The sequence below is a fragment of the Pinus tabuliformis genome, chromosome 3_1, assembly GCF_031772625.1.
Source record: "Pinus tabuliformis cultivar Carrire ecotype Pingquan chromosome 3_1, CPIR1, whole genome shotgun sequence".
Taxonomy (NCBI): domain Eukaryota; kingdom Viridiplantae; phylum Streptophyta; class Pinopsida; order Pinales; family Pinaceae; genus Pinus; species Pinus tabuliformis.
This window is the reverse complement of record NC_142301.1, coordinates 349,901,366-349,973,454: the sequence shown is the minus strand read 5'-3', so window position 1 is coordinate 349,973,454 and position 72,089 is coordinate 349,901,366. Positions and strand designations below refer to the sequence as shown.

At 36.2% G+C, this 72,089-nt stretch overlaps 1 pseudogene; it reads left to right on the top strand.

Annotated features, from left to right (window-relative positions):
* Positions 1-17,250: 17,250 nt before the first annotated feature.
* LOC149187158 (uncharacterized) lies at positions 17,251-64,942 on the top strand (annotated as a pseudogene).
* Positions 64,943-72,089: the final 7,147 nt, after the last annotated feature.

The following is a 72,089-nucleotide window of genomic DNA, read 5'->3' as shown; positions in this document are numbered from 1 at the left end:
TAAGTAGTTGCAAGTCTACACCATAATTTCTACAAGGATGGTGGAGGAAAATTACAAAATATTTGTTAGTAGACAATATGCCTACTTCAAAGTATCTATGAGAACTTTTGTGGGAATAAGACATTGAGGATAAAAGATTGGATTGTGCAAGAATTAGTCACAAAATTCACAAGGGCAATAATTTTGGTTGCAGGTAGATGGATTAATTGTAATTTTTGCTGCAGGTGTGTAGGTAGACAAGTCATAGTCACTCCTTTGATATCTGTCGATGATGTGTTACTATTTGCTAGATTGACCTATTTTTATCAGTCTCTAGACTCCTTATGAATAATAATAAATCTCATATGATTTTTTCTTACCGAGATGATGCATTGGTACTAGAGATTTATCATATTTTTGGTGTTATCTCCACTGCATTGGATGCAGATTTTAAATATCTTAGATTTATTCTCCAATCTAATTGTTATGGAATTAAGTATTGGAGTTGACTTATAGAGAAAATCCATAATAAACTTTTATCATGGGCACACAGGTGGCTCTCACTAGGAGGCAAGTTGACTCTAGTTCGAGCAGTCCTTCAAAGCATCTCTATATATTGGTTTCATCTTGGAATGGGACAATGTGTCGTAGAGGACAGAGTGGGCCTACTTGCTATTTACTCTATATGGAGGCGATGGATGACCAGACTCATCTATTTCTTTGATTCTCCTTAGCAAAATTAATTTGGAATGGTGTATTTAATATGTTGCATTTACAGGCAGATTAGAAATACTCTTTTGTGGTTGATTGTATTTGAGACTAGATTATTAAATGTAAAACATTTTGACCACTTCCAATAAACATTGGGGTTTCAACCCAAAGAATGCATTATTGTCCCAAGCTCCTTTGTTGTGTTACATCCACCTCCATCCTTGTAAAAAAAGCTAAAAGCCTCCCTGAACTTAGATATAACCTCCATCCCATATTCCTTTAGTAGATAAAACCCTTCTCTCATTTCCTGACCACGCAAATCTACCCTCCATCCCATATTCTCTCATGAGCCTTGTGTAAATCACAATCTCATTCAAGGATGGGGATTTTGATGCATACTCTAACCATATTTGTTAGATACTTCCCCCTTTTCTTACTTATGGTTTCTTGAGTTTACCTCCTCTAAATATGCCCTACTCTCCTTAAATTATTTGGAAGGTAGCCTTCCGCTGCTAATCCCATTTTACCAGAGATCCTTGACATGTCCCTTGAAATTTTGATTCGGCCCCATGATCAATTTTATGCCAATGAGTCAAAATATTTAGATTTATTTTCCACATATTCATTCATGACCAAACACTATACCACTAACTCTAAGAATCTTGTGGATACTATCACTACAATAAATGCATATTTTATTTTAGAGGAGACAAGAATTGTATATTTCCCTTTGGGTCACTCCAAAAATATTTTGATGCATCGTATTTTTCTAACACTCTAGTCTACTTTATGACCTTAATTCCCATTCCATGTTCATCCATGTTTGCACAATTTATGATGTTATAGGACAACCTAATGTCCTTGTTAACTTCCTCTCATCTTCCTTGTCCTATTTTCTAGGACTTGTGTATCCAACAAGAAATTTGGGAGATGAATGAGATTAAGGTAGAAAATCAAGGGGGTTTCAAGTCATTTATTTAGGACTCCCACTAGCATAGTCCCACCATATGATCCACCCAATCCCTAAATTGGGATCTAGTACTATTTCAATTAATTATTAGATGATCACGGTGGGCCATAATTCCAAGTTAAATGTTATGACTCTTCATAGGATATTATTGGAGATACTTGAGGAGAAATCATTTTGGCTAAAGGGTTAACGGAAGATTTTGACTTCAATATCAAACCATCAACCATATCCTCAACATATCAAACCAACAGTCAAGAAGACAATTAAGGTTAAGCATGGGTATCCTCTCTCGGCCATAGTGTTCAAGATATATATCAATATATGAATTCCTCTACACTCGACAACTATGCATCAATAAATTTTTTTGTTGCCCCACTGTCCACCAAGATGGATACACATTGTCCCTACACTGTGCCTTTGATTGCCAAAATTGAAAAATTAGGATTTTCCATGTTAAAATTTTAATTCAAGACTGACCATGCATTGGAAGGCCATTAACACAATATTAAGACATAAAAAATGAATAATTGACCCAATACCAAATACAATACATACATTGAGTTTTATCTCACAAGGTATCTAGATGCCAATTGAGCAAGTTCACACGAAGAGAGAAAGGCAATGTCATGATATATTGTTCAATTTGTAATCAAGAGCATTATCTTGGATAATGGAGAAGTAACATTTATTCTCTTTCTCATATATGAAGACAAAAATATGAAGCAATGTTAAATGCCTTTTGTGAAGAAATGTTGTTGTAAAGGGTGTTAGAAAGATGGAATTGTAGGCAAGACCCTCACACCATACTAAATTGTGTTAACCATGTCCAATGATCTCAAATTTCATGAGAATGTTCAATGAGTGACCATAAATGAGGGGTGTCAGAGTGGCTAATAATCATAGTTTATAGTGGATGATTTTCATCGTACATAACATCCATGGTACAAGTCATTTGTTTGTTGCCCAATGTTGGTGAATCATTGTATTGCATCATGGTAGCATATATTTCCTTTTTTAAAGAAAAAATATATTGAAAATAAACTAAGTTATGTCTCATTCAAATGTTCAATATTATTGTGTTGCGAGTGGTTTGCATATTATATGTATCATATATCTATAATCACTTATTTCAAGACTACTTTAAGAAATAAAGGAACAAGTGTAGGGCCTTGCCAGAAGGACTCCCACCAACTCCTCTCCTAGTAGAAATCTTTCAAACATTAGCCCATAAATCAAACACATGCCCTTGTTTCTCTAGTTTGGAAACCCTTGGATGTATCTAACAATGAACTCCTCCCAGCCACTACTTTAACCATGTATTGAATACCTTTGGTTGGTATGAGTAAATGATTTTGATTGATTCCTGCAGAAGTGTGAAATCTAATTTTTCATTAACATAATACAAACACCAAATTTAACCCGTGGTAGCCAAAATTTCAGCCTTACAACTCTCTCATCCAATATTAAATACTTCACTAATTAGTCGAGGGGTAATCTCCTTAACAATATATTAAATATTAGAAGCATTCATATTAATAGAAAAAATAAGAATAGTATTTAATATTAAGTTATAATGCAGGTAGCTGCCAAGTTGACATATGAGACCCCCTTGTTTGTGAGACAAGGGATGACCTCCATTAAATTCTTTAACTATTTAATATATGGAGGTGTACATACCTTAATTTCCTTTAGATCCAATCCTGTGACCTTTAAAGAGGAAACACTTTAACACAAATCGAACAAGTAAATACAAACTTAATTTGTATATGTATCAAAGTTACTTTGAGAGTTGCATGGCACACTTAATTTTGTATAGAAGCAAAGGAAAACTTGAAGGGTTGATCACAACAAACATGTATGGTCAATGCCCCTGAAATCTATAGTTCTTGGCTGAAGACCACTATGTTTTCCTGAAGGCTCTGAACATTAGTGTCGATGCTGACAGGTTTGAAAGTTTGTAATGGGCTGCTAGGGTTTAAGTAGGCCTCGACGAAATTTATTGCCTCAATCAAGAAACCTGGTGAAAGAGATAGTTGTTCGGTCAAATCCATTGATATTACTGTCTGGATCCAGATGGCACCTCCTACCTAACCTAATAACGCCTAACCTAGTCACAGTAAAACAAATTAAACTTTGAAGTTCCACTTTAATTCTTCCCACTAAGCTTTTACCACAATCTTAAGGGACCTTTGTAAAATAGGTCTGTTGGTGATTAGTCGTGAAATTCTAGTGTAATAATACTTGTACATACCATAGAGTACATAACCCCATGAGTTTGGTTTTTGTATTAGTTGGTATCGAATATTATTAATATTTCTTTAATCTTTAGATTGCGATTTTTCATATGTGGAAACTGGATATATATAATTAAATATGTTACTGGGTATTAGTTCTTTGTTTCTTGAAACCCTTTGCTTCCATGCCATGGTCATCTCTTCAGCTACTACTGCAACAATATCTTCCTCTGAACATTAGAGCCGATGCTGATAGGTCTGAAAGTTTGTAATGGACTACTAGGGTTTAACTAGGCCTCGACAAAATTTAGGGCCTCAATTGGGAAACCTGGTGAAAGAGATAGTTGTTTGGTCAAATCCATTGATATTGTTGTCAGGATCTCAGATGGCGCCTCCTACCTAACCTAGTCACAATAAAACAAATTAAACTTTGAAGTTCCACTTTAATTCTTCCCACTAAGTTTTTACCACAATCTTAAGGGGCCTTGGTAAAATAAGTTCGTTGGTGATTAGTCATGACATTCTGGTGTAATAATACTTGTACATACCATAGAGTACATAACTCCATGAGTTTGGTTTTTGTATTAGTTGGTATCGAATATTATTAATATTTCTTTAATCTTTACTGAAACTATACTGAAACAACAAAATAACCATACTCATATAATGCCCAAGCTAATCATCAAAAGATTTAACTAGTGTGAGGTCTTTGGCATTGGAGCCCGACAACTCAGTTTGAGGCAAGCAGGGGATATGTTTCTCTATGCATGCAAGGAAAGCATTTTTTTGTTGGATTTGGTGTTGAATTAACTAAAATTCCTTATGAATTTCTTGAATTTCATCTGTAGGACCTGAAATTCTTGTAATACTCATTATCAAAGCCTTCGCTAGAAGGGTCTTCATCAACCAAAATATAAATAAAGATTTTTGGTACTAAGAGCAGTGACCACGGGTATGGCCCGGGTCTGGAATCATGTCCCCCAACTCCTCCAAGACTGGTCGTTGACCTAGTTAACAACCTTTACCTCCCATTCATCAATCGTGTGGTGGGCACGGGGGTGGGTATTAGTTTTGTATGCTCTGGAAGTTGTTAATATGAATCAAGTTCTGGTCCCATGTCCTTGACCTCTGTTAGCACAAGATTTCCCACTCCCATAGCCTCAGCCTTGACGTCGCCCTCGACTTACATTATGAGTGTGACCTCGGTGTGTGGTTGGGTGAGCCATGAACTTCTATTGATTATTGTTGTATGGAGAATTAAAATATACCAATAAGGTGGGGCTCCAACTTACAAGTCTCACAATGTGAACAACAAAAAATTGATCGGGAGGATGCCCAGGATGGATGAGCCCACAAGTTTGTCTAATTAAGGAGCCTGCAGGATCTACAGGAACATAAACACAACAAAGAAAACCATTAATCCTCACTTTAAGGAACATCTCCTCATTATCTTCATGGATTTGAATTATGAACCCATCTCAATTCTCTTGAAGGTTCTTTCATGTATGGTGCATGAATTCCTCATGATAATAAGAAATATTGCCCATAAACCAGTCACAAATTGCCATTCTCATAAATTGCATGGAAGTAGAGTTAGAAACATAAGGCTCTATCTTGCCTTCTATAAAAAACTGGAATGTATCCATATCCCAAGGTTTCCAAGCTCCTGAGTAGTCAGGATTACTAAAATCAGTCAGGGGCTTCCCGTTGAGAGGCCTCCTGACCCCCAATATGTAGGAAAGAGGGTGAACCCCATCCCATCCATTCATAGGAGGGCTAAACTCTACATTATTCCATAATGTCTTATTTGGACCAACCATGCCCAACCATATACACAACATATATATCATAGAAAGCATTGAATTCATAGGGAAGACAATCTGAACATACGAGGAAGGACTGAGAAGGAGAGGAGGCATCACACCTTCAACTTCCTGAGCCTGGGTGCAACATCGATTTCTGATAACTTCCCTAGAGAGATGCCTATGCCACCGAAAGCCTCCGAAGGAAACAAGTTTTCCAATTGCTACAAGTATGAACAGATTCAAATCCAATACACAGAATAACCTCTGCCTCTGTGACTTAATTGCCTTGACATCTTATGTGTGATAAGGTTTGTGTGAGGGTGGCCATGCCACCACCCTCACTGTACCTTCAATAATTGTGTGGAGGCAGTTTGAATCCCATCGTGCTTCTCCTCTCAAATCTCACCTCGATCAAGGGTAATTGATAATGATGATGCTTGTTTTTTTTTTACCACAATGGATCGGTAACTCGTTGGAGCCCTAGGATTAAATGTTCCAACTGCCACTATACCACTAAGAGTATAACCGATCTGCCTATAAGACGTATATACCAGGAATATATGACTTAGCAAGAGTTGAGACATCTCGTATTGACCACAAACATAATAACTCTGTGGGGCCGCCTATTCCTCTAACCTCATCATGCCATGCTTAACATGTCATTTCAAGGAATTGAACTTAGGTGGAGAGGGAGTTAATGTCATGTCTTAACCACTCGGTTAACCTTGAGGGTTAACTCAATTGTTGAGTACTTATTCTATTGTCTTACAATTGCCACTAGCTCACTTAGTTAAACATTACTTTATTTAGGAAGGGGTCTTGATTTCAAATCTCTTTGTCTCCTAGTAGAATGACCTAGTAATTGGCACACTGGGATGTTATCCTCTCCACCCATTTTGCTAATGAATTTATAATGACATTTTATATGAAATTCGAATGTGTTGGTTAGGGTTGTGACTTAAAAATAAAGAACTATTATAATTGTTTTAATAATGGAGTTTTATCATTTTTTATATTAATTAAGATTTTTGATATAAATTTACAAAGATGTTTTATATTCAATTCCAATGTGTTGGCTAGGGTTGTAACATAAAACGAGATTATGATAAGTGTTTTTAGCATGGGTTTTTGACTTATTAATAGGGTTTTGTAAATTTGACATATTAATGATCTTTATGGTCTAAAATGAAGAAGATAATGTGTATATCCTTAAAAAATTTAATACACAAGTAGAGTGTGCTAACTAAAATTACAACCTAAAATTAATGGGATAAGGTGTTCACAACTTTACAAGAAGGTTGTACATGCAAATATAAAACATTAGTTAGGGCTATGAGCTAAACTCAAAAATGTGTTTGCCAATAAATCTCAAATACAAATATGAGATGTTTGGTAAAAACATAATTGAAAATATGAAAGTTTTGGTAAAAACATGATTGAAAATAAAAATTAAACTATGGTTTATTTTTTAAAAAGATTAAATGTATAATTATCACATACTAATCATAATTCAATTACAAATATGACATGTTTGGTAAAAACATGATTGAAAACATGACATATTTAATAAAAGCATGATTGAAAAAAAAATGGCCATGACTTATATTGGATTGTTATTTTTTTTTAATGTATAGTTATCCCATATTAATCAAAATTATGATTAAGTTCATAAAATTCAAATCAGTTAACTATTCATAAATAACTATAATCATAATTTAGAACAAAAAATAAAACATATATTTTATATTTTTAATAGGCTAATTTAACAAATTTATTAATATATAATTTTTCTTAAAACACGTAAATTAAAGCTATAATTAATCTCAATAATCATATATAAAATCATTAATGAGCTGGATTTGTGGACCCGTGAGCGAAGAGCCTAAATTTTATGGGTTTTTTAAAAAAAATTTCTAATTCACGAGAAGAGTTGGACATATTTTTCGTTCATTTTATGAAGTGGTATTGGGAATAGAAGGGGTCTAAGGGTTATGCACAATTTGGTGTAGAGATGGGGTTGTTGAGTGCAATGTGGATATGGGTTCTGCCCACCACTACAAATATTTTTATTTTTTTGAAACATTGCCTGAGATTGCATAAAACAAAAGCATTGAGATTTCATAAAACAAAAGCATTCAGATCGGGAGATTAACCCGAGAGTCACACTATGGAGGCCAGTGTTGGTATGATTGCAGGTTCTCACAAGAAGAATTCACTGGTTTTGATTTGCCACGATGCAGAGATTGGTGTCAGTTTCTAGAATTTATCTTTTTCTCTTTTGGATCTGGAATTTTGGCTTGTATCTGTTAGCTCTGTTATAAGATTAAGCTTTTGAGGGTAAAAAATAGGTTGGGAAATGCTGATATTAGTTGCAAAGGAGCTCGTAGTAGTTCATTATATTCCTTCTCCTTCATTTGCATTATGCATTTATAGCCTCGCTACCTCCATTTCCTTTTCTCCTTTCATTCTCCTTATTCTCCTAACTCGATTATTATTGTTGTCTTCTATAAACCTTGTTTAAGCCACCTTCTGCCTCATTCATCCTCAATCCCCTTTTTTCTCGGGGTCCTTTGTTTCAAATTACATTTAGGAGTTTTAGTGCTTAGCCTGAGAGCAAAGTTGAAATGGCCATTTGACCATTTCCTCATAACCACATGCATATAAATTATAACCCTTTAAACCCCATATTAACCTTTTTTTCATTTTAACCCGGCGCTAAGCTCTTAAACCTTTTTAACTATGCGCCTTCGCAAATCATGTAAGTTGTTGGGGCCCTTGCCTGTCACATCACTTGAAACACGCTCTTTAAATCCTAGTCATCCGATATTTTCCCACAAGATCTAACAGTGTCTGCAGCCCTTTTCCAACATGTTAAACTTTGTGTACCTTCCTCACCATCTGACTGTTCATCGCCAGATCGACAGCTGATGCTTCCCCCGATCGCGTGACCTATGCACGCGATAACCTGCGGGGGTGGTGGTTTTGGCTGCCGCGTGTCGTGTTTTAACTGGATTGCATGGCGAGTTACGGATACCACCTACCCCCAATAGGCAGTGCGGGGAAATCGCCCGTCACGCAAAATCGCCCGTCCCCGTTGTTAAATCCCTTGCAGCTTCAGCGCCCGATCGCCGTCGGATTTGCCCGACTGCGATCCAACGACCCATATTCATTCACCCGCGATTACTCCCGATAGCTTCCTCCAATTGATCTCCGTCGTTGATCTCTGTGATCTAATTGCTGCTATAGATCCTTTAATGCCTCTGTGTGCTCCATCACATCCCGCCAGTTTTCAATGCAATTTTCATGTTTGTAGTTGTCTTACGTGCACGAAGGAGAAGGCAACGAAGCCAACAGCTACTTGTACCCTGCGGATTAAATATTCAACTGCCTACAATTAAAGATAGGATGGTTGAAGGATAAACCGTATAGGGCTCGAGAAGATAACTGCATTAATTAGTCATGGAGCTTTGTACATATTACACTATACATGTTCAGGAAGGACTGCAAAGCACCAGAAAGATCAAATTCATCCATTAAAGTAGTCAAACTACAACAGAGGCCCATTTCAAATAATTAATGTGGTTGGTGGTCCATTAAGACACCTCCACGCATAGCATAGCAGAGGTATTTTGTAATCAACCTCCATATATATCCAGAAGATAGAATGTAATAGGTTAATGAATGTTATTTTGGTGTAAACTTCAACTTCTAGAGACTGCAACTATTGTAACACCTGCAACTTCTAGTCTTCATTTCCAGCTAACACAAGCTTCTTTTGCTGTTGATTGCTCACTTTCCACTTTTTCTTCTTTGTTCCAGGCTGTGCCTGTTATGTATTTATTAATGTGCTATTGATGCTTAGCATTAGAGGGGCTATCATCCCACCTCTGTGTTAGAATCTAGCTGTATCATTGAATTTGTATGAACGCTTTTGTTGTTTTAATGCCGGAGAGCTGTCATCTTGTCTGTGCATTAATAAATAGATTGACAGACCATTTAACTAGTTGCTGCTGGCCATCTCAGGGTCTTGTGCATTTGCTGGTGTGATCAGTCTTCTCCATCTTCACATTTTCCCTAAAACTGTCAGTAATTTGTGGTCTAAAGCCTTGTAGTTTGGGGGTGTTCACCCATGTCTGGGGTTAAGTATAGTAGGATTGGTTATCTGGCTTGAAAATGCAGCATTTCTTACATTCATCGACCATTTAACAACATTTTTGTTGAGTTTGTAATGTTCCCGAGCATCTCTGATATACAACGTAGGAGAGTTTCTTGGGGTGTTAGCATTAATTGGCACTGTTGTCGGGGAGAAGAGAATCAAAGCTCAACTTCCCTGGGAGAATGACACAGTTTCAAGCTTTGATGATAGACAAGGTTTGAATATAGTGTTTGGTTGTAATCATCTATCTGGTGACTCCATTGGAGGAAGACCATCAATTGGCGACTCCACATTGCAGTTCTGGTGCAGTTGGTGAGGCATGCTCGTAGAAATCCTTAGAAACCATCAACTAAACCATTACCTGATCCTGAGAAGATCGCTCAGCAGAAGAAAATATCACAGAAAGGAGCATCAGGATCATGTAAGCCTTGGAATTTTTATGTATCTCTACTAGTGTAGAAATACCTTCAGAGATTCATACAGCTCCTTTGTTATTCATTTCCCTTTCGGATTCCAGTTCAAACAATGAAGTTTTCCTTGTTGTCCATCATATTCCTCTGTTTTTTTCATACTTTTCATTGATTCATACCACTTAGTCCACCAGTATCCCTTTCATATACCTCAGTCATGGCAGGTTAGCAAGCTCTTACAAAGATAGAACGAATAGTTGTTGCTACTTATGGACCCCTCATCTTGCCTGTCCCTTGGAATGCCATGTCTGCAGGAGATTATCAAGATTTTATGCCAATGTGTACTGGTGTAGAAGGAGTAACAGCTGAAGAGCATTTAGAATCCTTTTACAGCTATGCTGATAACCTGGATATCAATGAAGAGGATGTCTAGATGAGGGTTTTTGTTCAAAGCCTAGAGGGGAAGCTAGAAAATGGTTCATAGAATTACCCTCTAGGTCTATTATAGACATTGAGGCCCTAGATGATGTGTTCTTAAATCACTAGGGGAATAATAAAGATCTACTCTTTTATCATACTGAATTCAGGAACTTGCGGAGAGAAGATGGTGAATTGCTGTCTGATTTCAACATCAGATTCAATCTTATGTACAACACAATGTCAGCTGAAGTAAGACCCACCCCTACTTCTGCCATGCTTATTTATGCTAATGCCTTCGATTCTCAGTTCTACCTGTTGTTAAGAGAAAGAAGATGTGCTTCTTTGGCTGATATGCAAAATACAGCCTTTGAAGTAGAATCAAACATTCTGGCTGTAGAAAGACTTGAAGGTGATGCTGAAAGAAGAAAACAGGGAGGTGAATCCTCATCATCGTCAGAGCCTGAGATCGATGAATTAGCTAGGATGATTGAGTTCTTGGCCTCTGAAGCTTCCAAACTAGAAGCTGAGCAGTACTCTGAAGAAGCTGGAGCTCATTGTTCTTTTTCTTTTCCAACTCCAAATCCATATAGAGAAGAAAATGAGCAGTTGCAGATTTTGCAAAGAAATAAAGTTACAAATGAAGATAAAGGGGTCAAGATCCTTTTGCAGAATTTAGTCAGGGAAGAAGAGTTGTTTGAAGAAGAGGAGCAAGTCCATGGTTTGGAAGGTGCTCCTTTCCTAACCAGAGCTGCATAAGAAAAAGCATTATCAAAAGGCACTGCTGGTCAGTTTGTTGCAGCTGTAGAACAACAAGCTTATCAGCAACAGCAATCGGCATAAAGCCCCTTCATCCTCCAAGAATCTGTGCCCGAAGCTAGCTCATCTTCACATGGCTGTGCAGATCTACAAATGAGACAGCCTGCTATTATTCCCAGCACAATGATTAATAAGGGAGAGGAAAACTCCCCATCATCTCTTGTCCCTCTCTCTGCTCAAATAACAACCCCACAAAGTTTCCACTTAAACGCTGAGGCAGGACAAAATTCACAGCCCAAGCCTCAGACTGATCACCTTAGTTTTGATTTTCTGATGCTTGCTCAGATGGCCTCCACGCAGATTGAAAAGACAACTTTTTAGACAACAGGAGAAGAGGATGCACAATCTTGGAATTCCTACTCGGATGTGGACTATTTTGAGAAAGATACAGGAGCAGAAAATGTCTCTGTGTCCCCTGCATAAGAATACAATGGTGCATCTTTCATATTAGTTGTGCAGACTATAAAAGACACAGATAAGTACAAAGCAACAATGGTTATTCAGCTGGTGTACAAAGGCTCCTGTGAAGAACATCCAAGGAGGAAAATACACAGAAGGGAGATGAATTTTGATCCATTTCTACCTATTAAGCTCAAATGTGCTAAAATCTTTGAGGTAGAGGATCAAATAAATCCCGTTTTTCTGATCTATGATAAACCGGATGACAGGAAACAATTTTGAGGGCCCAGCAAATGGGCAGTTTTGAAGTTTTAAGTTTTCAGGCCTTAATAGTTGTAAGCAATTTCTTTTTTAGTTTTGGGAGTAGGCTTAATTTGACTCCATGCCCAATGGATACTAGGCAAATGTTTTTAAGTTGGTTTTGCATGAAGGCATTGGTCTGCAGGTTCTTGAGACCTCGTAGGGAGGATCTCATCCCCAGAAGGAGCCAGTGTTAGCTCTGCTATAAGATTAAGCTTTTGATGGGTAAAAAATAGGTTGGGCAATGCTGATTTCAGTTGCAAAGCAGCTCACAGCAGTTCATTATATTCCTTCTCCTTCATTTGCATTGTGCCTTTATAGCTCCGCTACCTCCATTTCCTTTTCTCCTTTCACTCTCCTTATTCTCCTAACTCCATTATTACTGTTGTCTTCTATAAACCCTGTTTAAGCCACCTTCTACCTCATTCATCCTCAATCCCCTTTTTTTCCTGGGGTCCTTTGTTTCAAATTACATTTAAAGGCTTTTGTGCTTAGCCCGAGTGTAAAGCTGAAATGGCCATTTGACCATTTCCTCATAACCGCTTGCATATAAATTATAACGCTTTAAACCCCATATTACCCTCTTTTCCGTTTTACCCCAACACTAAGGTCTTAAACCTTTTTAACTACGCACCTTCGCAAATCATGTAAGTTGTCGGGGCCCTCGCCTGTCACATCACTCGAAACATGCTCTTTAAATCCTAGTTGTTTGATCTTTTCCCGCAAGATCTAACAGTGTCCTCAACCCTTTTCCCACACGTTAAACTTTGTGTACCTTCCTTGCCATCTAACCATCCATCACAGATTAACGGTTGACACTTCCCCCGATCGCACGACTTTCACACACGATAACCCGCGGGGGCGGTGGTTTTGGCTGCCACATGTCGTGTTTTAACTGGATCGTGTGGCGAGTTATAGATACCGCCTACCCCTGATAGGCGGTGCGGGGAAACCGCCCGTCCCCGGCCGTTAAATCCCTTGCAGCTTCAGCACCCAATCGTCGTTGGATCTGCCCGACAACGCTCTGACGGCCCATATTCATTCACTCGCGATTACTCCCGATATCTTCTTCCGATTGATGTCCACCGTTGATCTCTGCAATCCAATGGTTGCTATTGATCCCTGTAATGCCTCTGTGTCCTCCATCGCCTCCCGCCAATTTTCAATGCAATTTTCATGTTTGTTGCTATCCTGCACACATGAAGGAGAAGGCAACGAAGCCAACAGCTACCTGTACCCTGCAGATTAAAAATTCAACTACCTGCAACTAAAGACAGGATGGCCGAAGGACAAACAGTACAGGGCTCGAGAAGATAACCGCATTAATCAGTCATGGAGCTTTGTGCATATTACACTCTACCTGTTTAGGAAGGACTGCAGAGCACCAAAAAGATCAAATTCATCCATTAAAGCAGTCAAACTGAAGTAGAGGCCCATTTCAAAGAATTAATGTGGTTGGTGGTCCATTAAGACACCTCCATGCATAGAATAGCAGAGATATTTTGTTATCAACCTCCATATATATCCAGAAGACAGAATGTAATAGGTTGACGAATGTTATTTTGGTGTAAACTTCAACTTCTGGAGACTGCACAACTATTGTAACACCTGTAGGTTCTGGTCTTCATTTCCAGCTAATACAAGTTTCTTTTGTTGCTGATTGCTGACTTTCCACTTCTTCTTCTTTGTTCCAGGTTGTGCCTGTTATGTATTTATTCATGTGTTGTTGATGCTTAGCATTAGAAGGGCTGTCATCCCACCTTTGTGTTAGAATCTAGATGTATCATTGAATTTGTGTGCAAGTTTTTGTTGTTTTAATGCCAGAGAGCTGTCATCCTGTCTGTGCATTAAGAAATAGATTGACAGACCTTTTAACTGGTTGCAGCTGGCCATCTCAGGGTCTTGTGCATCTGCTGGTGTGATCAGTATTCTCCATGTTCACATTTTCCCTAAAACTGTGAGTAATTGGTGGTAGAAAGCCTTGTAGTTTGGGGGTGTTCACCCATGTCTGGGGATAAGTATAGTAGGAGTGGTTATCTGGCTTGAAAATGCAGCATTTCTTACATTCATCCACTATTTAACAACATTTTTGTTGGGTTTGTAATGTTCCCGAGCATCTCTGATATACAACCTAGGATAGTTTCTTGGGGTGTTAAGAGTATCCTTTTAGATTTTCATAAGGAATTAAGCTTAGATTGTTAATAGATGTGGGATTCCTGTGATTTCTTTTACTTTTAAAGATTTGAGCAATGGGAAGCTTAGCAGAACAACATTAAGCCCTCTCTTGCTTCTATAGAGTTTGAGTTTTTTCTTCCACTATTTTGGGGCATATCTGGCCTGCGTTTCTAGTTTTTATGTTAGGTTTTAACCAGAGGTAATGCTAGATGGAAAATTTTAGACTTGAATCTAAAAATATATTACTTGGGACATTTCATTTTAGTTTTATCAGAGTACCCACTTCGTATTTTCGGTTGAAAATAGTCCTACATTATAACTTGTTCTAGAGAACCCCTGATAGGGATTAGGCTTGGGAGTGCAATTGAGAAATGACATTGCGTTGATTTTTGGTCCGATAATAGCTTAGAAAAATTATGGCAGTTGGATTCCCAAAAGTCCAAGCTGAACTGAACTGAGACTTAAAATAGGATAAAAATAAACACAATAAGCTGACAGTGCAATTTAATGAGAATGGAACAATTATCATGAGCACACGAGACAACTCAATTGGCCTTCTCTTTTGGTATTAAATAATAATGCTAATACAATGCAAGCTTACAAGATTTATAAACTCATATCCCATGAATTAAAGACTGATGAATGGTTGACTAGGTTAAAACCTTAACATGATCTTATATTTCGATATCAATGGTCTTTCTGATTTAGCAGAGAAGCATAGAGAAGAGTTGCCCAAGTTGTATATTTGATTTTTCAACTTTTGATTGTTTGGTTTTTGTAATTGAGACTAGGTGTTTATTGGTGTGCGGGTGAAGCCTCTGAAGCACTCGAGCGGCCACGTGTGCCATATCTGTGGAGATAATGTTGGTGTGACAGTAAATGGGTTGCTCTTTGTGGCATGCAATGAGTGTGGATTCCCAGTTTGTAGGCCTTGGTATGAATATGAGAGTAAGGATGGAAACTAGTCTTGTCCTTAATCCAAGACTAAATACAAGAGACACAAAGGTCAGCATCTATCTATATCTATATCTATATCTATATCTATATATATATTTCGTGTTTAGGAATTCATGGAAACCCCACATTGCACAAAGGATATACTGCACAAATGATGGTGGCATTTTTGCAGATCGGGATTATGGGCATTTTAGTCCTATTGGTTGTCTGCTTAGCAACGTCTGGGTAGTAACTTATAGCTGTATTTAATATTGGCTATTTTTCCACAGGGATTCCAAGAGTGGAAGGTGATGAGGAAGAAGAGAATGTTGATGATTTGGAGAATGAGTTCAATTACACTCATGGTGGAAGATATGACAGGCAACAAAGAGCAGAAGCGATGATGCAGTGGCAGATGCATGGGTGAGGGGAGGAGATCGATTCAGTTACCTCTTCAAGACGGATCCTGAGACTCCAATTCCTCTTCTTAGAAATAGTCAACCGTATAGTGTCTAATAACTTATGAGAAAACTGCATTGTCATTCTCCTTTAGCTACATCTGCGGTTGGAATTGGGAATTGAAATGTGATTGTATGGGCTATTGTTTACAATCAATTTAGCTTGTATGGATTTAATTGTAATTGTAATTGTAATGCCTTTTGGCAGTTTTTTGGGAGTTTCAAGATGTCTCCCCTGAGCATGTGCAAGTCATTTGTGACAAATATCTATTGCAATGTTCTGGATTTGGCTTCCATGGTTGACTCATTAAGGAAAATGCTTGTATATTAATAGTCATTTAAATTGTTGTGTTAAATCGTTGCTCAGTGAAATCTACACATGCTCTTGCTTCCTTGGCCTTTATCACAATTTAGCTACATCTTGTGATTAATATTGTGGATAGCAAGAAATTATGTTAAAACTTCAAATGCCCTTATGGTGATTGCTGGAAGTTTGTGGTTAGACTAGTAACCATTTGGTATTAGGTTTTCTATATTTTATTTAAAGTTTACTTTCGTATGAAGTTGATTATGTAATATCTGTGACAGAGATATATGGCAATATTTTCACTTTGGTTTTTATGGTTCTCTCAATAAGGAAAATGGTTATAAAGTAATCGTCCTTTTTAATGTTTGTTTTAAATAGTTTTGCTTCATTCTTTGCATAGATCTTTGCAGTAGCAACACAACTTTGAAAAAGATTTCAAGCATGGATTGCTTGAATTTGTTTATAGCTCAATTTTATTTTCTATGTTATTTGACCTTTCAACTCAACTCACTTGACTTAATCTCATCCCATCCAATCATTTTCAATGCATCTTAGTTTTCTTTTTGCTTTGCCAAAAGCCTTAGCCTAATAAATTTAGGCATGGGACTCTATGTTGAACTAAAATAGCCATTGACCACTTGAAATTACTATTAGATGAGGTGGAGTCACTTCTGAGTCTTTTTCACAGATTTTCCATCTGACAATTATTTCAAATCTGCCAGTGGCAGCCTTTTCAAAATTGTTGCCATAAGCCTAGTTTTCTTTGCATTATTTTAGACTCGATTATCCAGCAGGCATAAATGAATGTTTATCTCATAGTGTTGACTTCTTTCAATAATATTGATATGGTGACACCCATTAATAAAAAATAGGGGTAATAGCTTTTCAGATGGGCCATTATTAGTTATAAATCAAAGCATGGTCGATAATGGTCTGGTTGGGCATGAGTATCGACACTACATAGATGACTAAATTCAAATTCGTTAGTATCATAGGATCTTATAGGCTATGTCATGACCGAAATTCCAAAAACTGATTTTTATGTGCTTTAGATTAATTATTTTATGTTTTGATTTTTAATTTTGGTTATAAGATTATGGTTATGGTTAAGGTTGTAATTTTTTATTATTTAAAATTTGTTTTTGAATGGGCAAATGGATTCAATACTGAGTTTATGACACACTTTCCATCTGGGGAGTTTCAAGATGTCTCCCCCAAGCATGTGCAAGTCACTGGTAGTGGAGATGGAAAGCGTGTTCACTCGGTCCCCTATGCTGATCCCAATCAACCAGGTATTTGAATTATTTATGTAATATCAGTGAGCTTTGCTAATTATAGGATTGAAGATTAAACCAAATAAATAACAACATAATCTTGAACTGGTCTTGGGATTTCACTGGACAACTATGTTCATTTGGGGTTTGAACTGATTTACTTGAAAAATCCCATCAAATTGGATCAATAGATTTCAGCTGTGACCAAGAATTTGAATAAATAAAATTATTAATTGACCAGAGTGATGTAAAAGAGAAGAATCAAGTTTTAGATGCTTGTGTGCATATTAATTACTTGCTTCTTAAGTAATGAAATATATGGTGTGGAAGAGAAGTTTCCAGTTTCAATATAGATTTGCAAATTGATAATCCACTTCTTGTTGATACAGATGATGGAGATGAATCGCATGACTTCAACATTGCTAAAGAAACTGTCGATGAAGAAAAGATTGAAGATTCCATTGCAGGTATGCAGAATGGCCATGTGCTAGTAAAGTATTAAACTGATGATAATTGGTTAGTTTGCAAAATAACAAGTTTCTTTTTAAATATGAACTAGACAACAATGAAGAATGTGAATGGACTTTATCTTACTTCTCAAATATCATAAATCTAAATCAATGGATTTCAGCAGCAACCAAGAATTTGAATGAACATGATTGCTAATGTAGGTAATTGGAATGAGGGTGATCAATCTAAACTTCTCTGTGAGAAACAAGCTCTGGAAATTTTACCACAACAGGCATCATCTACTGAAGTTCAAGATTGTGATGAATGCACCATACAGTATATTTCAACTACTTCTATTTAGGAAAATCCCATCTCACTTGTTAACAATGAAACTCACGAGTATGTGTTTAAGAATTCAGAAGCAATTGAAAGATATCTAGATCATATAGTTGAAAAAGATGAGAAAATTGAATAGGTTTCCAAAAGTGAAACTCACGATGATGAAAAACAAAGATCACATAAGAATTATAACAATAGCCAAAATGATGGTTGTCCCATGTTGTCTGATGCAATTTATTTAAAAGTTGGAGATCATCAACTAATTCATTTATCATATGATTAACCTCAAGAAGCTTATGATAATATTTGAGTTTCATATGTTAGTCTGAAAGCTCATAACTCAGCTATTGAGGATGAAGTTCATGAAGACAAATTTCATTATTCAGACAATGACAAATAGTTTTATGGCCTTGATGAATTGTATGGTTCGAAAGTGGATAGTGTATGTAGTATGTCTGAGCCAATGCCTAGTGTTTCCCAGCATGCAGGTGAGTCATCTAATTACAAGGTTAATGGGATTCATGTCCACACACAAATAGAGAGTGACACTTCAAGGGAGAAATTAAGATGTCCATGCAATTATAATGAAATAGAACCAGACACGACTAAGGAAATTGTTGATTCTTCAAACAATTTTGAAGGCAGTATTGATGTGTTTACAAGTTTGGGTATGCCTTGACTCTATTTTAATTACCCTAGTATTAAGATTAATGATGTGTTCCCTCTGCTATAATGATTTTAGTACTCCATTAAACAAGCCTGACCTTACTGATAGTAATGATGTGTTCCTTGTTCAGGTATGGATGAATCTGTTCTTGAAAAAGAAGTCACGGCTGAGGAGAATATTCACACTAAAATAAATTATGAAGACATTACTGATTTTTTCCCTTGTTTAGGTATTATTCTTCAAGAAAAAATATGGGTTTCCTCTATATTTATAGTAATTATGTGTTTTGTCCACATTTATAAGTCATTTTACTCCATCAAACACAACCCAGCCAGTAATGATCTACTCCAATAATTCTAGAACAAATTAAACGAGCCAAGATTCTAGATAATAATGATATGTTCCCTTGTTCAGGTATAAATGATTCTATTCTTGAAAGAGAGTTAGAAATTTCAATCGATTTTGTAGACTATAACAATGTGTTCCCTCATCAAGGTATGTATGATTTTGTTCCAGATAAAATATGGATTGTCTCAGTAATGATAGTATTGATGTCTTGTTCCCTTTGATGTAATGACTCTTGTACACTTTTAAACAAGCCCAAACCTATGACATGTTTCTTTGTTCAAGAATCGATGATTCTGTACTAGACAAACACCTAGAGAGTCTTACAAAAGAGGCCTATAAGTAGGAAATGACCTAGTTAAATACTCCATTGAAGACCCCTGAGGTTACTGACAAATATAATATATTTCCTTGTTTTGTCACTTTTTTCGGATTGGAATATAGTACTGCATCCAAAAAGCCAGAGCTTGGACACTATGGCATGGAAGAGAATATTCTAGTTTCAAATGTAGATTTGGTAGATAGTCCACTACTAGGAGACATAAATAATGAAGATGAATCACATGCTTTGGACATTGCTGAAGAAATTGCCGATGAAGAGCAGATTGCGGATTGAATTGGAGGTAAGAAAAAAGGTAATTTGTTAGTAGAGGATCAAATTCTAGAAGGTCCAGTGCAATAGGCATCAAATGGTGAAGCTCAAGCCGATGAAGAATGCAGTGAAGAGTATCTTCAGGAAAATCCCATATCACTTGTTAATGATGAAGGTTTAGAGGATGAATTGAATGATTCAAAAACCATTTAAGGGTAATAGGTCTTTGTAGTTGAAAAATAAGAGAAAATTGAACAGTTTTCCATGAGTGAAACTGAGAATGCTCAAGAAACTATATCTCTTAAGAACGACAATGAGGAAGCTCAAGAGACTGTGAAGGATGAAGCTCATGAAATCAAGTCTTATTTTTCAGACAAAAGCAAAGTGTGTTTTGGCCTTGATGAATTGAATGGTCCTCAAAAGGAGGAAGATGATAGCCAATAGATTTACGAGAATGAATCTTATGAAGGTAAATCAATGGATTGTGGCAACACTCCAGAATTAAAAAATAAGCTTCAATTTGATGCAGACAATTTGAACGGTTATCATCAATTCGAATTCCTGCCAAAGGCTTTGTCTCTAGAAAATCTATCATAGCTAGCATCATATAGTTAAGGTCACGAGCCTGGGGAATGCAGTGAAGAGGAGCTTTTAGTTCTAAATGATGGTCAACAAAGTCACATCTCACTGGTTAATGGTGAAGCTCAAGAAGATAAATTGAGTGATCCCAAAAATAGCGAAGGATTTCATGACTCTGTATATCAAAGAGAGGATCATTATGAACTTGCTTCAATGGCTGAAACTCAGGATGTTGAAGAAACCATCTTTCAAAAGCAAAATGATGTCCCTCCTGATGTAGTTTGGATGAAAGTGAAAAATCCTAAATAGGTAGATATGTCCAATGAACTTCAAAGAACATATGAGAACATTCCAGCTTCAGAGCATGAAGTGCATCAAGACAACTTTTCAGACAATGGAAATGAGTTTTATAACCTCAATGAGTTGTATGGTTAAACTCCTCAAAAGGAGGAATATGTAGTTGAGCAGATCACCAAGAATGTTCAAATTCCCTTAACAGATGGTGATCAAGTGGAACATGGATCTTACAATGTAGCTGTGGAAAAGAATGAAGTTGAAGACGAAGCATATCAGGAAAGAATTAGTATTGTTGATGGAATAAGCGATGCAAGTCAAATTGAAGAAGAATTGTTTGATATGGACAACCATGGAAAACATGAGGGATTCATTGCCCTTGACAAAATTCAGGGAAAAGAGGATGACCAGGAAGAACAATCTATACACAATAGAGCTGAAGAGACAGAAGAATTCACAGTTGGAGAAAATATAAAACTTGTGACAGTAGACACAATGGCCAACAACCAGGAACCTTCTAACATGGATACTCCATTGAAGATTATTATGCTTACAAAAGGCCTTGATATATCTCCCTGCTTGAATTCTTTGTTTGGACTGGACTTTAGTGATCCATTAGATAAGCCCAAGCTGATGGAGAGTAATGATGCATTGTTTTGTTCAGGTATTGATGATTCTCTTCTAGAAAATATCTCAGAGATTTTTAAAGAAGCTGCCTGCAAGTAGGAACTTTACGAATTGGATAATCCTTTGAAGACCCCTAAGGTTACAGACAGATATAATATAGTTGTGGAAAAGAATGAAGTTGAAGATGGAGCATGCAAGGAAAGCATTTTTATTGTTGATGTCATAACTAATGCAAGTCCAATTAGAGAACAATTGTTTGATATGGACAACAACGGAAAACATGAGGGATTGATTGACCCTACCAAAATTGAGGGAAACAATGGCCAGGAATTTGGATAGACCAGAATTTCAAAGTTAGAAAAAATATACCTATTGTGGTGAGCAATCAGGAACCTTCCCAATTGGATACTCCGTTGAGGATCCCTAAGGTTATGGAGGGATATAATATATCGCCTTGTTTAAGCACCTTATTTGGCTTGGACTCCAGTATTCCATCCAAAAGTTTAGAGCTTAGAAAAAGTTACAATATATCCCCTTGTTTAAGTATGAATTAATCTCTTCTAGAGGACAAGGATGTGTGCAATCAGAACCTTTCCTTGGATAAGCCATTGAAGAGGCTTGAACATGCTAAGGGACAAGAATATGATACCCCAATGAAAAAGCTTGAGCTTATAGAAAATGATGTGACATCAGAGACTGAATATTTTTCACTGCATGTCCCACTTGGACACCATGTGTTTGTCATGGAGAAGGATGCTACGGTTTTGGAAGGGACAGAGCATTCTGAAAATATTCTCCTCACAGAAAATCCTATAGAATTTGGAGAAGTAGCTGAGGGTTCTACTATTTTGGTTGATATGAATGTTCCTAGTAAAGGGCATTCAAAAAGCACCAAACTTGTAGATAGAATACTGACTTTGCACAATAGACTGCAAACTTTGCAATTGGACTTACAAGGACAACTGCCAGAGTCATTCTATGCTACACCTCCCAAAAGGATGATGAATTCAAAACGTAATGGAAGCATAGAGAAAACTAGAGATGCAATTTATGTTTACAAGCCAAGGCAATCCATAGGAAGTGATGAGGCTATGCACAGTTCATTTAAGGAGAGCTATGTTGAGCTAGTGGGACAACTTCTTTCATGGAAGCTATAGAATCTACACAAAGAAAATGAAACAGCAACAAAGGATTCTAAGAAGGTAAGCTAAATTATGTATGAAATTCATATTTTTCCATCGTCTTTGTCATATTAATCTTAAGGAACATAGTACACAGTTGGTGCACTGTATGTATGGCGTTTTTTAATTTTTTCCTTTTAGGAGATAAGTAAACAATTTGTTTCACAGAATTTGTCATCACCTACACTAGAACAGACGATGGAATCCTTGGACACATTACTAAAGACGCTTGGACATACTGAGGGCCATGATATATCTCCTTGCTTATACACATTATTTGGACCAAAATGTATTACACCATTGACAAAACGTGAGCTTACAGAAGATAATGATAAGGTTGTTACTAGCACACCATTTGAAAATGCTCTGCAACCACCATTAGTGATTGAATCAGGGGGAGTTGACAATTCTGGCAATGAATTGCCATGGTTAATTTATGTATCCCATGAAAAGAGGCATGGTTTCCAACACCACAAGAAATTCGGTGCAATGAATGCATCGGTATATTCCTAGCTATGTACACATCTCTCTTTTTCTGTTCATTTCCTTATATGAAATTCATTAATTATTATACTGACACTGATGATTGTTATTCATTGTAACACATAGGTCTAAGTGTCTACTGTCATCACAAATTGCCTCTTTCAGTTGAACCTTGATTGCGATCATTATATAAACAACATCAAAGCTATTTGTGAGGCAATTTGTTTTCTAATGGATCTAGTTCTTGGGAAGAAAACTTGCTATGTATAGTTTTCTCAGAGATCGACACGATTGATATGCTAATCGTAACATTGTGTTCTTTGATGTAATCATTGATCAACACCCAAAATGTTTTCTTATATGAAATTATAAAATTTTCATATAATTTCAACTTGGCATATTAATTTTCAAATCTTTGCAGATCCCCTTGAGAGGTTTCGATGGTATCCAAGGGCCTATTTATGTGGGTACAGGGTGGTGTTTTAATAAACAAGCACTCTATGGTTATGATCTTGTTCTCACTGAGAAGGATCTTGAACCAACATGATTTCTGAGATGTTGCTAGCGATCTAGAAAGAAGAGCATAAAATCAAACAAAAGGTATGATGATGATAAGAAGAGAAGCAATCAAACTAAATCAACTATACCCATCTTTAGTTTGGAAGACATAGAAGAGGGCGTTGAAGGTGAATCCATGTCCAAACTAGTGATTTGTATTTTTTGACAATTCATTTACCCTTAAACATTGTTCGCGCTCACCCTTCATTGAAATTGCGTATTGCAAGATTTGATGATGAGAAATAATTGCTCATGTCCCAAAGGAGCTTATAGAAAATATTTGGTCAATCACTAGTGTTTATTCAATCTAACCTCATGGAAAATGGTGGTCTTCCACAATCTGCGAATCATGCTTCTTTATTGAAAGAAGCCATTCATGTTATTAGCTGTGGATATGAAGACAAGTCAGAATGGGGAAGAGAGTGTGAGTAGAGGTGGATCTACATCTATTTGATGATGCTGTGGATTTTTTTCGTTCATTGAATTAGTTTTTTCTATAGTGAATTTGTATAAACATTTTTCCTAAATTTGCATAAATTCTCTTCAAAATAAGGAAAAATTTTGTTGAGGAAACCAAGCACCAGGCAACTATTCTTAAAGCAAAGATATAATATGAACGGGTTGTCATATTTTTTGCAAATTTGGTGGATTACGGTTCTGTCACAGAAGGTACTTTGACTGGGTTTAAAATGCATGCTCGAGGCTGGATTTCAATATACTACATGCTTGTACATCCTACATTCAAGGGATTTGCACCAATCAATCTTTCAGGTCATTTGAATCAAGTGTTCTGATGGGCCCTAGCTTCTATTGAAATTTTATTGAGAAGGCATTGTCCAATTTGGTATGGCTACACCAATTGCATAGGCTGGCTGATCCAGGTCCGAGTGTGAAGAAGTACCCTTCCAAGACATTTAACTTTCGTGATGTGTTAAATTTCATTTTAAAAGAACATTAATGAATACATCTGCATGCGGAAAAGAAGAGGAACAAGGCAATCATCAACACATGAAAACATAAGCATTGATAACGGAGTTCGTCTAGGAGGAGCTACGTCTCCGGGCCCCGGTGTCAAGATGTTGTAGGCAGCTACATTAAGTGTTGTCAATAAAGGTTATGTAAAGAAGGGACGATGTCACGATCATACAAGGAAAAATTCCCTCAAGAAAGAGTGGCTCTAAGAGATATTCCACAATCGGCACTCTCAATCAAAAGACTCCTATCAGTATGACATAAAAAACATGCATGATGAGCATCCCACCAACATGGCACAAAAGGGATCTCAAAAACAAACATGCATGATGACAACAAGAGTATCCTAGAAACATACAACAAGGGACCTCAAAGCATAACATGAAGAGTTATGACAACAAGTACATCACATAGAATATTCCACATCAAATCAGGCAAGGAATCATGACAACATGTAATAAACAAGATCTTCCATCAACATCAATTAAGGATCTGTGAAACATAATGCAGAAATAAGAAGTACATGAACATATCATATAGCTCACAACCAAGGGCCATCTGACGAAGTGGATGTCACACTGATGATGCTGCTCAGACCATCGATCTCAAGGCATCGGTCGTATGAAGATGGATGCTCGCGCATGAATGTGGTCATTTGCACTAGCACTTAGAAAAGTGACTAGAAGAAGAAATGAGAGAATAAGAAATATGAAGACACCATCAGTGTTGTGGCATCCAGTAGCACTGAATCGACTGTCCAAAATCTGAATTATGACAGGTTGAGAATTCTGGGCTCAAGGAATATTTTAGATTCCCCCAGGATTCCTCAAAGATTCTACTCCATGAATGGACTCAAAATTTGCAACTCAGATGGCGAATCTGATATCACCATTGCGATCCCTGCAGAAAACCATGAAAAACAAGTATAACTTTACTATATTCTAAAATGTCAAAATTTACCTCCTTGGAAAAATTTCATGGCTCATGGTTCTGTTCTCTGTTTTTTCTGAAATCATGGTTCCACGTGCATTTTGACAATGACCGAAAAATGTAGAACTATACTAAAGAAACAGATAGCACTGTTGCACTCGTGGTGATGAGAGGTGTAAAAACCATATAAAATTTGTCAATATCTAAGAAAGTGAAAATTTTGCCCTCTTGAAAAATTCATGGTTCTTGCATTAAAATATTAATTAATTGCCTAGAAAAGCATGCATGCATTATGCTTCCTCGAAGTATGTGCAGAAGTAAAACTCTGAGTTTAAATAAAAAATCTTTAATGTATTTACAAAAGGTGAGCTCTTTGGCATAATGGCAAATAATAGGAGTTGTTGACGAGAGGCCGGGGGATCAAATCCCACCCCTCCTGAAATAATACACATAGATCCTTTTGAAAACCAAAATGATACATTAATGGGGGTCAGGTCCGCATTGGGCGGCCCACCCCTAATCCTTTCAAATTATTGGCGCATTAATTATCAGTGATTGGCACCTTGATAGGAATGACGATATATATATGGTGCATAAACATAGGCGATCGGCATTCCAAATTGACGATCGACGTGGTCATCAACATATATATCAACGCAATTCAAGGGGTATAGCTGATATATATATCAGCAATCGTCCTGATCGGTGCCAATTAAATTATTGCAATTTAATGTATCGTGGCGATGTAATATCGGTGATAAAATCGACGCGATAACATATGTGTCAGTGATTAGTGCAAAGATCGGCACGTATTAATCGGCATATATATAAGGTTCAAGGCGATAGGGTGTGGGCTGGGTCCACCGCTGATGGCCCGTCCACCCCAATATACATGGTTAAGATATATATCTATATATATATATATATATATATATATATATATATATATATATCTATATATATATATATATATATATATATATATTATATATATATATATATATATGTATGTATATATATATGCGGAATATATATAGTTTGTAAGGTTCGGTAGGGTTATGGCCACCGATCCTAAACAAGTATATATTTTGTTTTTTGATGCGATTTGCAATTTGGGAAGGTGGGAGGTTGTGGCCCGTAGGGCTTATAATAGTTATTGTTTAATAATATGCAACGGATGTTGAAAGGGTTGGGGAGACTAGGCCAGCGAGGAGTTATACCTCGTCGGCCTTATAATAAATATAATTTGTTATGAAATTTTGGGGTGGTGGCCTACCACCTCATAACAATTATTTTTTATTTATAAAGAGGGAGGTGTTTTGAAACTTCTAGAAAATAAGGGTCATTGGGAAAATAACAAGGCAACAATTTCAACTGATTTCTGGAGCTAGATTCATGCCTCGAGGTCGGTCAAGTTGTAGGACACTTAAACTTGGCCCACAGCCCAACTTTGACCAAACTTTGATTGGCCCGTTCTCCCTCATACAAGCTCGGTTTGATGAATCGTTCACACCTCCACGATCAGCATGATGAGCTCTATGCTCTGGTCTTGGTTTGAAGTCATTCTGAGCACTTTGAATTTTGAGCCCTCTTTGTCCTATGTGTCTCTCTAGAGCCACCTGGATCAATCCTCTCCACTAAGGAGCTTTTGGTCCTCCAAAAGCATGAAAAGATAATATGCAACTTTCTTTGTACCCTTTCTACATCACAAGCATCCTGAAAAGGTCTTGCTTCCATCTCCTTCACCTTTGTTCTTCGGAGCCTTAAGCAACAAGCCAACACCTGCTACTTCTGCAACATGTAGTACATTGTTTCGCAAATTACGTGCTTGAATGACATGACCAGCTAAAGACCCAAACATCCCACACTTGCCATGAGTTCAGAAGACATACTCAGTGGTTAAGTTTACAACAATATGGATGCAAAACCTCAGCTATGACAAAAGGCGAACCCATCATGGCTGCTTCAAAAAGTGATGGAAAGCACATCATCACTGCAACACATGATTTACATACATAAGGCCAGACACTATTGTTTTGACAAGTGATGGAAACATAACATCACTTTCAGGGTGTAAAATAGGACTCAAAACATGACCAAACATCATTGTTGTTGAACAAGTGATGGAAAACACATCATCACTTTTACACTTTAAAATGCAACAAATGATTTACAAAAGAATGAAAATGAAATGACAGCATGTCTAGAAACCATTTTTCACTGATCAATGTGAATGGGTCACCTCCATGAGGTGGTTTTTCTCATCGAACAACTTCTCTTCCTGGTTCATGCACCGACGCTTTATCTTTAAGGCGCTGCTTTGGACGGAGCCTCCAACAAGTGGCTCTTTGATGGCCATTTCCGTCGCAATGACTGTTGTAGGCTTTCTTCCTCCATATCTACTTAACCTATTTCCTTTCATGTTGTTGAGAGGGTTTTTCACACCACATGAGTGCTGCCATTCTTTTCCAACACTTAGAAAAGGTATGGTTATGTAAACCAAAAAAGGTGCATGTTTTCTGATGCCTTGATCTTCATTCATTATTAACAACATGATCATAATCAAAATTAACATTCGAAGATTGAAAGTGGTTATACCTTCCTTTACTATCTCTGATGTCAGTATGGCAATGAGAGCTTGCCTCAGCTCTCTCCCTGCAATGGAAACTGCCACGGGATGATGGGGATGCTTTCCCATCACACTCTTTCCCCGATGATGTCTCGGAGGAATCTAACACCTTCGAGCACTCTCCTTTAGTGTACCTCAAGCCTGCAAATGGATGTTCGTGCACAACCTCCAAAGGTTGAGTGATGCCTTGGTTATTAACACCAATTTCTTTCTCCTCGTGCCTCATCCTTGTAAGGAGCCTCATGTTTTTCCCTATAATTGGGATCTCCAAATATCCAACAGATATCATACTATGAGAAGATGAAACTGAAAGGAAATCAATATCTTTTACCTCCTCTTTCCATTTGGAAAGAATTGATGAGGGCTGCTCATCATCCATTGTTGGTGGTTTGCTAACTGTCTCAGTGCATTCCCCTACGTCTTTCTTGACATACCCAAGTCCTCCTTGATAGGGTAATTCCTCTACTTTGATGGGATTGACAATGCCTTGTCCATTAATGCCCAAGCCCTTTCCTTCATACCCATTCTCTTCAACAGTTTGGAGCCAATTCTTGTGGTATGATTTTCAAAAATAGTGAAATCATCATCAAGAAATATACATGAAGATGGAGAACTACTTTTTACCTCGCATGGGTTACGTTGCAGCTTTTCCAAGGCCTTGTCCTTTTCTTGCAGATGTCATAGAAAATTTTGTTTTTCCTATTTCTCTTCATGTAGGCACATCTTCAATTCATCGTTCTCTGTTTGAGGATGATGCTTCTTTTGCTTTAGTTCATCCATGGCCTCTTCTGTGGCTTGTATCTGAAGCTTCAATCGCTCCTTTTCCTCTGTCTCTTTTTGTAGAGTTTCATACATAATTTCCACTTTCTTGGAAATGTTGAGCATGGTCTCGTACATTTCTCTTTCATCCTCTATCATTGTTCACACTGCAATTCACATACACGTAAAGACTGCTTTGATACCACTTGATCTGGGTCCGAGTGTGAAGAAGGACCATTCCAATACCTTTTACTTTTGTGATGTGTTAAATTGCATTTTAAAAGAACAATAATGAATACATCTGCATGCAAAGAAGAAGAGGAACGAGGAAATCATGAACACATGAAAACTTAAGCATTGATAACAAAGTTTATCCAGGAGGGACTACGTCTTTGAGCCTGGATATCAAGATGTTGTAGGCCACTACATTAAGTGTTGTCAATAAAGGTGATGTACACAAGGGATGATGTTGCAGTCATAAAAGGAAAAATGCCCTCACGCAACAGTGGCTCTAAGATATATTCCACAACTGGAACTCTCAATCAAAAGACTCCTATCAGTATGACATAAAAAACATGCATGATGAGCATCCCACCAACATGGCACAAAAGGGATCTAAAAAAAAACATGCATGAAGAAAACAAGAGTATCCCAACAACATAAAACAAGGGATCTCAAAGCATAACATGAAGAGTTATGACATCAAGTACATCACATAGAAGATTCCTCATCAAATCAAGCAAGGAATCATGACAACATGTAATAAACAAGATCCTACATCAACATCAATCAAGGATTTGTGCAACATCATGCAGAAAGAAGAAGTGCATGAACATATCATATACCTCACAACCAAGGGTCATCTGAAAAAGTGGATTTCACACTACTGAAGTTGCTCGGACCATCGATCTCAAGGCATCGATCGTTTGAATATGGTTGCTCGCATATGAATGTGGACATCTGCACTGGCACTTAGAAAAGTAACTAGAAGAAGAAATGAGAGAATAAGAAATCTGAAGACACCATCATATTTGTGGTGTCGAGTAGTGTTGAATCGACTGTCCAAAATCCGAATTATGAGAAGTTGAGAATTTTGGCCTCAAGGAATCTTTTAGATTCCCCTGGGATTCCTCAAAGATTCTGCTCCATGAATGGACAAGAAATCTACAACTCAGATGGCGAATCTGATCTTGCCATTGTGATCCTTGCGGAAAACCATGAAAAAAAAGTATAAACTTAACTATATTCTGAAATGTCAAAATTTTACCTCCTTGGGAAAATTTCATGGCTCATGGTTCTACGCCCTGTTTTTGCTGAAATCATGGTTCCACGTGCATTCTGAAAATGACGAAAAATGCAGAACTCTGATGAAGAAATTAACAACACTGTTGCGCTTGTGGCGACGAGAGGTGTAAAAACCATAAAAAAATTGTCAAGATCTGACAAAGTGAAAATTTTGCCCTCCTACAAAATTCATGGTTCCTGCATTAAAATATCAATTAACTGCCTCGAAAAGTGTGCCTACATTCTTCCTCCTCGAGCTACGTGCAGAAGTAAAAACTCTGAGTTTAAATAAAAAATCTTCGGTGGATTTACCAAGGTGAGCAGTTTGGCATAATGGCAAATAATAGGAGTTGTTGGGGAGAGGTCGAGGGATCAAATCCCACCCCTCCTGAAATAACACACATAGTTCCTTTTGAAAACCGAAATGATACATTAATGGGGACCGGGTCCTCATTAGGTAGCCGACCCCTAATCCTCCTGCATTATCGTTGCATTAATTATCGGTGATCGGCATTCCAAATCGGCAATCGGCGTGGTCATCGACATATATATCGATGCGATTCAAGGGGTATCACCGATATATATATATATATATATATATATCAGTGATTGGCCTTATCGGCGCAAATATTGGCACGTATTAATCGGCATATATATAAGGGTCAGAGCGATAGGGTGTGGGACGTGTCCACCACCAATGGCCTGCCCACCTCGATATACATGGTTAATATATATATATGTGGCATATATATAGTTTGGAAGGTTCGGCGAGGGTTATGGCCGCCGATCCTAAACAAGAATATATATATATATATATATATTTGATGTGATTTGTGATTTGGGCCGGTGGGGGGTTGTGGCCTGTCGGCCTTATAATAGTTATTGTTTAATAATATGGTATGGTTGTTTAAAGGTTCAGGGTGATTAGGCCGGCGGGGACTTATGGTCTGTCGGCCTTATAATAAATATAATTTGTTATCAAATTTTGGGGTGGCGGGGGTGGTGGCCTGCCACCTCATAACAATTATTTTTGATTTATAAAGAGGGAGGTGTTTTGAAACTTCTAGAAAATAAGGGTCATTGGGCAAACTAACGAGGCAACAATTTCAACCAATTTTGGGAGCTAGGTTCATGCCTCGGGGTTGTTCAAGCTGTAGGACACTTAAACCTGGCCCACAGTTCAACTTTGACCAAACTTTGACTGGCACGTTCTCCCTCATACGAGCTCGGTTTGATGTACCATTCACACCTCGACGATCAAGATGACAAGATCTATTCTTTGGTCCTAGTTTGAAGTCATCCTGAGCACCTTGATTTTTGAGCCCTCTTTCTCATGTGTGTCTCTTTAGAGCCACCTGGATCACTAGCATACATTAATACCATAGTTTATCCTCTCACATCCGTCCCACGGGTTGCATATTGTACCCTGCCAGCTATTTGTCTTCTTACAGGGAAGTTTATCATTCCTGAGGTAAGATTGTCAACCCTTACTAACCTTAATCTCATCAAGATTTACTAACATCTAATACAACCTGTCTTTTAGATTTTTTTGGATTTTGTTCTCATATGAAGCTTCACATTTTTCCCTTGATTTTTATATTTATTTTGATCTGCAAATTAGCAAATTTGCAAGTGTGTTCTTCATATTATATTTTATTTCCATTTTTACAACTGCTATTCTAGAGGCTACGCTCGAGTATAGTTGGCATCGATGAATAGTTCAGGAATGAGCAATTTTGGGTTATTGGAGGTGTATGAGCACATTTGTTTGTCGTCTTTCAAGGGTTAGTGAAAGTTCGAGCGGGGATTGACACAAACTTTACTCTCACATCAATGTCTTCATATGAAGCTGGTGAATTTTCTCAGAGTTATGTTTTTAAGTGGACCATTCTTCTCGTCCCTCCAACTACTTTGCTTGTAGTAAATCTCGTTGGTGTAGTAGTAGGTGTTTCCCAAGCTATTGATAGTGGTTATCAATCTTGGGGTTCATTGTTTGGAAAAATGTTTTTCTCTCTGTGGGTGATTTTTCATCATTTTCAATTCCTCAAGGGATTAATAGGTCTCCAGAACCAGACACCAACAATAGTTATTGTTTGGTCAATTATTCTTGCATCCATATTCTCCCTGCTTTGGGTGAGGATAGATCCTTTCACAACAAACACAGGATCATCATCAAACACACAACAATGTGGTGTAAATTGGTAAAACCCCTATTAGTGTTCATTAGCAGCAAATAAGGAGGAACTAGAAACACATCTGAGGGCCAAGAATATCACAAATTCATTTGTATCATCTATAGCTAATAATATTCGAGTGGGAGGGGCTTTAAAGATATTTCTTTCTAGCTAGTTCCAGCATGGGGACGAAACCTTGTACTTTGTTTTTTATTGATAGTTAACATTGTACGATGCAGTTGGTTCTCTGTTTCAACCAAGATAGTTGAGGTTTACTTGAAGTCATGCCTGTCCGAGAACTGACCTGATGCCACAGAATAGTGGGCAATGGATTATATGGTTTGATATTGAAGAATGTATTTTACAAAATATTTATTCATTTTTAAGTGGCATTCCTGTCATGAACAAAATTATGGCCTGTCTTAATTGAATATCATCTTTTTCTAAATGTGAAGTGGTCAATATCAAATAATTGTGTCATGTAGGAGTAGTGGAATTTACTAAAATTTTAGGCATACACAAGTGCCTATGAAAATGGTAAATGTATTCTATTTGTTCGTTTCATAATATACATTGTTTGTTTGCTTCATAAATTAATAACTATGTTCAGAAATCATTGACCCCATCTTTGATGACTCCAATGCATCCAAAATGTTTGTTTTGTAGTGCGTTAAATAAGATGCATGTTTTGACCTAACCCTGAATCATCTAAATTTGAGATCTTTTTTTAGAAGTCTTTGTTCTAGGCTTCTATTTAGATTTCAATGAATGGAATTTTTAACTCTGTTAAACTTTTTTATCAAATAACTTGCTTAGCACATGATTCTTCATATTTATTTTGATACATTTAGTTGTCCAGTAATATTTATCTGATTGTATAAAGAGAATATTACTTTTGGATGCCCAAGTTGTTCTTCTCAGACAATGTTGCTAGTAAAAGAGGCAATGTCCCAGCCCCTTGTTGCAAAAGTTCCATTGGAAAGGCATTTTGATTGTTACCAGGTGTCATCTATCTCACCAAGAGAAGAATCTCTTTTGTGTGATATTTGTAGATTTCCAAAATCTACTCGATCAAACACGATTTGTGTTTACAATTACTACTCGGTAATCTAGTTATTCCTTCCTCTATTTTATTTTTATCTCTCTATTTACTACAGTATTGTTATAGTGGATTATAGTGGGTATCTTAAAATTTTCATGTCAACATTATATTGCAGGTAGCAGTTCACCAAGATTACTATGGTATTTTAAGGAATTCTTTTGGAGGATGGTATTGTCAGCCATGTGAAGCTTTAAACTGGAAATACCAACTCCAAGGCATGAGGCATCCAAATGTAGCTAACCATGGTATGCCTAGTTGTGGTATGAACTCTACTCTATGTGGTGGTTTGAGTGGTGGTTTTAAGAGTACTACTAATGGTTAGTGGTTTCATGTATTTTGTGCTAAGGTAAAAATTCGTGATTGAATGGTGTTCACTTCAAATGAATACAAGTCAATTATGCAAAATCGTATTGTTGATTTTAGCTTGTGTCTTAATGATTTGGTGAGAAGCAATATATTTTCTCCCTTATGGTATCATCATTTTCTTTGTGAACCTGTAGTGGTTTTTGGAGAATAGATTCAGGAGGGGTCAAATGGAGCTTGTTAAAGGGATGGTATGTTTAAATTGAGATGTTGCTTCACTACCAACAATGCATATAAGTGAGCTTGTTGAACTGTTTTGTTTTACTTGTTCTGTGCATGATTGTTACATCCAGATTCTGTCTAGTGAGATGTTGTTAGAGACCTCTATTAGCATCCCCAAAGCCCAATCAGTCTTTCTGAGAAGACACGGGTAATGTAAAATTGTATTTTCTTGGTAGTGCCAGCCTTGGTGTTGGCAATAACTATTGTGATCTAGTTGCATGCCCTATAGTTCTCTTTTATTTGTATTATCTTTTTACTTGGAGATGGAGGACACAATTACCATTATAGAATATAGTTTTTTCTAAATTCTGTTTCTTTGCTTCTCTTTGTCGAACACAAAAGAAAAGAGAAACAATATTTGTTTTATCTAGATACAATCTTAGGAAGGTATTTAGCTTTTGCAAGATTGGATACCTTCTTGAAGAGAGATCACAAAATGGTGCTAGATGTTGATGGGATGTAGGGAATGGATTGAGTGTTAGGTCAAGCCTTTTACACCCTTGTAAGATCACTAGCTAGTTCAAGAATTTGTCCACCAAAAAGAGCTCCTAAAAGTTGGCCACTTTTACTATGTACAAAACATGCATTGATATATAGACCATTTTAGTCGCTGGAATGAGTGATCAACACCAGTTTAAAGGTGACTTGCAATCTCCACCTCATTATTTGAATTTTAGATATTCTTTGGAGAAAATATTGAAGTATTACCACCTCTAATAAAGGTGTTGGAGAATTGAAATTAAACCTCAGAAAATTCACTTGTAAAAGATTTTCATTATTTCCCTTATGTAAGTTATCCATATGATATCAAATTTCAGGATATGTATTGTAATATACCCAAATTTCCACTTTGCAAATGGCTCAAATTTAACACATTCGTTGATTCAATAGTTTATGGAAGGTACTAATTTTTACTGGGACATTTTTGCAAAAGGAGCAAGAGTAGTTGTTAGAAAGGAAAAATCAGGGTTTTGTTTTTGCCAAGATGAATCCCCTACTTGGCTGAATCATAAATGAAAGCTTATGAATCTTGGGGAGACTATTTCTTATTTGGGAAGGTCCTTCAGTAAATAGTGTTTCAGTTGTATTTTTTCAGTGTTTTGTTGTTAGGGATGGATAATAGCTAAGTTTTAAAAAAGAAAAGTTCAAGATTGGAGTAATATTGACCTACTGCCTTCCAAGAAGATTGCAATTGTTGATAAATTTCTAGTTGCGGGTCACATTGGTTTCTGTGTCTTTTTCTTTTTTTCTTTTCAAGTAGCCTATAAAATGTTGGAATAGGTACTCCAAAACTTTTATTGGGCAAGAAAGGTGGGGTAAAATGGATTGATATGGTGTCTTTGAGTTTTATGTAATTACACTTTCCATATATTTCACTTGCTTATTGGCTTCCACATTCCCACTTTTATCGGCATTCCTTTGCACTTCTCGGTGTAATTTCTAGTTTTAAAATCAATGCCTATATATGAAATTTCAAGGACTACCATAATTCTCACATAATTCTTTAAAGGGTTCTAGCTCAATGGTAGAATTAATCAATGATATTGTAATTTATTTTTAATTAAATACTTTTAATATTGGTTTATTTCAATGGTGAGATATTTTTCTAGATTCATTATTTTATATTGTCTCTAAAGAGACAAAAGTGATCATGTATTATCTTTGAATGTAATTTTTTATTGTCTCTCGAGAGACAATAGTTAAGATCAAAGACATTGTCTTTTTAAAGACAATATGTCTTTAATTCCAACTATTGTCTCTAGAGAGACAAAAATGAAATTGTCTTTGGAGAGGCAAAAATGAAATTGTCTCTAGAGAGACAAAAATTCTTGTGTTATATATTGTCTTTATAGAGACAATATTTTAAGACAATTTAATTTTAAGACAATTTAATTTGAGACACCTGCTTAAAGACAATATTTAAGACAATAGACAAGTTTTATTTTGTCTCATGTTAGGGGAATTTACTCAAATATTGTCTTAAAACCCCCTTTTGTGTTGTAGTGTATTGAACTTCCTAAGCCATTTTTCCAATTCATTATATTTTCCTCTTAAAGATTGTAAAGACTATAGGATTACTTTCAAGTAACCTAATTGGAGGGTTACCATCTCCTCCATCTCTATCATTTCCTTATGAATCTTTTCCTTCTCATTAACATTTAATTGACACTAGGTTTTTTATACTGAAGAGCTTCTTCATGAGTTGCATGTGGAACTAGCATTAGTACTAGTTGTAGATTCTCCCCTATGATTTTTCTTCTCATTAGTGTTGACCAAAGCGTTAGCATAATCAATGGTTGGATAGATTTCATTGTATTTTTCATCAAGATTCTAGTTACCACTCGCCCCTTCTTTTGTATCTTGAGATACAATAAAAATAGAACTACATCCAACTAAAGGTTTGTGGGATGCCAATATTCCTTATGGATTGGAACCTCTATCGGCATGGGCATGTCTTACTTTGAATGTGTTAAAATAAGATGTAATTTCATCTCTGTGAGTAATGGACTTTATAGTGAATTCCACAATTCTAATAGGAGATGGAATGAAATTATTCTTCCTTCCTTCATTGGAAAAATATACCCTAGATTTATATTGGTGGCACATATATGTTACAAAGAATTATCTAGAACATTACAAGTAAGAAGTATAGGGTTTCCTTCGAAGATGAACATCTTAATGTATGATAATTTTTATTTACACATGAAAAGTACCTTTCTCTAAAATAAAAGATAGTGTCTCTTGAGAGAATGTATACATGATTGGGCTAGATATCATCTTCCTGAGCTCCATAATGAAAGGATTATAAACTTGATAATAGGATAAGGGAGCTTTGTGCTTCCATAGAACTAGATACTAATATTATGCATGACCCTCATCACTATTTAGATTATGTGTTATAGGAAAATATTTGAATACATTTACATAAACAAAAAAAGTATAAATAAAGCATGAAGTCATGAAAAACCTCTCTTATTTTTCAAAATTTGCCAATTGGTAGAAAATTTCATTAAGAATGAGTGGGTCTTGTTATCACTCTAAAATTTCTTCTAAGTTGTCAAAAAAAGAAATGATAGAGGTAACCACAAACCACTTTTGGAGATTAGGACCTAGCCTTCATAATCTCAGAGAGGGCTCTCTCTTTTTAATTTAACTTTGTTTAGTTACTTGATTTTAGGCTAGTTATGATTGTGCTTGGGTTTTTGATTTGAATTTGGGTAGTGGGATCACTTACGTAGATTAGAATGCTTTTCTTTTACCATTGGGCTATGGGGTCAAATATCATACAAACAAGATTGGATTAAGTTCTAAAAATAGTGTCTACAAGGCAAGATAGAGGAGTTACCACAGATCTCAAGGGCTTGATGGTGAAATGGTTTCTAATCGGATCGAGGGAGAAATTAAGAGTTCCCTAGGCCAGATCATGAAGAGCAATGAAAGAGATCAACTGGGACAGGAGAAAAATTAAGGGTTCTCAAATATGGATATCAGAGGAAAACATATAAATGATTAACTGTGTAAAACATAGTATACTTAAACAAATTCTGAGTTAAATTTCCAGTTAATTCATTCAAATTTAGATAACATTTAAGTTTATGAAACACATAAAAAAGTAACAAAATCAGACAAAGAAAATACTTCACTCCAATAGCTCATCTCATGAATCATGTAGTGTAATATTTTTGTTACTTGCTCTAGTCTATTGACTTGAAAATTGGTACAATCACCCTTAGGTTTAAGATCAAAATAACTCTACAAATTTATAGAAATCCACACTGAATACTTCAAATTATGAAATATTTATAGAAAATAACTTATAAAATATCTCAAATTGCATTGAGAACTAATCTAGGAAAAGGAAATATCTTCATGCAAGAAGATAGAGACAGCTACGGAACTGTTGTTTGATGTCCTTGTTATTTAGGTTCTATTATCTTTCAATCTCTGATATTTTTCATTTTAAGCTGCTTGGTTGTCTGGAATTCACGTTGGATGTCATATTTACTTATGACCTTTCATGTGATACACTTTCATTTGTTTTTTTTTCAACTGTATTTCTTTATCTGTCTCCTCTGTTTAGTCTTTCACCATGCATGCTCTGTGACCTGCTTATACTTTTAGATTTTATTGTAAATCTTACTCACTCTTTCATGCTTCTGTGTTTTTAGTAAAAATGATTTTTACTAAGTAGAATACAAAATGTTTCTTTGGTAGTAGTTTGTAAGAATGTTTTGTTGTGGTGGTGAAAATGATTTTATCTTTCTTTTAACCATTACTGTGTAAATTGTTTCCTTCTGCTTTGTGATAATTGTCTTTTCCTTCTCGATAAATGCTTTTGAATACATTTTCCTTGCGAATCTTGGAGTAAATACGTTTTGGAACTAGTATCAAAAATGTTTATCCAAGCTCCTAGCCTTCTAATTACCTGCAAAATACAACAATTCGTTAATAAAATCCAGGTCTGAGAGGAGGTGACCGAAGGCTGTATTTGAATTGGGAAGAACTGTGGACGGAGTCCGAAGCATGTTCGGGAGGTAATCCATGGTGAAAATCAGTTGCAGAGGCTCAGGGTGGCGCAAATGGCTAAGGCAACTTTCTAGTGAAAAAACGAGCAAAAAGAGTGAAAATGAGGGTCTTCGGTGTTTTAATGGGTAATGGCTAGAATTGGCACGGAATTTCATAATATGCATAGTGAGTGGTTTCGGCTTTAGCGGGGAGGCGGTATTAAGGTTCATCGCACCGCTTTTGGCCATCAGGTGGTATTTCCTTGAGAGCATGCGAGTTCACCCGGTGCTGCCACATAGCCAAAAGGGACCCGAGCAAAACCACAAATCTCCCGTGCTCTCAGGCTTTTAACTATCGAATATTGGGAACATGCAATATGGATGTGGGTCATTGGATTTTGAAGTTGGTGATTGGAGGGTTGTCAAGCGGTCGAGATGCACGGAGGTAAATCAGGCGAAGATTAGTGGGGCCTGGGGGATAATTACAATTGATTTGTAATTAATTTAATGAATAAAATGTGGGTTGAAAATATAATAAGCAGGTTTAATACAATGGAACCAAGGTTAAAATATAGCAGAGATTTATTAACCGCAACAAGGGTGATGGGTTAAAAGGTTTTATATCGAGAAAATGTGAATTTGCAAAGTTAATTAAAATAAAGCAAGGGCGAGACAAAATTTAGAATAAGGGGTTTTATGGGTTAAAAGGGTTTTGTCAGGAAAAACATGAATGGTGGAGTTTAATTAAATAAAGCGGAGGGGGGAATAAAAGTTAGGATAAGGGGTTTTTATGGGTTTTTTAGGAAAAATAGGGAAATTAATAAGGAGAAAATGATTTTTTAAAAGGGGAATGGGTTTCACAATAGGAAAAGGGGTTTTGGGTTGGGAAATGATTTTTGGAGGGTGATTCACTAGGGAAATGTGTGAAACCAAGGGGTAAGGGTCAAAATGAAGGGAAAAGGGTATTTTCTTAAGAAATGATGGGATAATGGAGAAATTAGTAAGTTTGTAGTGGTGGGTGAAATGGAATGGGGGGAAGTTAATTAAATGAGCTTGTGAACATCCTTTCACTTTCATAACTACTCCTGCACACTGAAACATAAGATTAAGCATGATAAATGTGCTTATGCTTAAATCAATTTTGTACTTCTGCAACCTTTCTTCTACTTACGCTTTACTTACCCTAACATTTTTTCTTCACTTTATTGGGTGCATTTAAGCTAACAAACCCTTTATTTCCTCTTTCTTTTGAAAAGAAAACTATCTAATTCTAACCTTATATCATCCAATGGCTCAGATTAAGCTTATGAGCACATTTTATTTCTCTACCTAGCTACTGATCTACCAAGATTAAACAGTTTGGCTAGATCTTTATTCTCTATCTATAAACATGAAATTTAAATCATGAAGTAGTCAATATTAAACTTTTGACACTCATGGGTTGTGGCATTTAGGAAAAGCTGCACACAACCATTATTTTGCATAGTAAAGTGAAAAGTAGTGGCACTTAGACTTGCACACTTTCATGATCTGTTTTTGTATGTGTTTCATATTTTTTGACTTTTTTGATCTTTTTTTATTCTTTTTGTCGTTTGATATTTCTTTTAGGACATACCCTCTTTACATTTTTTAACTTTTAATATGGAAAACATTTTGCAGAAAGCAAAAGTATGTACAATATTACAAGACTAATTATAGCCAATTCAAAATTATGAATCCTATTATTATAGGACCCTAATCCATCTTCTCATTCTTCTTTCACTTTTCATGATTCACATTCAATGGAGGAAATTCTAGATTGGATCATGAAGTCTACGATGAAGAGTAACTCCTCCATTCTCCAAGATGATGTTATTGTTCATAATTTTAGTCTCAATTTAATTTTGATTTATGTTATCCCCTATCATCTACAGGTCATGAATCTTTGTACCATGATCTACTTGAGAAATTTGTTCCACCAACTAGTTTTCCACACTCTCTTGGTTTTCAGGTTGTTGGTTTAAATTGTAATCAGATACAAGGTAGTCACATTACATAGGTAAAGGAGCAGGAAGGCGAACATGATTTCGATCTTTCTTATATTTTCCAAAATACTCAATGTGAATTCAATATGCTAATCTGGGTAGTGAATCAAATGTAATCAATTCCTTCGATCAATCTGTAACCTTGGAAAATGAAAATTCTGATGGTGATGACTCTGTTGATGTATGCAATCACGAATGCCCACATGCATCAGTTGATATTTTGGTTTTTCATGAAGATTTTAATCTAAAATTTGATTCATTCTGTTAGGGTCCTATAATAATAGGATTCATAATTTTGAATTGGCTATGGTTAGTCTTGTAATATTGTACATACTTTTGCTTTCTGAAAAATATTTTCCATATAAAAAATTAAAAAATGTAAAGAGGGTATGTCCTAAAAGAAATATCAAATGACAAAAAGAATAAGAAAAGATCAAAAAATGAAAAAATATGAACCACAAACAAAAACAGATCATAAAAGTGTGCAATTTTAAGTGCCACTACTTTTACTTTACTATGAAAAAAAATGGTTGCATGCATCTTGCCATAAATGCCACAACCCATGATAGTCAAATAGCTTAATCCTGACTAGCTCATGATTTAAATTTCATGTTTGTAGATAGAGAATAATGATCTAGCCAAACTGTTTAATCTTGGCAAATCTATAGTTAGGTAGAGAAATAAAAGTGTACTCATAAGCTCAATCTGAGCCATTGGAAGTTATAAGGTTAGAAGTCGATAGTTTACTTGTCAAAATAAAAGGAAAGAAAGTGTCTGGTAGTTTAAATGCACCCAATAAAGTGAATAAGAAATGTCACAGTAAGTAAAGGGTAGGTACAAGAAAGGTTGCAGAAGTACAAGGTTGTTAAAGCATAAGCACATTTATCATTCTCAATCCTATGTTTCATTCTTCAGGGGTAGTTATGAAAGTGAAAGGATGATCACAAGCTGATTTAATTAGCTTTCCCTCATTTCATTTCATCCCCCACTACATACTTACTAATTTCTCCATTATCCCATCGTTTCTTATGAATATGCTCTGTTCCCTTCTCTTTTACTCTTACCCCTTTTTTTCACACATTTCACTAGCAAATTACCCTCCAAAGGTCATCCCCCTACCCTAAACCCCTTTTCCCTAGTGTGAAACCCACTCCCCATTGAAAAAATCCTCTTCCCCCTCACTAATTTTCCTAAAAACCCATAGAAACCCCTTATCCTAAGTTCAATTACCCCTGCATTATTTAATTAACTCCTCAACATAAAACCTTTTTAACCCACCACCCTTGGTGCAGTTAAGAAAACCCTGCCACATTCAACCCTAGTCCCACTTTATTAATCCCACTCATTGTATTTTAATCACCACTTTATTCATTAATTAATTACAATTGATTGTAATTATTTCCTCGGGCCCCGCAAATCTCCACCCTTATTCCCTCTGTGTTGTTTTAGCATGCAACAACCGTTAGATCTTTCACCCCTATATCTGACGGGACACATCCATATCACATTGATTCCCTTTCTAATCTTTACCAGCTCTAGAGCACGCAAGATTCACGGTTTTTCTCGGGCCCTTTTCAGCTATGTGGAAGCTCCAGGCAAAATCGCGTGCTCTTGGAGAAATACCGCTTGACTGCCAAAACAGTGCGATGGCCCCAGAAACCCCCTCCTCGCCAAAAGCTAAACCATCCACTATTCATTATGAATTCCCCGCCAAATTGTAACCATTGCCGGTTAAAAGGCCAAAGACTCCCATTTTGACTCTTTTCATCATTTGCACTGAGAAAGATGCCTAAGCCTTCCTACGCCACCCTAGGCCTCTGCAACCAAATTTGATTGTCGATTACCTTTCGAACATGCTCCAGATGCCCAATTCAGCCATCCAGTGCACACCTAAATCAGTTGTACCCTCTACAGTCATCTTTGAAACCAGTTTGCACCTTGAATCACCAATTTCCAGGTATTTTGAGAACAAACCAAAACTACCCTCTCAAATTTGAAAATGTACAGTTAATTCAAATATTAATTAATTTAATTTAATCAATTTTCCCTGAATTTGAGAGTATTTCCACCCAAATACCCAAACCCCTATTGTGCAAACTGTAAATTACTCTTTTACTCCACCATAGTTTCAAAGTTTCAATTTTACAACCTGTATAAGCCTAATTCACACCTTTCCCCTTAAAAATGGTTGTTCGGGCTTCTTTGTATGTTAGATCTCTATCAACCCCTCACCTCGACATTGGCCATTTGGCACTAACAAACAGGGATTTCCAAATAAAATACATTGCTCCCCAGCCAACCTTCTAAAGCTCCACTGTTGGAGTGAGGATATATTTCTAAACCATGCATATGACATCCACCTTTGGGAAGCCAATTTACCCAAATACACATTTCCAGAAGTCCATCGATTCCCTGATATAGTACATTTTTGTCATGCCTGTTATATCCCTAGCCAAAGGGCTATTGTTGCCCCAAACCAACAATTGTTATTTACCATTACACCAGAGTACATCAACCAAATGCGACAAATCCTGCCTAGCCCTAATCAGACCCCTCTATCCATTGGAGACCTATTGGACTTGTACACCAAACTATACATGGTTAAGATAAGGAAAATCTTCCAGACTTTCATCATTGAAGACCACCATACTCCTACAGACACTCCACCCTATGCTGCTACCATTTTCTCAAAAACTGGAAGACATATAATCACCATGTTCTCATGCGTCCAAGGATACACTTCAGATGAGAATGTGCATGAGGTCATCCTAGCCTTCCTATCCACTTTTACTCCAGGCAAGCCTCCTGCTATCATGTACAATTATGGTCAGTTCATTGCAGACAGAGTGCATGGACAATTCACCAGAATGCCTACTAAAGAGTCTTCAAATACTCTTCAATGTTGTTTATATGTTTTTGTATTACCAAACAGATAAGTTCCCTGTAAGTATCTAGAAGTTGGACACCAAGGGAAAGGAGAGATCAATGGTCTACTGGACACCGTTGGTCTAGAAGTTTTCCACAACATTCACTTGCAAAGACTTCATAGACTCCTTTGTATACCTAGTAATGAATATGTCGACTCCTAATACTCAACCTAGGATCAGCTAAGAGATCAAAAGTGTGTTACAATTGGCTAAGAGAAACAAGGTGGGAGACTGGTACTTGTACCAGACACACACTAAAATTAGAGTTTATGGATGCCAATTATCCCCCAATAAGTTACCCAAATACCTCCCTATGAGGATATTTTCACTTGAGTACTTTAGACAAATCATCAACACTAATGATGTCCACTTCCTATCTCCTAGGAAGAAGACCTAGTTTAACATGAAGAACAAATTAGGCCCATTCATTTGCAATAATAGAGAAGTTAGACCAGAGGATGACAAAATACTACAGCAAATGAAATCCCGCAACAGCTCCGTGTGGTAGTATGACCGTCATGGGGTTATAAATAAACTTAGACTTGGGGTCAAGTTGGGACCATACATCCACCACCCAAGACCTGATATTGAACAATTTTCCAACCAATCTGAGTGGGTGGAAAACACATTGATTGATATGGACAGCATAACTCTGGATGTTGAGAATACATTCATTGATCTTGAAAAACAATGTGACCAGATCTCTTTCCCACAGGTGCCAGAGGTAGGAGACCCAATGAATGTTCATCCTATGTTACAGACCCCAGCCAATGAGGAGAAGTATCCTAGGAGGAATAGGGAATAGGCATCCAGCTCTGCCATGGAGACTACAGGTAAGTTGTCGAAGCTTAGAAAAAGGCCCAAGTTGAATCATGTGTCTGAACAGGAGGAGGACATTGAATCATTGGAAATAATTGACACTCAAACAATGGGGCAGAGGAGAAAAGGCATAGCTGCATCAGGTGAAACACAGTAGCCATCAACCTCCAACACTCAACTGATTGAAATACAACATAGTTTTGAGGCTTCTTCCTTTGTCAGGCCAGTGACAGGGAAAAGGATATCAAAGACAGGTTCAAAGAAATAAATATGAGGAATGAGAAGTTGAAGGAAGAGATATATGCCCAATAATTCAAACATACACAACCCAACTAGAGCGGATTGATGTCAGCCTTTAACATCAAAGTAGGAAAAATGCAGGTGTGATTTTTGCATCCCACTCTACAACAACCCAACACCTCGGCTGACTATAAGAAGACCAATTTTGAGGTGATGGCCAAGGATATTAATCCCATTGACTAGATAGAGTTCCACAAAAAGGATGGAGAAATGATTTACTCCACCCTTATAGGAAAGGCCGTGGCTACCCATAAGCTGCAAGATTCGCTGGATAATGTGACAACTCAGTTCAAATTGGAGAAGGCCTCTTCACAGGCCAAATACAATAGGATAAGGTCATTGGAGGACTTGGTCATTGAACTGGGCCATGATCCAAGTTACATTAAGGTTGTTGAACAACTGATCAAAAAGAATAATGAGGACATAGAAACCCTCAAGAAACAGCTTAAGCTACCTCATTTACAACACCCACATACAAAGGAGGTCCTAGAGAGTTAGAAAAATCATGAAGAAATGATGGACCAAGTGTTACAGTTGAATGATCAGTTAAAGGAGATGGAAAAATATTTGGATAGCTTGATTTAGATCAAACAAGCTACTCTTGATGATGCTCTTGAAACTGTTATCCCAACAGTTACCACTGTTGTACCTTCTACTTTGGCAACATCATTGGCCCAAACTACTCCAATGGTCACAACACTACTGGCATCTACAACAACTACATCAGCAACATGATCTACAACAACAGGCTCGATAGGTGATGAGGAAAATAGGTTGGTCAAGGCAATGGAAGATATGTGCATTTAGAACATTGAGATGAAAAAGATGAAGGAGAAAGTGACCAACCTAGAGACAGATTATAGACTTTCCCAAATCATGCATAGAGAAGAACTGCAGAAATCTACGAGGATGACTGAAATAATCAAAAGCCTTGATCCAAGTGGCTCCACGGACACACACAGGACAAAGAGGGCTTATGAAAGCTCGAAAATCAAAGTGATTATAATGCTCTCAAACTTGGACTAGAGCAAAGATCTCGTCGTCCTAATCATGTTGGTGTGAATGGTTTGTCAAACCGAGTCCGTATGTGAAAGTTAGAAGAAGTCAAAGTTAAGTTGACTTTTTGTTGACTACACAGGCTTATGGAGGCCAAAATTTGGACAGAACCCAGCCACCAACCCCACCACCCACGCCTCTCCTTTAACACCATAACCACTATATATAGTGTGGGGCTGGCAGGGATTGAACCCACCTGGCCAACGTGGGCCGGCCCCTACTGGGCGGCCCCATAAATGAACCATCTACAACAAACCATAGACAATAAATGCGCCCATGCACAAAGCAACCTCCTTGCCTTAAGAAACAACATGTCATTTCTAAGGAATTAGGAGGGGTTAAGGGGCGGGCCACCCAATGCATACCCGATCCCTAAAATTTTAATTCGGTTCCAACATAAAACAAATGGTGTATTAAAATGGAGTGGTTAAGGTTTGACCTCCCAACCTCCTCCTTACTATTCAGATATTATGTCAATCCACCAAACTGCTTTCATTGGGTACTCCCCCCTCTAAACCTTAAATGAACTTTCATTTGCATAGTGCAGGGAGGAAGGAGGAGGAACTAGGAGCGGGCACAGATTTCGAGAGAGAAGGAGGTTGTCCACGCAGTTCGAGGCAGAATTTTGTAGGAGGGTCGAATTTTCACTTTGTCATATTTTGAAAAAAATTATATGGTTTCAGCACTTCTCGACGCCACGAATGCAATGGCAATGTCCATTCCTACATCACAGTTTTTCATTTTTCGTCCATTTTTCAGTATGGAGGTGGAACCATGATCACTATAGAAATAGGGAGTGGAACCATGATCCTTGAAATTTCCCTTAGGAGGTAATTTTTCTCCATATCGAAATATAGTCATGTTTACAGTCCTTTTTCATGGTTTTCCCCAGGGATCACAATGGCGAGGTCATATTTGCCTTTGGAGTTGTATATTTCCAGTCCACCCCTAGAGCAGAATCTTTGAGGAATCTAGGGGGAATCTAAAAGATTCCTTGAGCCCCAGATTCTCAATTTCTCAAAATTCAAAAATTGGACAGTCGATTTTCCACTATTCGACGCTACAAATCTGGTGGTGCATTCAGATTTCTCATTTTCTCATTCTATTATTCAGCCACTCTTCTAAGTGGAATGTAGGTGTTAGCATTCATGTGCGAGAAACCATTTCCATGTGATTGATGCTGTGAAATCAATGGCATGAACAACTTCAGCAGTTTGACATCTGCCTCTTCAGATGGCCCCTCGTTGTGAAGTATATGCAGTGCGTTCATGTACTTCTTTTGCTATGCATTGTGATGCACAGATCCTTGTTTGATGTTGATGAGGGATCTTTTGTATTACTTGTTTTCATGATTCCTGCTTGATGTGATGCTGAATCATCTATGTGATGTACTTGTTCTCATGATTCATCATGTTATGTTCTTAGATCCCTTTGTTTTATGTTGATGGGATACTCATGTTGTCGTCATGCATGTTTTGCATTGAGATCCCTTTTATGCCATGTTGGTGGGTTGCTCATCATGCATGAGTTTGTGTCATAGTGATAGGAGTCTTTCTTGACTGAGAGTTCCTATAGTGGAACATCTCTTAGAGCCACTCCTACGTGAGGGAATTTTCCTTGTATGATTGCGACATCATCTCTTATGTACCTCATCACTATTGAGAACACTTAATGTAGCGGCCTACACCATCTTGACACCAGGGCCCGGAGACGTAGTCCCTCCTGGATGAACTCCATTATCAACGGCTTATGTTTTCATGTGTTGATGATTGACATGTTCCTCTTCTTTATAGCATGCAGATGTATTCATTTATGTTCTTTCAAAAATGTAATTTAACACCTCACCAAAGTAAAAGGTCTTGGAAGGGGTCCTTTGTCACAACGGACTTGGATCAAATGGTATCAGAGCAGTCTTTGTGTTGATGTGAATTGCAAGCATGAACAATGGAACGTGTAGCAACAGAGGATGAAAAAGCAATGTACAAGACCTTGCTCAACATTTCCAAAAGGGTGGAAATCATGTATGAAACTCTACAGAAAGAGCAAGAGGAAAAGGAGCGATTGCATCTTCAGTTGCAAGCCATGGAAGAGGCCCTGGAAGAACTGAAGAACAACAACCAAAGTCTTCAAATAGAGAAAGTTGAATTGAAGATGCGTCTACATCAAGAGAAAGAGGAGAAACATGGTTTGCTATGACTACTGCGAGCAAAGGACGAGGCCTTGGAAAAGCTGCAGCGTGACTCGTGTGAGGTAAAAAGTAGTTCTCCAAATTCATGTATGTGTCCTAATGATGATTTCGTTGTTTTCGAAAATCATACCATAGGAATTGGCTCCAAAATATTGAAGAGAATGCGGTATGAAGGAAAAGGCTTGGGCATTAATGGCCAAGGTATTGGAAATACTACTGAGAGGGGGGGTGAATCAGTATTATCAAACTAACAATTTTTCATTTCCATAATCAGATTCATATACGCTACATCAGTTAATGGAACTCACGTGTACACGCAATTGTGTTAAGTGCAACTAGCATATAACCAGTGAACTTATGATTTAATTAATTCTTCATATATTTTTGCTTTAATCAGTGCATCAGAACCATACAAACAGTAACCAGGTGCAGTAAAAATAGAACAAATCATGACACATAAGAAACACACATGAACACCAATATATTAGGTGGAAACCTAATGTGGGTGAAAACCACCTGCTACAATCGTCTCTATCTTCCTTTAATAATAAGAGATTCTGTTTACAATTTTTGTATTAGTGTAGTCTTATACCAGTATGCAAGATTCTACCTGCAGAAGGCTACAACCTTCTCTCGTTCTCCAGCTTCTACTAGAGGGGAGATAGAACCCCCTAGCTCTTGTACTAGCTAATATGTTTACTATTACATATGTGCTGGCCTACAGAAGGCTACAACCTTCTCTTTTATTATAGGGACCACGTTTCATTAATTTTCAGACTAGATCCATCAACAACATCATTCAATCATCAAATATATTTGCATCAATCAAACTCCTTTTGAACCAACCACAACCAAATCAATCAATCACTTTGATCATTCAGAATGTTGTCACTAGAATACAGTAACCAATAACATAGAACACTTAAACAACAAATAGAAGCAACTAAAACATATTTTATAAGGTATACGATACTTCCATGTGTCGAACCTGCATGCATATGTGCTTTCCTCAAGGCGAAGCTACGTACAGATCTGCAAATCAAATTTATGATGTATACGTTGTTTCGATATGTAGAACCTGTGTGTGTACATGCCTTTTCCAAGATGAACCTGCATATAGATCTGTAAATGATGATTTAAATATTACAACAATTCTAGACTTCAGTCATACCCAGATCATAACATTTACAGACTACAACATGTGCCAGTTATTTAGATAAATGACCAAACCACATAAAGATGATTCTCTTAAAGTCTTAAGATCATGATAAATCATTAGATCTTATACTTCATCAAGCGGTAAGGTTCGTCCTTGGTTCAGATCCAACAATGCACCATAACCCAATAACTTGCATACTAGATACGACCCTTCATCAGATATTCAATACTTGAGTACTTTGGCCTAATGATCTTCTCCTCCTTTTATAGTTTTAGGCCTTTCTCAATACCATGGACCAAAACCATTTAGGATCAATACCTTGGACCAAATACCTAGGGTCAATACCCTGGATCAAATACCTTGGACCAATACCATGGACCAAATACTTGGAACCAAAAATTTAGTTTTTCAAGGTATACGTGCCTTTCCTTCTGAGAAAGTGCATGTGTACATATACGCACCTTAAATATAGTGAACCTGTGTGTACACACGACTTGGCCAACGGTGAACCTGCGTATACCTTTCTTTCCTCATTTTGTGAAGTCCGATTTGTAACTCTGTGTTGTTAACCTGCTAGACTGTGATCTATCATCTGAGTGAGTTGCCATCAAGGACAACACCTCTATCATACTACCAACAATCTCCCCCTTTGGACTTGATGGCAACACCAAGTCAATCTCCCCCTTTTTCATCAAGGGAAAAGGGTCATGCTCCCCCTGAGTACCTACTAAAATCTCTGATATGCAGAAGTGTTGATTGAGCTCCTATGATCGATTCCATGCTCCCCCTGAGCACAAGCAAGGTCTAAAAAAAGATAATATGACTCTATACATCACCAATGACCTTCCTATCACCAAAGACCCATACATACATCCATCTCCCAATCAAATGGGGATATAACAAATTTGACTCCTCCACCCAACCAAGTGGGGATATACAATTGTTTATACATGTCAAAACACAAACATAACATCATCCATCCCATACATAGTGGGGTTACAAACTAGGTTTTTCATGACCTTTACATTAAAATATGTACATGACTTATATAACAGAGACCAAATATATTAAAAAAGACCATGATAGTCATCGTTAGCGTTTGTCAATCAACATCCAGATCAGCAACCATGTTCTCTCCCTGAAAAAAATCTACACCGAGATCTTCTAAGATAATGCCAATAATGCATTATAAGAAGCATATGCTCCCCTTGAACCTGTGTCATATGTTCACTATCAGATTTGATCGTTTCATATATTAGAAGAGTTATCAAGGCATTGTCATCAATGGTCCATGAGGCACAATACTTGCTAAGGTTTTGCAAATGGGGTAGCAAGCTAAGTGGGCTTGATTGTGGGGAAAACTCCACAGTTAAGCATGCTTGAGCCAGAGGCGATCTAGGATGGGTGACCTCCCAGGAAGTCGTGGTTACCGGGTGCAAGCCTCGGAAGTGATGATTGACGCTATGTGATTTATTTCACCAGTTTCAATCCCACTTCTTCACCCCTGTGAGCATCACCCGATGCAATGAGTGCTAAGTGAACTATTCAAATCATGAACAATTAGTCACTTACGAATACCTCTCATGGAAATGGTCATACATGAATGACTTACTTAACTCAGTTGAATCCCAAAAAACTAATATCTAATATATCAAGTTATCAATAACTTATGAAAGCCAACATATGTCATCAACAAACTGTAACCATCATCAAGTAGAGTAGAGCAGATAATTCACTGAACCATATCAGACCCCTTTCTCATGAGTCTGGCCCACTGCTTTTCTTCAAACCAACATATATGTGCCTGTACCCACAGCACTGCGTATATACGCGACTACGCTCCATGAAACTCGCATATAACTACCTTGCTTTGAAAAAATAAATTTTAACAACAGGATGATGCAGCAATTACTCCCAGCTTCTGTCTGTGATATTCAAATGTATCTCTGGGTAGTGGCTGAGTGAATATATCAGCAACCTGTTCTTTGGAGGGAGCATACTCCAATTTGACCTTTTGTTCAAGCACTTGTTCATGTATAAAATGATATTTGATGGGTATGTGCTTAGTCTTGGAGTGCATTACTGGATTCTTTGAAATACTGATGGCACTTGTATTATCACATAGAATGGAGATGGGTGGAGTACATGTGATATGAATGTCTTACAAGGTTTTCATCATCCAAAGTAGTTGTGTGCAACAAGATGCAACAACCACGTATTCTGCTTCAGATGTAGATAAAGAAATTGAACTTTGTTTCTTGCTGAACCAAGACACTAAACTTCAACCCATATAAAATGCACCACCACTAGTGCTTTTTCTGTCATCAACAATTCCTACCCAATCTGCATCTGTATATGCATGAAGTGTAAGATCTGTATCCCTAGGGTACCATAAGCCAAAGTTTTGTGTTCCTTGAAGATATCTGAAGATCCTTTTGACTGCCTGAAGGTGTGATTCCTTTGGATTTGCTTGGAATCTTCCAACTATTCCTACTGCATGCATGATGTCTGGTCGAGTACCTGTTAGATAAAGCAAACTTCTAGTCATGGATCTGTAAGTTGGTTGATGCACTATTGTTGATTCATCATTTCCACTGAGACTGCATCCTGTTACCATTGGGGTACATACTAGTTTAGAATCTTCCATGCCATACCTTTTCAGGATTTGTTTGAGGTATTTGGTTTGTGAGAGAAAAATACCATCTTTATTTTTCTGAACTTGTAGAGCAAGAAAGTAGGTGAGCTCACCAAGCAATGACATTTCAAATTCTTGCTGCATTACTAAAGCAAAATTCTGACTCATTGATTCTTCATTGCTACCAAAAATGATATCATCAACATAAACAACAATTATTAGCAATTTACCAGAGTCAATCTTTGTATATAGATTGTTATCTACTGATCCCTTTGAAAAACCCTGTTGGTGGAGATATTTGTCAAGACGATAATACCATGCCCTTGGAGCCTGTTTTAGACCATAGAGAGCCTTTTTGAGTTTGCATACGAGTTTTGCATCATTTCCAAGAATGAATCCTTCTGGCCCGTTCAATATAAACTTCTTCTTCTTAATATCCATTAAGAAAGGAATATTTGACATCCATCTTATATACCTTGAATTTCTGAAATCTAAACAGAGCAAGAAACATTCTGATGGCTTCAAGTCTAGCAATAGGTGCAAAAGTTTCTTCAAAATCTATACCTTCTTGTTAAGCATATCCTTTACAAACAACTCTGACCTTGTTTCTAATAACTTCTCCATTTTCGTTCAACTTGTTTTTGAAAATCCATTTAGTTCCTATAATATTCTTGTCATGAGGTCTAGGAGCTAATTCCCAAGTATTATTCTTTTCAATTTGCTCAAGTTCTTCATTCATGGCCTTCACCCAACATTCATATTTGCATGCTTCATTTACATTTTGAGGTTCAGTAGAAGATAGTAATGCTAGATAGCTTGAAGCTTCGGCAATGGTTATACTAGTCTCCACACCTGCTACTTTTTCTCCTAAGATTTGAGTTTCTGGATGATTTTTTTGAACATACATGGATAGAGTCTTTTCTTCTATTTTTATCTCTTCTTATGGTGCTTCATTGGTTTCTTGTTCAGAATCAGTGTGATTTGATGTGGGAAAATGATCCTCATCTTCTTCATCATCATAATCTTCAATTTTTATCTGTTATGGATTTTTGCATGCTTCCTCAACCACAACATTAATAATTTCAATTATTTTCCCAAGTCTTTTGTTGTAACACTTATATCCTTTATTTTTGGAAGAGTAGCCAAGAAGAACATCTTCATCTGCTCTAGGTTCAAACTTACGAAGTTTTTCATCAGTCCTTTTGATGTAGCATTTACTTCCAAAAACATTGAAGTATTTTACAGTAGGAGTCTTACCATACCAAAGTTCATGTGGAGTTTGAGTGTTGTTTACCCAAACATTTGCTTGATTGACAATAGTGATGGCAACGAATGCATCTTCACCCCAGAAGGTTGCAGGGGTTCCAGATTCATCTAGCATAGCACGAGCCATTTGTTGAATAGTTTTGTTCATCCTTTCTACTACTCCATTTTGTTGACGAGTCCTTGTGGTGGAGAGCTACCTTTTTATTCCATGTTGTTCACAAAAGTCAAAGAGTTCGTCTAAGGTAAATTCCCCTCCTCGATCAGATCTGAGGCATTTGATTTTGTGATCTGATTCATTTTCAACCAAAGCTTTGAAGGCTTTGAACTTTTCAAATTCTTCATCTTTATGCTTTAGAAGACCTATCTAACACATTCTAGAAAAATCATCAATAAACAATATAAAGTATTCTTCTCCTCGAGGTGACTTTTTCCTTGATCAACCACATAAATTAGTATGAACAAGTTCAAGAGGCCTACTACTTGACCCTTCCTTTTTGATGAATTTAGATCTGGTTTTCTTACCGAATTGACATGATTTTCATATAGTATTTTTATGAATGTTGATATTTGGAAGATCACAAACAACATAGAATCTGCATGCTTTCCTTATTTGAGAAAAGCTTGGATGTCCCAATCTTCTGTGCCATAGCTAGTTTTCATCATTTTTGCTTAGATAGCATTGTTATTGTCCTCCCTTGAGTATGTATAGGTTTTTTGGAGTCCTTGTCCCTTTAATCATGGTTTCTCCTATATAAAGCTCATGATCAACACATCCATTTGATCGAAACACTACATCATTTCCTTGATCATACATTTGACTGACACTCAATAGGTTATGCTTTAAGCCATCAACATACATAACATTCCCAGCTTTAACTTTTTCTTTCAGGAAAACAGAGCCTTTACCTTTCATGACAGCAGGAGTGTCATTTCCAAACAAGACACTCTTCTCCTTTTTTAAGGCATTATATGAGTGTAGTTTTTCTCTATCACTTGTCATGTGTTTTGAGCATCCACTGTCGATGTACCATTGGTTTGCTTGTCCTTCTGCATACAATGCTATACCACATCTTTCTGTTTGTGGTTCTTTCTTTCCCCATATTTTTGGATTTAATGGAGTTTTCTCTTTTTGAGCTATTGCCGAAATTTACTCCTACATTCAAATTCTTCATGGCCAAAGTTGTTACAGATTGAACATTCTATTTCATTTTCAAGAACAGAAAAGTTATTATAGGAACTTTTCTTGATCCCTGTCACATTCCTTTGATTTCGTGCTTCTCTAGTCATTATAGTTTTGTAAGTAGCACATTGAGCAGCTTTGTGTCCAAAATTATGACATGAGAAACATTGACCATTAAAGAAGTTCCTGCGATTATCAAATCTACTAACCTGTTGATTGTAGTTGAAGTTCCTCCTACTGACCTGTTGATTGATATTGTTTGAAGCAAATTGAGTATGATTTACCTGATGTTGATTGTGTCTTCTATTCATCCTTGAAGTAAATTGAGCCTGATTCACCTGGTGATCTATTTTATGCCTTTGTTGATGATTGTCGAACTGTTCACTGCTCTTTGCTGCATCATGATAACTTTTAGTGGAGGTTGACAGTTTCTGAGATGTTTCTTCAATATATCCATGACCTGTCTTTATCAGAGGAGGGCACTGCACTTTGATAATTTCATTCAAGGTTTCTGATCCTTTAGCAAATCTAAGATTGAGAGCTTTTATTTTCTCAAGATCCTTTCTTAGACCCACAATTTCACATTCTAGCTTTTCATTGTGTTTTTCTCTTTCAACAACTTGGAATGTCAAGGTATCTATAATCATATTCTTTTCTTCTAAACAGATTTTGAGTTTAGAGATTTCTTTAGAAAGGTCATCTTCATCTAAAGCATCCAAAAAATCATCATCTTCATAAGCCATCAAAATTTTGTAGTCATTACTATTTTCATCTTCATCACTATTTGATAACCCATTGCTATCTTCATGAGTATAGTAGCTCCTTTTACTTACACTTTGTTTTCTATTCCATTTTTCATTTTCCTTCCCTTTATCATATTTATCTTTTTGAGGACATTTGGCAGCATAATGACTGACTCTACCATAGGCAAAAATTTTGAAAGGTAGTTTACCTCTGAATCTACCAGAACCCCATTGAAGATTCTTGACAAAGTTCACTTCCTCTTCTTCTTCTGAAATATGTCTTGATTCATTGAGTTCTTTCTTTTCCTTTTGCTGAAGCTTTAAATGTAGCTTCTCTCATATCTGATGGACCTCCTTTTCCCATCTCAAAAGTAGTTAAGATTCCATGAAGCTATGTCATAGTAATAGTATGTAGATCCTGCTTTTCTTCTATGGCAGATACTTTTGATTCAAATTTAGCAGATAAGGATCTTAAGACTTTTTCAACTAAGGTAACTTCCTTTATCTCTTCACTCAAATTCTTCATGCAATTAATAATCTCAGCTATACGTAAGAAGTAACTAGCTACACTTTCATCATTGTGTATCTTGAGAGTTTCATATTGAATTTTGATAGTTTGCAGTTTAGCACGTTTTACCTTAGAGTCTCCTTCATATCTTAGAACAATTTTGTCCCATATTTCTTTGGCTGATTTGAGCTGCATAACTTTGAGAAACTTTGATTGTGACAGACTTCCAAATAATGTATTGACAGCCTTGGCATTGGTTTCATATTGCTTTTTACCTACTGCATTTGTAAGAATGTTGTTGGAAATGTATCTCCTCCTTCCATGATTTCCCAAACATTTGTTCCAAGAGATTGAAGATAGACTATATTTCTTACTTTCCAATAATGAAAGTTGCTCCCATCAAATATTGGCGGTCTGATGGATCCTCCTTCTTGATTACTCATGATGATGTATCTTCCTTCAAGCGATTAAGCTTCTTCTGAAGGACATGCTCCGATACCAATTGTTGGAAATAATGCTGAGAAGGGGGGTGAATCAATATCATCAAACTAACATTTTTTCATTTCCATAATGAGATTCATATATACTACTTCAATTAAAGGAACTCATGTGTACATGCAACTGTGTTAAGTGCAACTAGAGTATAACTAGAAAACTTATGATTCGGTTAATTCTTCATATATTGAGCTTTAATCAATGCATCATAACCATACAAACAGTAACCAGATGCAATAAAATAGAATAGATAATCACACATAATAAACCCACATGAACACCAAGACATAAGGTGGAAACCCAATGTGGGTGGAAACCACCTGCTACAGTCATCCTTGTCATCTTTTAATAATAGGAGAATTATGTTTACAATTTTTGTATTGATGCAGTCTTATACCAGTACGTAGGCTTCTACCTGCAGAAGGCTACAACCTTTTCTCATTCTCCAGCTTCTACTAGAAGGGAGATACAACCCCCTAGCTCTTGTATTAGCTGATATGTTTACTAGTATGTAGGTGTTGGCATACAACAGGTTAAAACCTTCTCTTTTCTTCCAAGGACCACGTTTCATTAATTTTCAAAATTGATCCATCAACAACATCATTCAATCATCAAATATATCTGCATCAATCAAACTCCTTTTGAACCAACCACGACTGAATCAATTAATCACTCTGATCATTAAGAATGTTTTCACTAGAATACAGTAACCAATAACCCAGAACACTACAACAGCAAATAGAAGCAACTAAAACATATTTTATAAGGTATACGCTACTTCCATGTGTTGAACATGCGTGCATACGTGCTTTACTCAAGGTGAACCTGCGTACAGATCTACAAATAAAATTTATGATGTATACATTGTTTTGATATGCAGAACTTGCATGTGTATGTGCCTTTTCTAAGGTGAACCTGCGTACAGATCTATAAATGATGATTTAAGTATTACAACAATTCCATAGTTTAGTCATACCCAAATCATCACATTCACAAACTATAACATGCACCAGTTATTCAGGTAAATGATCAAACCACATAAAGATGATTCTCTTCAAGTCTTAAGATCATGATACATCATTAGATCTTATCCTTCATCAAGCGCTAAGGTTCGTCCTTGGTTCAGATCTAGCAATGCACCATAACCCAATAACCTGCATACTAGATCTCACCCTTCATCAGATATTCAATACTTGAGTACTTTGGCCTAATGATCTTCTCCTCCTTTTATAGTTTTAGGCCTTTCTCAATAGCATGGACCGAAACCATTTAGGATCAATACCAAGGCCCAAATTCCTAGGATCAATACCTTGGATCAAATACCTTGGACCAATACCATGGACCAAATACTTAGGACCAAAAGTTTAGTTTTTCAAGGTATACGTGCCTTTCCTTCTGTGAATGTGCATGTGTATGTATATGTGCCTTGAATATAGTGAACCCACGTGCACACACGACTTAGCCAATGGTGAACCTGCGTATACCTTTCTTTCTCCATTTTGTGAAGTCTAATCTGTAACTCTGTGTTGTTAAACTACTGCACTGTTATCTATCATATGAGTGAGTTTCCATCAAGGTCAACACATGTGTCATAATGCCAACACAAGGCATTGTCAACCCCATCAAAGTAGAAGAATTACCCTGTCAGGTAGGACTTGGGTATGTTAGAAAGGAAGTTGGGGAATGCGCCAAGAAAGATGGCGAACCAACAACAACATATGATGAGCAAACCTCATAAGTTATTTCCAAATCGACAGAGGAGGTAAAGGATGTTGATTTCCTTTCGGTTTGGTATTCACATAGTATGATTTATGTTGGAAATGTGGAGATCCGAATTATAGGGACAAACATGAGGCTCCTTACAAGGATGAGGCACAAGGAGGAAAAAGAACTTGGTGTCAATAACCAAGGCATAACTCAACCATTGGAGGTTGTGAAGAGACCTCAATTTGCAAGCTCGAGATACACCAAAGGAGAATGCTCGAAGGTGTCAGATTCTTTTGAGACGTCATCGAAGTCATTGAGGAAAGAGAATGATGGGAACACATCCCATCATCCCATGATAGTTTCCATTGCAAGGAAAGAGATGAGGCAAGCTCTTATTGCCATACTTACACCAAATACGGCAAGTAAAGGTATAACCACTTTCAACATTCGAATGTTCATTTTGATTGTGATCATGTTTTTAATGATGAACATAAAACATGGCATTGAAATACATGTACCTTCTATGGATTACATAACCATAAATTTTCGAAGTTTTGGAAAAGAATGGCAACATACAAAAGGATGAGGCATGAAAGAGCCTCTCAACAGCAAGTAAAGAAACATGTTAAATAGATTTGGAGGAAGAAGACCTATTGCAGCCATTGCGATCGAAGTGGCCATCAAAGAGCAACTTGTTGGAGGCTCCATCTAGGGTAGCACCTTAAAGGCAAAGTGTCGGTTCATGAACCAGGTGAGGCAGTTGTTCGACAAGGAAAACTACCACAAGGAGGCGACCCATTCACAATGATAAGTGAATGGTTTCTAGATATGTTAGCATTTCATGGTCGTGTTTTTGTAAATCATTTATTGCATTTTAAAATGTAAAAGTGATGAGATTTTTTCCATCACTTGTTCAGCAACAATGATGTCTGGTCTTATGCTAAGTCGCATGTTAAACTTTGAAAGTGATGTCGTGTTTCTATCACTTGTCAAAACAATGGTGTTTGGCCTTATGATTGTAAATCTTGTGTTGCAGTGGTGATGTGTTTTCCATCACTTGTTGAAGCAACAATGATATGTTGGCCTGGTTTTCATTGTTGGAGTGTTGCATCCATCTTCATGTAAAATTGACCACCAAGTATGTGTTATAAACTCATGGCAAGTGTGGGATGCTTGGATCAATAGATGGTCATTCAAGTCAAGCATGTAAATTGAAAAACAATGTAGTACAGGTTGTAAATGTTGCAGGTGTTGGCTCATCGCTTAAGGCTCCGAAGAAAAAAGGTGAAGGAGATGGAAGTGAGGCCTTTCAGGACGCTTGTGATGCAAACAGGGTACAAAAAAGTTGTATATTGTTTTTCATCCTTTTTGAGGACCAAAAGCTCCTCAATGGGGAGGATTGATCCAGGTGGCTCCAGGGACACACAAAGGACAAAGAGGGCTTATGAAAGCTCAAAAATCAAAGTGATCATAATGCTCTCGAAACAAGACCAGAGCGTAGATCTCATCGTCATGATCGTGGCAGTGTGAATGGTTCATCAAACCAAGTCCGTATGCAAAAGTTAGAAGCAGTCAAAGTTTGGTTGGCTTTCTGCTAACTAGGCAGGGTTAAGGAGGTCACAATTTGGACAGGACCCGACCACCGGATTCCGGCCAACCTGGGCTAGATTTTGTGCAAATTTGTGGCCTGGTTAATTTGCCTCCTTTGGTCAAAATCTGAATTTTCAAAAAAAGTGTGGTTTGTTATTTAATATATATATATATATATAGAGAGAGAGAGAGATATAAGGGGCAGTGGTGGGCCACCATCCGCACCACCCACGCCTCTCCTTTAACACCATAACCACTATATATAGTGTGGAGCCAGCGGGGATTGAACCCACCTGGCCAACGTGGGCCGACCCCCACTGGGCAACCTCATAAATGAACCATGTACAACAAACCATAAACAATAAATGTGCCCATGTACAAACCAACCTCCGTGCCTTAAGAAACAACGCGCCATTTCCAAGGAGTTAAGAGGGGTTAAGGGCGGGCTGCCCAATGCGGACCCGACCCCAAAAATTTTAATTCGGTTCCAACATAAAACAAATGGTGTATTAAAATGGAGGGGTCGGGGTTTGACCACCCGACCTCCTCCTTACTATTCGGATATTATGCCAATCCACCAAACTGCTTTCATTGGGTACTTTGCCCTCCAAACCTTAAATGAACTTTCATTTGCACAGTTCAGGGAGGAAGGAGGAGGAACCAAGAACATGCATGGAATTCGAGATAGGAGGAGGTTGTGCATGCAATTCGAGGCAAAACTTTGCAGGAGGGCCGAATTTTCACTTTGTCATATTTGGACAAATTTTATATGGTTTCAGCACTTCTCGATGCCACGAATGCAATGGAATTGTCCATTTCTCCATCACAATTCTGCATTTTTTAGCCATTTTTCAGTAGGGGGGTGGAACCATGATCGCTGTGGAAACAGGGAGTAGAACCATGATCCTTGAAATTTTCCTCAGGAGGTAACTTTTATCCATGTCGAAATATAGTCAAGTTTACAGTCGTTTTTCATAGTTTTCTGCAAGGATCACACTGGAAAGGTCAGATTGATGTCTGTAGTTATATATTTCATGTCCACCTCTGGAGCAAAATCTTTGAGGAATCTAGGGGGAATCTAAAAGATTCCTTGAGCCCCAGATTCTCAATTTCTTAGAATCCAGAAATTGGAGTGTCAATTTTGCACTATTCGATGCTGCAAATCTAATGGTGTGTTTAGATTTCTCATTTTCTCATTCTATTCTTCATCCACTCTTCTAAGTGGAATGTAGGTGTTAGCATTCATGTGTGAGCAACCATTTCCATGGGATTGATGTCGTGATATCAATGGCATGAACAGTTTCAACAGTTTGAAATATGCTTCCTCAGATGGCCCCTGGTTGTCAGGTATATGCAGTACGTTCATGTACTTCTTTTGCTATGCATTATGCTACACGGATCCCTATTTGATGTTGATGAGGAATCTTGTTTATTACTTGTTTTTATGATTCTTGCTTGATGTGACGTGAAATCTTCTATGTGATGTACTTGTTGTCATGATTCGTCATGTTATGTTGTATGTTGATGGGATGCTCATGTTGTCGTCATGCATGTTTTGCATTGAGATCCCTTTTATACCATGTTGGCAGGATGCCCATCATGCCTGAGTCTGTGTCATACTGATAGGAGTCTTTCTTGACTGAGAGTTCCTGTAGCAGAACATCTCTTAAAGCCACTCCTACGTGAGGGAATTTTCCTTGTATGATCGTGACATCATCTCTTGTGTACCTCATCACTATTGAAAGCACTTAATGCAGCGCCCTACACCATCTTAACACTGGGGCTCGGAGACATAGTCCCTCCTGGACGAACTCTGTTATCAATGGCTTATGTTTTCATCTGTTGATGATTGACATGCTGCTCTTCTTTACAGTATGCAGATGTATTCATTTATTTTCTTTTAAAAATTCAATTTAACACATGACGAAAGTAAAAGGTCTTGGAAGGGGTCCTTTGTCACACCTGGACCTGGATCAAGCCTAGAGAAGGAATTGACACTAAATGAACCTCTAAGTCAGACTAAGGAGTAACTATGGGCCAATACCATTGACTCTGTCAAGGATATTTGGCCATCCATCCAGGTTTTTCTGAGAAAATTGATTTGATAAAGTAGGTTATAGAATCCATTCAGAGGATTAAGGAAAAACTTGGAGACACGCTAGAGGAAGCTACAAGGACCATTCACTTCCTCAACTCCAAGAACAAGTATGAGCTGCAAGAATTGGATATACATGACAGAATAGGTACAATTTTGGAAGTTAAAAGAGTCCTCATCAAGAGGAATTTGATGTTGAAGTTGGAGAATAGCTGCCAAACCATGCAACTCGCAATTGACAGAGTCATGGTTAAGTTTGAAATTTTGAGGCAAAAGGGCTTACCAAATCCCTTAGTAATATATGATAAGCTAATGACACACAAATATTATAATAAAAATATTAGGGAGGTGGCAAAAGATCAAGTGAACACTTCATCCAAGAAGGGAATACCAACCGGAAAAATATTGTATCAAAATTTTGAAAATTTGTTTTACCTCCAGCATGAGGTAAAACACCTTTTTGTTAATAAGCTAAATTTTGCCAATTATACAGAGGCAGATGAAATACACAGAAAAATGCTCAATATCCAATTACCAGATGCTGATACATGGGAGAAGCTAAATGATTTACAATAGAAATACATAGTAAAAATATGAAATGTACAGTAAAAGTAAAAGAGCACAGTAAAATGATATTGACAGGACATCAAGGTCAAAGTGTATCAGATGACAGGTCAAAGTAAATATAACATTTAGTGTAAAAGACCAAACAACAAAGAAAATTAAAGGGAAAAAGGTCAAATATTAGAAGCCAGCAGAACCTAAATAATAGGGACAGTAAATAGCAGCTCAATATCTGTCTTTATCTTCTTGCATGAAGATATTTCTTTCTCCTAGATTAGTTCCCAAGACAGTTTGGGATATTTTGTATAATATTTTTGTATAAGTACTTCATAATTAGAAGTATTGGGGTGGATTTCTATATATTTGTAGATTTATTTTCATCTTAAACCCAAGGGTTACTGTACCAATTTTCAAGTCAACGGACTGGAGCAAGTAATAAAAAGATTGCACTACAAGATTCATGAGATGAGCTATTGTAGTGAAGTATCTTGTTTGTCTGATTTTGTTACTTTATTATGTGTTTCACAAACTTAAATGTTATCTAAATTTGAATGAATTAATTGGAAATTTAACTCAAAATTTGTTTAAATACACTTCATTTTTCGTAGTTAATCATTTATATGTTTTCCTCTGATATCTGAATTTGAGAACTCTTAATTGCTCTCCCATCATGGTTGAACTCTTTCAATTCTCTTCATAATACAGTGTAAGGAACCCTTAATTGTTCCCTGGATATGATTAGAAACCGTTTCACCATCAAGCCTTTGATATCTATAGTAACTCCTCTATCTTTCCCTGTAGACACTGTTTTTAAGACTTGATCCAGTCTTGTTTGTCTAGCATTTGACCCCATAGCCCAATGGTAAAAGAAAACTTCTTTTCACCCAAGTAAGTGATCCCAGCACCCAATTTCAAATCAAAATCCCAAGTAGAATCATATCTAGCCTAAAATCAAATAACTAAACAAAGTTAAATTGAAAAGAGAGAGCCCTCTCTGAGATTGGGAAGGCTAGAGCCTGATCTCCAAAGTTGGTTTTTGGTTACCTCTATCATTTCTTTTTTCTGAAAAAACTTAGATGAAATTTTGGAGTGATAACATAATTTGCGACCATACTGGGGACTTCGATCCTTTGTCAAATAATACTTTAAGGAAACCTTAAATTTCATCTTGAGCCCCTTAATGTCATTTTATAAGTTGTTCTTGAAAGGTTTCGTAAAAACAATTAAAAAATTAAAATTTTGGCTCCCAAGAAGACTCACTATACCAGGAACAATGTAAACTTTGAAACGGGAACTATAAACTCAAAATGGGAACTCTGGCCAAAAAACCCCGAAAAAACTTCAAAAACAATGCTAAAAACGAAAAGTGTTGATGTCGGAATAACACCTTTTTTTTCCAGGGTAAATTTTCAACATGTTTTAAAAATGGCGGTAAAAACCAATTTTTTGTGCAAAAATTATCCAAAAAATACCCTCAAAACGAAGTGCTGATGTTTGAATAACATTTTTTTTTTTTCTCTCAATGGTAAATTTTGTGCAGAAAACACCCTCAAAACGAAAAGTGTTGATGCTCGGATAACAAATTATTTTTCAAGGGTAAAATTTCAACATTTCAAAATAATAGCATAAAATATCTTATCATGACCCCGAAAAAAATTAAAATTTCATATAGAAAAAATAAATAAATAAAAAAAAAATAAAAAATAAAAATAAAAAAGTTAAAACAATGAAAAAACACAAAACAAAAAAAATAAAAATAAAGATAACAAAACATAAATAAAAATATATACTAAAAACAAAACATAAAATAAAATTTAAAAAAAAAACAAACATGAAAAATAAAAATCAATCGTAAAAATCGAAATAAAAAACAAAATTAACCAATAAAAAATAAGATTTAAAAAACTAGAAAAAAATTACAAATTATAAACAAATAAATAGTAAATAAAACATATTAAAAAAAAAAAACTAAAAAAACTAAAAACTAAAAAAAACAAATATGTAAACTAAAAAAAATTGGGAAAAGAAAAAAATATACACTAAAAAAAACTCTAAAATTAAGTCGGTAAAAATAGAAAAATTAACAAAAAACTAAAAAAAAAAAAATGAAAATTAAAAACAAACTAGATTTAAAAAAAAATGGAAAATTAACAAAAAAAAAAAATTAGAAACTAGTGAAATTAAAATTAAAATGATGATTACTTAAAAAATAAATGTAATATATATATATATATATATATATATATATGATTAAGTAGGTAAAAATAGAAAGATTAGAAAAATCATTAGCAAAAACTAGCAAAAAAAAATTTAAAGTTCAAAACAAACTAAATTAAACAAAATTAGAAAATTAACAAAAAAAAAAAAAAAAAAACTAGTAAAATTAGTATTAAAAGCATTTAAAAAAAAACAAAAAAAAGACAAAAATAAGCTCAAATTATTAAAAAAAAAAAAAAAAAAATTAAAAACATGTCTTTTCCAATTAAAAATAAAATAAAATTAAATTAAAAAACATTTTAAACTTAAAACAAAATGTGTTTTTGATTTTCAAAAATAAAAATAAATTTTTTTTTATTAAATTTTCATTACTTATTTAAAAACAAACCAAAAAAAACATTAAATTTTTTTAATATAAATTATTATATTTTAATTTAATAAACAACTTTAATAAAACTTAAGTTTTAAATCATTATAATAAGAATTAAATTATTAAACAAACTTATCAAATAATTTTAATTAAAAAAAAAAAATTAATGTTTGTTTTTTTTTAAACGATTTTTTTTTTTAATTAAATAAAATATATATTAAATTTTATTAAAAATTAAACTATTAAAAAAATTTAACAAAAATTTTTAATAAGAATTAAATTTTAATTTTTTTTTAAACTTTGATTTTATAAAAAATAAAAATAAAAAATAAAAAAAATTAATTAGCGTGCGCCCCCGGCCGCGCCACCCCCGGGCGGCTGGCGGGCCCTGGGGTGACTCCCGGAATCGCCCTAGGGTCAGCCAGCCGCCCGGGGGTGGCGCGGTCAGGGCGGGGGGTCTGCGAGTAGACCCCATGCCCCCAGCCGCGCCACTCCCGGGTGGCTGGTTGGCCTGGGGCGATTCCCGGAATCGCCCCAGGGCCTGCCAGCGGCCCGGGGGTGGTGCGACCGGGGCAGGGGTCTGTGTGCGGGCCCTGGGGCGATTCCGGGAATCGCCCTAGGGCCCGCCAGAGGCCCAGGGGTGGCGCGGCCGGGGCCGGGGGATGGAGGTGGCGCGCTCGGGGGCGCACGCTAATTTTTATTTTTTTTATTTTTTATAAAATCAAAGTTTAAAAAAAAATTAATAATTGTTATTAAAATTTTTTGTTAAATTCTTTTAATAGTTTAATTTTTAATAAAATTTAATATATATTTTTTAATTAAAAAAAAAATCGTTTAAAATAAAAAACAAACATTAAATTTTTTTTAATCAAAATTATTTGATAAGTTTTTTTAATAATTTAACTCTTATTATAATGATTTAAAATTTAAGTTTTATTAAAATTGTTTATTAAATTAAAATTTAATATTTTTTATTAAAAAAATTTAATGATTTTTTTTCTTTATAAAAAACAAAATTTAAAAAAAAAATTAAAATTTAATTTTTATTAAAATTATTTGTTAATTTTTTTTAATAATTTAATTTTAAATAAAAATTCAATATATATTTTTTTCACATAAAAAAAATTCGTTTTCAATTTTTTTTGTTTCAAATAAAAATTGTTTAAATTTTTTTTTTTTTAATAAAAACAAAGATTATAGAGTTTAGGCTTTTGTGATCCATATCAAGTTTACAAAAGATTTTTCGGCGAAAATCACATGAAATATCATTTGTTGACGCGTTTCAAACCAACCAGTGTGGTTCATCGTCAGGACAAGTTGAAGAAATAGATCCAGCTTAGCATATTAAATAGACCGAGCAGAGCCTCCAACGACTAGTTAGCGGTTGGTCAAACTAGTCGTTGGAGGCTCTGCTCGGTCTATTTAACATGCTAAGCTGGATCTGTTTCTTCAACTTGTCCTGACGATTAATCACACTGGTTGGTTCGAAACGCGTTGAAAAATGATATTTCATGTGATTTTCGCCGAAAAATCTTTTGTAAGAACAAAGATTGTTTAAAAAAAAAATATTTATCTATTTTTAAATAAAATATATATCTTTAATAAAAATAATTGCATTTTTTCTTTTTTAATAAAAAATAGGCACTGTTTTGGGGTTTTTTTTATAATTTAAATTTGTTTTTGTGTTCTTTTATATTAATTTTACCAGTTTTTTAATTTTTTTCTGTTAATTTTCTATTTTTTTTTAAACTAGTTTGTTTTTAATTTTTTTCCCAGTTTTTGCTAATGTTTTTTTTAATTTCTTTATTTTTACTTACTTAATTTTATAAATATATATTTTTTTAATTTTTGTTTTTTTTTTTCCAAAGTTTTTGATGGTTTGTGAGATATCCTTTTTTTACATTTTTTTTTAATAATAATTTTACTATTTTTTTAATTTTTTTCATTATTTTTCTATTTCTTTTTTTAAACTAGTTTGTTTTTAATTTTTTTTTTCTTTTCCCTAGTTTTTGCTAATGTTTTTTTTTTTAATTTCTCAATATTTACTTACTTAATTATATATATATATATATATATATATATGTATGTATTTTTTTAATTTCGTTTTCTTTTCCAAATTCTTTTATGGTTTGTGAGATAATTTTTTTTTAACATTTTTTATTTTTTATTTTGGTCTTTTTTACATATATTTTTATATTTTTTTTAGAGACAATTATTTCATTTGGATTGAAAATTTAATTAGCGATGAATAAATATGTAGTATATCGAAAATGTAAAATATCGACCTTCTTCTTTAAATATGCAAATAAATGAAAACCCCACTACAAAAAAAATAAAAATTAAAATAAAAACTAGAAAATATGAAAAAGAAGACCACTTCAAAATTATTAAATTTACGAAATAATTATTTACATTTCATATGTTAGAAAAATTTAAAGTCAAAAATAGGTCTTTTAAAAAAATGGTCTGATGCAGAATAACCACTTTTTTAAATTAGCATGAAAATCACTACCATTCCAAAACGCAATGTACATAAAAAAAATTAGAGTGCCAAAAACTATGCTTTAAAAAAAACATGTGTGTTCTGCATCACCCCTTTTCAAAATCGGGTCACTTTTTTGCTATTTCTACAAAACGGATAACAGTAGTAGTTTCAAAGTTTACATTGTTAAGGGCAAATCTAGATCCAAACCCTGCTAATATAATTGATGGCCCAGACAGGATTTTAGGAAAACCAAAAAAGGTAGAAACTCAAGCAAGTAGTAGCTAGTTAGTTAAAGCAAATTCGCTCCCTGAAGAATTATCAACATTAGAGGAAATTCAATTTGATTTGTCATTTGATCTCTCATTGTTTAGAACTAAATCAGAAAATGCAATTCATGAAACTATGTTAGACCCTAATTTTATTCGACTCATTGAATAAAAAAGGGTGCATATCCATTTGGATTTAGATAAACTTGTGTTGGACACTTCTGACAAGTTAGAAGCTTTAACCTCTACATTGATAAGCCATATAGATGATGCTTACCTTCAACAATCTGTTGAACTAGCTGCCCTCACTACTGTTGCCTCTAAAATTTCTGCACAATCTTCAATCACTATAAATACACCTTCACTTACCACCACCTCACCCATTGTATTCACCTCAGTCCATTCTCCTAAACCAGTCATTCATTAGCTTCCTATCCAACCAAATTCCTCATCCTCATCTAGTTCATCTCCATCTGCTTCAAGCCCTTCCTCAAGTACCATCACTTTACCCCCTATTCAAGCCAGAATCCAAGCCATGGCAGACCGATATGCACCTCTGATTTTACCAGCACAACTCCATGTCATTCCCCAAGATTATCAAAGAAAAATATTTTTGTTTAATGCTACTAGTCATTATATTGCCCAACAACATGTGAAAAAAATGACTGACTATTTCGAATTGCATGAGATAGATGAATTTCATGTCCAAATGATATTAGTTTACCAAAAATTAACTGGGGATGTTAATAAATGGTTCAAAGCTTTACTAGCTAATCATATTGCAGATTTAGCTTTTTTTTCATAGATTATTCATTGATAGATGGGAGAGAAAGAAAAATCCTCTACAAATACTTTCTGAATATGATAACATTAGAAGAGCTCCTAATGAGTCAATTGAATATTATTGTACTAGGTTTAATAGCATCTACAATGCAATCCCTGCTAATATTAAGCCTCCACCTAACCTAGCATTAATCCCTGATGGTTTTGACACTGACATGTCATACTAGTTAAGGGAAAGAAACCCATAAACATTGGAACAAATGCAAAGTAATGTTGTTGGTGTAGAGGCCAACCTATTAGCTAAGAAATCTATAATGAGAAATGAAAAGAGAGTTTTAATTAAAGAGGAAATTTCCATTTCTGATGGAAAAATAGATAGTTTAGCAAAGAGTGTAGAGAGAATAATGGATAGATTAGAAAACATGGAAAGAAAAACTCAATGGGGGAACCAACATCCACCCCCAATAAGAAACCCCAACTTCAGAAAGATCCCTAACACTGGAAAGAATGCTACACCAGATTAGCAAATTAGGCCATCCTTCCAGGAAAACTATGCTGAGGGTTCACAAAGCCATGAAGGAGAGGATGACACCCAGATAAACTTATTAGGAATAAAAAACGAAGATGTTACTTTTCTTACTCAAGAAGAACAAGAATTGTATATGCTGCAACAATTGCAATTAGAATCTGGTGAGTCATTCGACTTTAAACAGAGTTACGAGTCAACTATATTTGAGTTTCACAAATAGTATAGCTTAAGAAGTAAAAAGAACAATGAAGCTCCCACTAAAAGATCAATCTAGACCCTAACTAAAAAGATAACTGAAGCACCTGTCACTAAAATTTTTCAAATCCTTCCTAGGGGAACACAGGAGACTTCTATCCCAAAAATTGTAGATATAACCTCCACTGAAACTCAAGCTGAAAGAATTAATGAAATCAATACAAACAAGAGAAATCAAAGCAAAACAGCTGAAACACATACTGAATTGCCTAGTACTAACAAACAAGATAAAAACACACAAACTGCATTTGTTAAAGAAGATCTCATCCAAACAAACAAAGCTCAACTCCCTTTCAACCTAAAGACAGAAATAGCAAAATTGAAGATATCAATTCCTTTAACCGAATTAGTAAAGAATGAATCGTATATATCACAGATAACTGAAACTTTAAATATAGGAGATGGTGAAGATGTTGTCAATTTGAATGATGATCAACTGAATTATTGTTTGGCCCTAAGGTGAATGATACTCATCAGTAAGGGGGAATCCCTCCTTTCTACATTAGCCTGAACATTCATGACAAAATATTACATAATGTTATGTTGGACTCAGGGGCATCCGATAACTTGATGCCAAAATCAATTATGCAGAGACTGAACTTAGATATCACCAGACCATATAAGGATTTGTTTTCTTTTGACTCTAGTCAGGTTAAATTCCTTGGCTTGATTAAAGATCTATGTGTAACTCTAGTCCAATGCCCAGCAAAGAGTATTGTGATGGACATAGTAGTTGCAGACATCCCACCCAAGTATGGAATGTTGTTATCTCACTCATGGGGAGGAAAATTGCAAGGATCCTTGCAATTAGATATGTCATATGCCACCATATCTATTTTTGACCAACAAAGAAAACTATATATAGAGACCTTGATTGATCTGAAAATCATTGTATGAGTCATCTCAGTTAAAGATTGATTTGCAATCTGAAAATCACCCTATTGATTTGCAATCTGATCGATCTGTTGCCTAAATAACATAGACACACACCAGCAAATGAGTCTGTAATACCTTCATTTAATAAATCTTTAACTGATGTCACTGATAGGGTGATTTTCAGATCAAGTGGTATTAGAGCTTTAGGCTGTAAGGTTAGACAATCTTTTGTTGGTTTAGCTATTGAATGCTCACTAGATCAAAGCTCAAATTAGGAGAAGGAGAGTTGGTCGAAACTAATCCTGAAATTGGCAAAGTCTATCCTTGGAAGAAAATGTCAGAGGAAGGTTCTATGGGACCAGACCCTCAATTCATAGAGTGTTTCCTAGCCATGAAGTCCATGGTAGAAGAAATGTTTAGGGACTTTAGAAAGCATAAGGATGAAGAATCGTCAGGTTCTAAACAAGACAAAGAAGAATATGAGTCTCACTCCCATGACCACTCCAAAGGAAAAGGGAAAGAGGAAAGATTTCTCACACTTCTTAATAGCCCTATGCATAACAAGAAAGCATCTTTAATCAAGATAGATGTTAAATTTGATTTGCCTATATATGATGGAGAGTTAAATGCAGAAAAGTTTGACAATTGGATTAGACAAATTTATGTTTGTTGCAGAGTACAGAACATTGACTCAGACAAGAGAAAGATTTAGCTGGCAAGCCTACGCCTAGGAGGCACTGCCTTGGTTTTGTGGGAAGGCAAAACCCAAGCTGACGTGAAAAGACATGGTAAGACCATCTCTGTCTAGAGAGAATTTGTTTCTACAATCAAAAGGCAGTTCTATCCATTGGCCTACATGCAACAAGCCATGATGGGTTGGAAAACTCTTTGGCAGTTGAAATGGAAAAGTGTGCAAGGGTACACTCAAGAATTCAGAAAGAGAGAATTGATTCTAGGAATATCATTAGACTCACCAGAGACTCTGTTGAAGTACATTCGTGGTCTACATAGCTACATGAGGCATACCATCCTCATGCTTAATCCCACTAGTATAGATGAGGTATCTATACGAGCTACTCATCTAGAAGCTAGAGGAAAGAATGGAAATCCAGAAGTTCGGGGACCATCCCAACCAACTGCAAGCAAGAGCAAGGAGAAAAGAAAGTAGAAGTGGAAAGCAAGGAAGGCTAATACTGCACAGAAGACCAAAGCTTCATGCCCTCACTGTAAAAAGGATGGGCATGATGATGAGCATTGTTGGATTCTGCATCCACAGATGAGACCTAAGAAGTTAGAGGGCAAGAAGAAGAAGACTGTTGCAGCTATTCAAAAAGATTTGGGGTCAGACTCGGGAGATGAAACAACCATTGCAGCCACAGGTATAAAAGGTAAGAATTTTGAAGCATCTACTAGTAATTCTGCTCAATCTGTTATTGATGAAGAAAATGAGAGAAAAAGACATGAGCTTTTCCATATTCGACTTGTTTCCAAATATCAAAATATTGATACTTTGTTTGATAGTGGCTCACAAGTAAATTTAATTTCTAAAGCAATTGTAAAGAAATTGGGACTAGAAACTACACCTCACAAGAAACCATACCCATTAGGATGGTTGAATGATAAAGCACAACTACAAGTGACTAGACAGTGCAAACTCAAGTTTTCTTTTGCATCTGCAATTGTAGATGAGGTGGAGTTAGACATAATTCCTTTGGATATATGTGGAATTGTTTTAAGAAGTCCTTACTTGTATGATAGAAAGGCTGCTCTCTATAGAGCTGAGAAAAAGTATCTACTTGTTAAAGATGGAATCGAATACTTTGTAAGAGCTCATAAGCTCAAGAATAATTATACTCTCATAAACTTAGGGCAGATGAAAATAATGATAAATTCATGCAAACAATTCTTACTGATGGTTGTAAAGGAAAAGAAACCTGATAAAACCAATGTATTTGAGCGTTGTAATCCTAAACAACAAGCTGATATAGAAAAGGTTGTTTCAGAATATGATATCCTGTTTCAAGAACCCAAAGGTTTGCCACCCAAAAAGGAAATAGTACATGATATTATTTTGCAGTAAGATGCTCCATTGCCTAACATTGGAATGTACATGTTGTTTGCTTTAGAGAATTCCGAAATCAAGAAGCAGGTACAGGAGTTGCTCGAGAAGGGGTTCATCAGGCCTAGCACATCACCATGTGGGTCTCCAATCGTTTTGGTGAGAAAGAAAGATGGCTCATGGAGAATGAGCATTGACTACTGAGCACTAAATAAGATAACAATAAAAAATCGTTATCCCCTTCCTCGCATAGATGATCTTTTAGATCAATTGAAGGAAGTTGTTTATTTCACCAAGCTAGACTTGCACAGTGGATACCATCAGGTCAGAGTTGTAGAACAAGATGCATGGAAGACTACTTTCAAAACAAAGCAGGGATTGTATGAGTGGCTGGTTATGCCTTTTGGCTTAACTAATGCTCCTGTTACTTTCATGAGATTAATGAATGATGTACTCAGACTTTTTCTTGATGATTTTGTTATTGTGTATCTGGATGACATTCTGATTTTTAGTAAAACATGGGAAGAACATTTGAAGAATGTTAAGAAGACATTAGATGTTTTGAAAAGAGAAAAACTTCATGTTAAA